The sequence below is a fragment of the Cervus canadensis genome, chromosome 28 (genome assembly GCF_019320065.1).
Source record: "Cervus canadensis isolate Bull #8, Minnesota chromosome 28, ASM1932006v1, whole genome shotgun sequence".
Classification (NCBI taxonomy): domain Eukaryota; kingdom Metazoa; phylum Chordata; class Mammalia; order Artiodactyla; family Cervidae; genus Cervus; species Cervus canadensis.
This window is the reverse complement of record NC_057413.1, coordinates 20,678,501-20,748,779: the sequence shown is the minus strand read 5'-3', so window position 1 is coordinate 20,748,779 and position 70,279 is coordinate 20,678,501. Positions and strand designations below refer to the sequence as shown.

At 46.7% G+C, this 70,279-nt stretch overlaps 4 protein-coding genes across 4 annotated transcripts in view; 2 read left to right on the top strand and 2 right to left on the bottom strand.

The window, feature by feature from the left end:
• TRIM40 (tripartite motif containing 40) overlaps positions 1–10,782 on the top strand; it is a 14,648-nt gene extending 3,866 nt beyond the window's left edge. Inside the window, exons 3-6 of the mRNA XM_043450922.1 lie at positions 7,850–7,945; positions 8,595–8,813; positions 9,106–9,128; positions 9,309–10,782. Of these exons, the coding sequence (XP_043306857.1) occupies positions 7,850–7,945; positions 8,595–8,813; positions 9,106–9,128; positions 9,309–9,564 (594 nt within the window). The 3' untranslated portion in view covers positions 9,565–10,782. The remainder of the gene's footprint in view (positions 1–7,849; positions 7,946–8,594; positions 8,814–9,105; positions 9,129–9,308) is intronic.
• A 2,719-nt stretch (positions 10,783–13,501) lies between these two features.
• Positions 13,502–22,171, bottom strand: TRIM10 (tripartite motif containing 10). Its single transcript, XM_043450129.1, has 7 exons — positions 21,265–22,171; positions 19,371–19,466; positions 18,623–18,853; positions 17,873–17,895; positions 17,422–17,537; positions 16,239–16,271; positions 13,502–14,491 (listed from the first exon to the last, which is right to left on the bottom strand). Exons 1-7 carry the CDS (start codon positions 21,691–21,693, stop codon positions 13,950–13,952), a joined length of 1,470 nt encoding a protein of 489 aa, XP_043306064.1. The 5' UTR covers positions 21,694–22,171; the 3' UTR covers positions 13,502–13,949.
• Positions 22,172–24,923: 2,752 nt separating this feature from the next.
• On the top strand, positions 24,924–35,908 carry TRIM15 (tripartite motif containing 15). The gene is made up of 8 exons (XM_043450506.1): positions 24,924–24,960; positions 25,134–25,564; positions 27,360–27,455; positions 30,626–30,856; positions 31,594–31,616; positions 32,832–32,947; positions 33,331–33,363; positions 34,370–35,908. Exons 2-8 carry the CDS (start codon positions 25,196–25,198, stop codon positions 34,885–34,887), a joined length of 1,386 nt encoding a protein of 461 aa, XP_043306441.1. The 5' UTR covers positions 24,924–24,960; positions 25,134–25,195; the 3' UTR covers positions 34,888–35,908.
• A 12,929-nt stretch (positions 35,909–48,837) lies between these two features.
• On the bottom strand, positions 48,838–66,965 carry LOC122429635 (tripartite motif-containing protein 26). The gene is made up of 8 exons (XM_043450132.1): positions 66,831–66,965; positions 58,358–58,844; positions 58,098–58,193; positions 56,589–56,819; positions 52,300–52,322; positions 51,710–51,825; positions 51,437–51,469; positions 48,838–50,901 (listed from the first exon to the last, which is right to left on the bottom strand). Exons 2-8 carry the CDS (start codon positions 58,793–58,795, stop codon positions 50,219–50,221), a joined length of 1,620 nt encoding a protein of 539 aa, XP_043306067.1. The 5' UTR covers positions 58,796–58,844; positions 66,831–66,965; the 3' UTR covers positions 48,838–50,218.
• Between the last annotated feature and the right edge of the window lie 3,314 nt (positions 66,966–70,279).

Genomic DNA, 70,279 nt, shown 5'->3' with positions numbered 1-70,279 from the left:
CAAGATATATTTTGATGAAAGATTAAGATAGCTTCCAAATTATGATCAGTTTTCCTGTCATCATTTACTACGGAATAACCCATAGTCCCCCACTGATTTGAATCCCAACTTTATAGTATGCCATGGGTGCATATAGACTTGCATATTTTCTCAACTCTATTCTGTTCTGTTCTAGTTCTGCCTGGGTGTAAAACCATTTTTAAAACTGTCCTTTTCCAATGTATTTTAGTGTCAGGTAGGTCTTAGAACTGTCAGAATATTCTTATTTTTCAGAATTTTTGTGGATATTTATATAGGCCTACTTTGCCAATTAGCTTTAGCATTTTTCAAACCAATCTTCCCCCTCTCCCACCCCCAATTTAGTTTCCATTTGATTGGATGGAAAATTGACGTATTTTCACCATGGTGTCTTTCTATCCAATAATGAAAGATGAATTTCCAAAGCCTTCTCTTAGATTCTTGACTTTTTGAACACATTTGAGACAGAATGAGAAAGTGAGGAGTCCAGATCAAGGGTGACTATGGGAAGGGAGAGAAATAACTCAGAAAACCAAAAAGGCCAAGTTCTCTAGTTCTAACATCATTCCCTCTAAGTGCAGGGGATCACAGGAGGGTAGAGGGTGGTCTCCCACCTGCTGATGGGCCAGTGAATAGATGGGAAAATCTATTATTCAGGTCTGTGCTTTGTGTATGATGTCATGCCAGGCATTGTTGGAACTATAAAGATGATTCATAATCTCTGTCCTCTAGTCTACCTTTAAATTATGACAAGGAACCTAAAGTAAATAAATAACAATATTTGTTTAAGAAAGACTTGAGTAAGTTCCTGCAGTGTATCAGTAACTACCATACATGCTAGGAATACAATGCTGAACAAGTCAGATGCCATCCCTCCTGCCAGGGATTTTCCAAAGAAAGACAGGCAAGAAATCAAACAAATGACAAGTCTTGTATGATCTAGGAAGAAAACAAACAGGAATCAAAGATGGAGAGTAATGGGTGACCCATGTGGTCAGTGAGGGCCTCACGGAGGAGGTGGCACTGTTGCTGAGACCAGGGAAAAGAGAAGGTGGCCAGTGGAAAGACTGGGCAGAAGGGAATACAGATTTGGGAGCCCCAAATCTGGACATGTCTTGTTGCACTTGAAGAGTTTATAATTAGAGTGTGAATTGACAGCATCTACTGACAAATTAGAAGTGGGGTGAGGGAATGAAGGGAATCAAAAGATGACTTCATGAGAAACTAGATGGATGATGGAAAGAAAGATAAGGACTGAGGAGAACAGGTTTGAACGAAACATCAAGTTCCATTTAAGACAAGTCGAGTCCAAGTTGAGACACATCAAAGCAGAATCTTAGATATGCAGCTGGCTAAGAAATCTGAATCTCCAAAGAGAGTCTGGGGTAGTATTCCCAGAACCTAGGACAGGGTGCCATCAGAATAAAGATAGTATTTAAGGGAATTCCCTGGCAGTGCAGTGGTTAAGACTCCATCCTAATCCTCCCTGGTCAGGGAACTAAAATCCCACAAATCACGCAGAGCAGTCAAAAAAATAAATGAAAGTAAATAAAATAATTTTTAAAAGATAATATTTAAAACTGAGGGAATTGCTGCAATATCCCAAGGAGAGAGTCTAGGGAGAAGAGAGTTTCCAGGGCAAGGTCCCAAGAAAGGCCATCACTTAGATGCAAGATGGAGGGGGACCCAGTAAGGGAGACTTGGGCTAAGGCACTAGCAAGGCTTGAGAAAAGCTAGGGAAGTGGTGTTCCAGATGCTAAGAAGCAACTACAGGGTACATTGAATGATGCTGAGCCATCTAGTTAGGTGGGCGTCAGCAAAGCAGTGGATGCTGGGCTGGGAGGAGGCACACTCTTTCCATTGAAACAGTGGGGAACAAAAGAAGGCATCTGCAAGGGGAAGGAGTCTTGCAGTTTGGGAGGTGACTCACGTGTCTGGATTTATTTCCTCGGTAATATGTGAGAAAGAACACCAGCTGTGTGGTTAGAGGCGGGGATGTGAAAGGTTTGAAAAGAGTGAAGCTGTGGTAGGTCGAATTTGGAAAAGTGAACCTATCTATGAGTGAAACCGAGTGGGATTGGAATGCGGCATGGAGCACCAACTTGATTTTTGAAACTAGGGATTTAGTGTTTTCAGTTTGAAAGTTATTATGCAGTTTTGATACTTATTGCTTTTTGGTTTATTTTTTAATGTAGAGCATCTTCACCAAATAGTAATTTTTGTAACCTGATGTTCTTGCTGTCTTTTCAGAAGGATTTTCTTATGCAATGTTTCTAAGCATTATGGAGAATTCCATGAAATTTTAATTGGTATCACACTAAATTTGTTGCCTGCATTAAGAATTATTACTTTTATGGGCCTACATGGTCTTGACCACTAGCAGGATATATTAATATCACTAAGTGTTTTCCTTTATGTTGCTGAATCAGATGTTACATTTCTTAATTTAAATCTCATATTGAGGGTAGCTATATATTTTATAAGAGTAATTTTTTTGGCAATTGGTACATTGTGGATCCAAATGAGAGTCGTTGCTGAATTCATATATCCTTTAACTTAATTTCCTGACATTTTCTATATGTATGATCATGTGGACATTGTCAGGTTTAGTCATCAACACCATTTTTCCTCATAAAACATAATAGATTATACCTTTCTTATCTATATTTTGGGACTTGTTCCATAAGGAGCATGTTTTTTGAAAATTGGTCTTTTTGGTTTTTTGGTAACTATATCGGGAAAGGTAACTTTTTGCCTTCTAACCACTTTTTCTTTGATGCATATTGTTAGTAAGCCATTTGAGAGGATTTTCAGTGTTGCTAAGTTCTCATGTTTCATCACTACTTACTGCTCTTGTCAAAATTTTTTTATTGCAAAATCACATTTTAGGATCACAGACTTTAAAAAAGTATTTATTAATTCAAAACACAGCTTGAACCATTGCTTATCTTTCAATTTGTCTTTTTTTTCCTCAAACTCCCTGAGGAATATTTTAGTAAGATAAAAGTTTGTGGAATTTTGCTTTTTAATTCTAATGAGTACCTTGTTCACATAATATGCACACACTAAATATTATCTTAATGCAAAACTGGATGTAATAAACATTTTTTTTAAAAAGGACTTTACCTTATTCATTTTGAATACTGTAAATGATAGATCTGAATTATCTTCGATTATTTCATGCATTTATCTTTATTGTTGCTATCTTTGCATCCTTTTTTATTTACACAATGTTCATAGTTGACTGTAAACTTTTCATTAAATTTTAAACTACTCCAGAAGACAGGACTGTGACGTTTTGAACCAGATCTTAGGAACAGGCTTGACTTTGACAGGCAGAAACAGATAGCATTCCTGGCAGAGGGAAGTGAAAGAGAGGTGTGGCTGTGTGGGGTGTGTTTGGGAAACCACAAGCAACTCCATTTGGCTCCTGTGAAGAACTTTCCTGAGAAAGTAGGGAGATGGAACACAGAAAATATAATTGGGTTATGGGGGAGGGGTCTTGGATATTGGGTTAAGGAGTTTGGGCTTATCTTTGACAATAAGAAACTCTTTTGAAGACAGGAGTAAAACAGGAAAAAGACAATATATGACTGAGATTTCAAGTTGGATGACAGGCAGAGTAGTGGGTCCAAGGACAGAAATATGGCAGTCAAGAGTAGTGGATTGCAGAAGAGGGTGAGGAAGAGGAAGAGAAGTTTGATTACTCCAGACTGAGTTTGATTACTCCAGACTGAGTTTGAACTGCCAATAGGGCAGTAGAAGATACTTAGGTCTCAGCTAGAAATAGGATTGACTGTTAGGACAAACATCTTTCAGGAAATTATGATAAAATCTGAAGCCTGAAATTAAGGACATAGTTCAGCAAAAGAAACGGGTTAAAGAAAACCTCACAAAGGTCAAGGAAGGACAGGGGGTGGGAGGTGGGGAGAGTGGGGTGGGGAGAATCACATCAAAGAAGAGGAGCCTGAGAAGAAGGCACCTCTGAAGTTTCTTTCCTGGAGGTCACTGGTGACCTTGGAGAGAGCAGTTTCCAAAGAGTGATGAGAAGCAAAGGCAGATGCTGGGGAGCAAAAGGGCCATGAGGATGTGAAGACAGTGAGAATCGCCTACTCCTTCAAGAAATGTAGTTGTGACACCAGAGAGAGTAAATGGAAGGGGTAACACGGTGCAGGTTATTTGCTTGTTTCAACTTTGTGAGACCTGAACTTTCATTACACAATTCCCCACTCCACCTGAGCCTCCACCTTCACCAGCGAGGCCCCTGAGTGAAATTCACATGCCCTTCCTTCTGTTTTATTCCTTCTCTGCTGGGAAATGCATGCAGGTAACACCCAGTGACATGACAAATTTTTAACAATTTCCTAGTGACATCACTGTCTCTTCTGCTTACTCTTTGTCTGCATGAATGTCCTTGCTGATGCCTCACCCCTAGACCCTTGACTTTGGTTCCATCTTCTGAATCTCAGGGCCAGAAAGAACTTTCAAAGTCATCTTGTCCAACCCCAGCCTCCTGTACGTCTCCAGTGATGCAAGACACTTCTTTTCCGAAGAGGAAGTGAAGCAAAATGACAGGGGAAAGAAAAAAAGAAAGAAATATCCCCCATGAACAGCCAACAATAACAAAATCCCCTCTCCCCCATTTTTTTTTTTTTTTTGACCTGAGTTGAGATGGATTTACTCACTGAAACACACACTCTTTGGTTAATAGCACACTCTTATCTTTAGTCCAGGCTTCCCTGTGGCTCAGTTGGTAAAGGATCCACCCTCAGTGTGGGAGACCTGGATTTGATGCCTGGGTTGGGAAGATCTCCCGGAGAAGGGAATAGCTACCCACTGCAGTATCATGGCCTGGAGAATCCCATGGTCTGTACAGGATTCTGGCCTGGAGAATTCCATGGACTGTATAGTCCACAGGGTCACAGAGTCAGACATGACTGAGCGACTTTCACTTTCTTTGTTTAGTCCACAAATCCCGTTTTTGTTTTGTTTGTTCCATTTAATTTAATCACTGTTCCTTTTTCTTCCATGGGTAACTACTTAGTGTTTGTTATATTTTTATTTGTAGACAGTTTACAAAACACACATTGCTGCACTGTGTGTTTATATATTGAATTAACAACATTACATGATGGGACTCATTCTATTTCTTTTTCCCCCCCTTTTTTTCCGCCTCAACTGGGCCCTTTGTGGGATCTTAATTCCTGAGCAGGTATTGATTGAACCTATGCCCTCTGTGGTGGAAGTGCGGAGTCTTAACCACTGGACCACCAGGGAAGTCTCTACTTCCTGCTTTCCATTCTACCATGAATTTGAGATCAGTTCACGTTTTGTGGGTCACGTGGTCCATTGTTTCTGATAGCTGCATAGTGTTCCGCAGCAGGCACCTTCCTCATTTTACCCATCCATTTCACAGGAATGGACTTTACGTGATTCCAACTCTGTTACCACAAACAGCGTTGTAGCGTACATATTATCTTAGAACCTGAGTGAGGAATTCTCTGGGATTTTTATTCAGAAACAGGACCACTGGATCATAGAGGAAAACACACCTAGGTGGCCAAGACCCTCAACAGAATGCTATGCCAGTGCACATCTCAGGAGCCTGCAGTGTGGTCCTCACACCCGCATACATCCCACCTTCCCCAGGCATTATCCAATTGTCTAATTTTCATTCATCTGATGAGGGTCAGGTAATATTCCATTGTATTAATTTCCATTTCTCTAATCACTGATGAGTTTGGGCATCCCTTCTTCTGTAAATTAACTGTTCATATTCTTTCCAAATTTTTCTTTTGGTTTCCTGTCTTCTTATTTATTTCTCAGCTTTCATTTTATTTATTTATTTATGTATTTATGGCTGCACTGTGCGGCTTGTGGGATCTTAGTTCACCAACCAGGGAATGAATCCAGACCCACGGCAGTGAAAGCACTGAATCTCAACCACTGGACTGCCAGGGAATTCCCTAGGCTTTCCTGTGATGTTCTGTATATAATAAGTCTCTTGTTGGTTTTAGACATTGCAGATATTATCTCCTAGTCTGTCATTTCTCTGTTAGTTTTGTCCATAGTGTTGTTACTGAACAGAAATATTTAATTTTTAAGGTCTTCAAATTAAATCATTGTCTCATGGTTTGTGCTTTGGGGGTTTTATTTAAGACAAATTTTCCCTACCCCCAGGCCACAAATTTATTCTTTAACATTATTTTCTATTAACTTCATAGTTTTCCTTTCATGCGGTCTTTAGTCCATCTAGAGTTCTGGATAGGCGTCTGGCTTTATTTTTCTCTGTTGTTGTAAGCCGGTTTCTCAACACCATCTCCTACAGATTTTGTCTCCTCTCTTACTGATCTATATACTACTTTTGATTTTATTTTATTTCAGTTTTACTGAGATATGATTGACAAACAGTAGGATAAAAGTTTAAGATGTACAGTGTAATGATTTGATGTATATTCATAGCAATATGATTATTACAGTAGTTTGGTGAATATCCATTATCTCCTATAGATATGAAGTTAAAAAAATTTTAAAAAAATTTCTTGTGATCAGAACTCTTAGGATTCACTCTCTTAACCACTTTCATATATAACATACAGCAGTGTTGATTATATTTATTGTGTTGCACATTCATTTCTAGTACTTATTTATCTTATAACTGGAAACTTGTACCTTTTGACTGCCTTTATCCAATTCACCCTCTTCCTATTCTCTACCTCTGATAACCACAAATCTGATTTCTTTTTTCTGTTTGTTCATTTTGAAAGTATAATTGACCTGCAATACTATGTTAGCTCCTCTTACACAACATAGTGATTCAATATTTCTATACATTTCAAAATGATCACCAGGACAAGTTTAGTTACAGTATGTCACTATACAAAGATATGACACAGTTACTGACTATATCCTCCACACTGTACATTTCATACCTGTGACTCATTTCTTTGTACTTTTTCTTTTTAAAGTCTTTTGTAAACATGGGTCTCTCCTTGAGCTCTCTCTTCTTTCATTTTCTAAATGTTCTTGCCCCAGCACCATACTGTTTTATTACTACAGCTTTATATGCCCTTTTATCTAGCAGGGCAAATACATTTTGTCACCAGTCTAAAAAGGGATGACAAGGAGATTGTTTCCAGAATCTTTCGCTGTCACCCCCACCCTGTACCTTTCTTCCATTTTGAGTCATTAAAGGCCCATGTTGATATCTGTATTAGCTGTGTTTATTTTTGCTTCCTACATTGTTTTTCAAAAACCTGAAAGTAAATTTTTTAGAAACCGAAATCATTCATTATATCCTTAGTTTCCTGGATGCAGTGACCCATCCAGACAATGATTTAAGATTAAGAGAGAGGTCCCATGCCTTCCTGGGCTACAGGCTTACCTCTAATAAAGGATTCTGGTCCATCCCAGCCAGGGTTGGGGGACCGGTGCCAGAGGCTTTGCATCTCCTCTCTAAGTCAGTTCTAGCTAGATTGGCTTCACTTGTTGATGAGAAGTAGTAAGAGTTGCCAGTGATCAGCATATAACTTTTAGATGTTGGGAGAAAAACACACTGAAGTCAGAGTAGAAAAGGTTCTGTTACTATCTGTTATTCCTGTGTAGGTAAGGCTTAAAAAAACAATCTCTTTTCACCATCATCATCCATTAAATAAACTCTTGTATTTCTTCCCTCTAGGATGACACATAGAAAGCTGCCTCTTTTTAGGCAGAATTTTCCTTTAGCCTCATCCTGGGATCAGGACACCCACCACCCTCACCCCCCAACCATGTGTTCCTTGGGCATCACCCTTACCCGTGGTCTGACCATCAGGCATGTCTGTCTCCCTAGGAACGACTCAACCGCAGGATCAGGAAGCTCAAAAAGGACATCTGTGAACTCCAGCGACTCAGAACTCAGGAGGAGGAGAGACTGCAGGAGATGAAGGTGGGTTTCTTAGAGTCTCAGGAAGGACTCCAATCTGGCCATCTGTCTGTCTGGAGCAGCCTGCTGCAGGGGAGGGCCTGGAGGCTGAAACATGGGTGGTGGGCTCTGTCTTGGGGTTTGCTGGCTGAGTGGCCTGGGGCAAGTCAAACCCTCTGAACTTCATGTGGTTTATATGTTCAATGAAAGCCAGTCCTGCTCCACCCGGTTCAAGGTGAAAATCAGAGACAAGCAGACTGTCAGTTGAAAATTACTCTGCAAACCGTAGGTCTCTTTCTCTGTCTCTGACCATCTACCTTTCTGTCTCTCTTGCTCACTTCAGTGTGGGGTCTCTCCTCACCTTATGACCCGAGAGGGTTAAAAGGCAGTGGGAGGATATAGCAGAGTCTGTGTATATGTGCGTGTGTGTGTGTGTGTGTGTGTGTGTGTAACATGACACGTGTGGATGTTCACAAGGGTGTTAGGTGGGGAGAAGGTGTCCCTGCATTTTTGAAGAACATGGCTGCCTCTTTAATACCCGTGACACATAGAGTCAATGTTATGAAGGGAGGAAGACTGAGAAATCAGCATTCTCACTCAATGTTCAGAGGCCGAGGGCTAGGGGGAGCCTTCTGACATCAAATCTTACAGAACTCCTTTTCTGGAGTTTCAGGCAGATCATGGGACCCACAGGCTGGAGGCTGAGCTGGAGCAGCAACCCCAAACCAGAAGACAGCAGGATGCCCCTGCTCAGTGGTGGCCAGACCAGCGGCAGGATGTGTCAGCAGAGCTGTCCAGAATGCCTAGCATCTCCAGGGCATTACTTCACCTCAGCAGCCTGGTCACTGATCTGGAGGGGATGGCCAAGAAACTGGACACCAGCCTGCTGAAGGTGCATATCCTGGGGTGCCTTCCACAGCCTGGAATTCTCCCCAAATAGTGGGCAGCCTACCTGTTGTATCCCTCTGGGAGGTGTAAGAAGAGACTTCTCTGTGACACGTGGTGGTGACCTGTCCAAGGCTGCCCAATGCTGCTGCAGCAGACGGGGGTACACAGAAGGGGTGTACCCCTCCGGTCCTCAAGATGGCAGTCCTGAGTGCCACCCACTAGTGGGGTGGGGAGGGGACTTGGAGGAAACAGGAACCTAGGAACCGACTGTGACTCTCACTCTTTCTCTCCCCTAGGATGCTAGTGACCTATTGAACAGGTATGAGCTATCCCATCTCCCTTCCTACATGTGCTTCCACACACAAACCCACAGCAACCTAGATGTGTGAGTGGGCTTTCTCAAGGTCAAGGAGTTCCACTGTTCCTTTAACCTGCATCTTCATGCTACATGGACAGTGGAAGAGTCAACAGAATATGCTGAAGGATTTTTTGTTTCTAGGAGCGCTCCAGAGCAATTAGAGGCTATTTATCCCAACTTAGAGAAAAGAATCAACGAATCACTTGTCCAGCCATCCTCAGCGGCTCTGACCTCTTCATCCCTGGGCCATCTCATCTCAGACTCACCTCACCCTCCTGGCTCTCCTTCCCCCAACCTGTCCAGCCTCCCATTAGGTCTGCCCGGTGGCCCCTCAGATCTGCCAGCTCCTGAACATGACCTCCATTCCTCGTCGCTAGAGCTGCGACCTGATGCCTGACCCCCGGACCCCTGGACAATAGTCACAGCCTCTCTCCTGAACCAGGCTTGTACTCTGGCTCCGACTGTAGCAGTCAGGATCCAAGACCTTCGTTTTCCTGTGAACTGATGGTAGCACCCATCTCTCACCATCTCATATTGAAATGGGAGCATCCAGACATTTGAATGGTATGAGCTCACAATGGTGAGAGCACCTCTGAATGTGGAGCCCGCACATCTGTTGGAAGGAACATTCCTTCTGAGCTCCTGTAACACCTGGTGTCTGCACCACTCGCCTGGCACTTTGATTATTTTTGTGATGGACAGACTCTACAGTGACCTCTCATAATTCTTCCTTCATGGTGTTCATACCCTTGTGTGATCCCCTCTCCCTGAGTGTGAGCAGAACCTGTGACTTGCTTCTAATCAACGGAATATGGCAAAGGGGATGGGCTGGCACTTCACGGACTGCCTTACACAAATGGGACGCCTCCTTGTTAACACGCTCACTCTTGAGATTCTCCTTGCTGAATTGATGATGTGAGTGACTCTGCGGCCAGCAGGCAGCCTCCAGGAGCTGAGAGCAGCCTTCAGCCTTCAGCCAATAGGAAGCAGAGGTCTTCAGCCTTGCAGCTGCAAGAAAATTAATTCTGCCAACTGCCTAAATGAACTTGGAAGTGGATTTTTCCCCAGTCAAGCCTCCAGAGGAGAACCCAGCCCAGCTGACACCTTGATTGCAGCCTCATGAGACCCCAAGCAAAGAACCCAAACTTCTGATCCACAGAAACTGTGAGGTAATAGATGTCACAGAAACTATAATATAATAAATACAGATCAATGAATAGTACCTTTGTATATTAATTATTTGTGCATCACTTCTTTGGTTGAGTAATAACAGCTATCCAACCCGCATCTGTCTCACTTGTTTGATGTATAAAATGGGACTATTTTTTAAAATGGGACTATTAATAATACCTACCTCATAGGGTTGTTGTGATCATTAAATGAATTAATATATAAAAAATATTTATTTACAGTGACTGGTCAGAGTGAGCTCTATATGTGTTTGTTATTATTACTAACATTTTTTAAATCTTCAGTTCTTTCTTTGGGAACTACTTGTGTTCCCCCCACCAACCTCACCATAGCTTCCCATGAAGCTTGGTTAGTGGTGGAAAAGTCCCATTTTCCTTATTTACATGTCCGCTCTTATAATAAACTTTCCTATTATTTGAACTAACTTGAGTGAGTTGCCATTCCTTTTAATAGAAAGAGCTGCTACAGTGTAAAAAAATCACGTAAACGTGTGGATGTCCCAACAAGTGTGCACAATCCTTTGGGGTGTTGGAGAGGGTGATGGGGAGCTTGGGGCTCTGGACTCCATCACTTCCTGGAGGAGGGAACCTTGAGACCAGACTGTGACAAGCAGAGTGTGGAGGCTCATGGAGCTACCTTATCTTGAAGTCGCCATGTTTTAGGATCGATCCACTTCCTCTGCACTGAGTCCACACTCCAAACAAATGAAGCTCAATTACCCTGCAAGTGCTGATAGACCAACATGAGTATTTTCACTCACTAGCAGTTTTATTTCTCAGTGTAAGAAATATAAATTGTCTTTCTGAATCCAAGTCCCTTGTTGAGAGCATGCCCAATAGTAAAATATTCACACCTACCGGGGGACCCATTTCTGAACAAGGTAGCCTGGTGGCTAAGAGCTCTTGAGTCTGACATAAATCAAAATCCCGGGTGCATGATTTTGGCTGAGCAAGTACACAAAATTCACCAGGCCTCAGCTTTTTTAACTTTAAAAGGTAGATAATAATAGGAGGTACCTGGCAGGGTTACTAAGATTAAGTGACGTAATATATGCAAAGTCTTTCAACAGGCCAGAATCTCTCTTTAAGTTCTAATATATATATAATTTTAATTGGAGGATAATTGCTTTACAATGCTATCTTGTTTGTTTACAATGGGATCTTCATACATTTACCCTAGAGGCTAATAGTCATTTTTAAAAACACAACTAAAGCCAGTGAAAAATAAACAGAAAAAGACAATCCACTTCTTGGTGGAATCTCAGGTCTGGGTACTTGTGGTATGTTTTACCATTATATAAGGACTTGAATGTGCCTTTTTTTTTTTGACTACACATTTTACATGCAATACTGAACACTCCCAGAAAAACCAATTGTTCCTTCATTTTCCAGTTTCTTGCTCCTGATCTCCCCATGTTTTCTACTTGCTAAACTGAGGGCTTCCCTCATAGCTAAGCCCATAAAGAATCTGTCTGCAATGCAGGAGACCTGGGTTCAATTCCTGGGTCAGGAAGATCCCCTGGAGAAGGAATGGCAACCCACTCCAGTAATCTTGCCTGGAGAATCCCAGGGACAGAGGAGCCTGGCAGACTACAGCCCATGGGGTGTCAAGAGTAGAACACAACTTAGCGACTAAACCACCACTAAACTGAGGCTAAACAACAGGGAATTCCCTGGCCGTCCTGTGGTTAGGATGCCAGCTTTCACTGCCGTGGGCATGGGTTCAATCCCCGGTTGGAGAACCAAGATCCTATAATCCTTTTGGTCAGAAGAGGAAAAAAAGAAGAGGGTAAATAACAGAACTTTTGGGGTGACTTCTGAGCCTGGGCCTCATCTCCCCTTAGAGTTTGCACCTGGATGGTTTGCTCCTCCCAGAGGCCCCAGTGGGGAGATGATAGAACGTTTTACTTTATGTCTAAGCAGATTCAACAGAGACAGTATTAAAGTGAAGGATATGTTCAAGCAGAATAAGTGACACCACCACCAAGAACTAAAAATAAAATATAAGACAATGCTTTTATTGTACATAGGATTTAAACTTCCTTGAAATGACAGAAATCATCTCACAAACTCAAGGTAGCCACATGTTAGTTCTTGTCCCTGAACCAGCACCAGGCAGGGTGGCTTCTGGAGTCATGAACACTCAGCTTCTTCACACCACGTGCAGCCACAGCTTCTGCCAATACAATCTGCTCCCCTACAAGGTCTCTACCCAAATCCACCCATCTTTACAAAGTCCTGATTCTCTCCCTTCTGCCCAGTCCCTCAGATGACACTTCTTATCCAGCCTTGGAGCAGTCCCAGTGCTTTGGGCTACAAGTCACGGGTCCCCCTCTGTAACTCCATCTGGGCAATTCACTCCCTGCCTCTGTCTGAGATTCCCTCCCCAGTACAAAGTTTATGATGGTGCTATCTCTGCCCCCACAGCTGAGCTATTTGGGACTGATTCCTGTTCACCATCTTATTCCTTTCGTCTCATTTCTCAATGTCAGATGGTGATCAACAGATCAGGAAGAGGATTTTCCTGATTTTCCAGGGGATGAGTGTGGACCTCGGGTTGTGGCTTATGTCCACAACTTCCCTGACCCCTTCCCACCAAGGCCCTGCATTTTCATCTCAGCCAGAAGAAGGCATTGAGTGGTGTCAGGGGTGGGTGTCACACGCAATCAGCTCATGAGGACAATGCAAATGACCCAGTGTCCCATGGGTCACAGATCATCCATCCACTTTGCTGCTGCCCCTTCTCCCTAAGATGCTTTTCCCCCGTTTTTCCTCATTCACTATAATCATCTTTTGGTTTTATTTCTTTATTTTTGTCCACACCCTGAGGCACGTGGGATCTTAGTCTGCTGACCAGGGATCGAACCCACACCCCCTGCATTGGAAGCATGGAGTCTTAACCACTGGGCTGCCAGGGAAGTCCCACTATACCCATCTTTTAGACTTCCCCTTTCTAGAAAGCCATCCCCAACTCACCTCCTGCCTCCTAATGGGTTATACCCCTCCTCTGGGCTATCCTAGTGCCCAGATCAGATTTGTATCACAACACTGTGCTCTCCTTTCCTCCTTATGTCTCTGTCTCTTCTCATGACCTCCTTCAGATACAGGACAAGTTTTGTGGGGATTTTATTGTTTATTTGTTTCTTTTCCTTTTCATGTCACCAGTGGCTACCATACTGCTTGGCTCATAATTAGCACACAACAAATATTTCCTAAGGATATGAGTAGATGAACTCTAATATTTTAGGGGAGAAAACAAGATGAAGAGAGGTGAGATGCCTAGTTTAAGATCATATAATAAGTTGATTACCAGGCTGGGTCTAGAATCCAAGCCTTCCTCGCTCAAATCCAGTATTCCTGCCTCTTACACAGTACTTTTGTGCCTGGTGGGGATGGTGGTGAGGAGGGCTGGCAGTGGTCTGAGTCCCATCCACCCAGCATTGAGGAAAGGGCTTGATCAGCAGACTGAAGGTCATCCCACCTTGTCCCTCTCCAAAGTCCCAACTCTATCACATCATCTAAAGCAGTCATTTCAAATCTCAGGTGACCCTTCCAGGGTCAAGTCCTTAGGTCCTCTCTTTGAGCCCTGTGCTTAGGACAGGGTATCTGCACCCTCTTGGGAACTCAGGGAGAACTTGGACCCTCGGCCCCAGAGCCCAAAGAAGGGAAAGACCTTCTGGGTGAAGGAGGCAGTGAAGGTGTAAATGGGTTCCTGGGTGATGGCGTTGGCAAAGGTCACCCAGCCCACCTCGTAGTCGATGGACACCCGCACCTGCTGGGGCTGCTCCTCCAAGGTCAGGCGGGTGGGGAAAGAGCTCAGGGCTGAGACGAAGCCCCATGCCAGCCTCACCGCCCACACCCCCTCCTCTGGCCGCATCCGCAGCTCCCCCTTCCGGCGGATGTCCCTACTGACCACGCCCAGGGTGCAGCTGCCCCCGTGAGCCAAGTCCACACTGACCACCCACGTGTGTCTGCCCCCTGTGAAGCCACCGTGGGCCAGGACACAGGTGGCCCGGTCAAAACGCTGGGGGTTGTCCGGTGACTTCTGCCACTTGTAGGAGAAACGAGCCTGCTGGTAGTCCTCGGACAGCAGGAGCTTGGGGTGAGAAGTCCGGGGGTCTAGAGAGATGTGCGCTGTGGGGAAAATAAAAGGGATGCAGATGTCAGCAGACGCGCTATCACCTTCAAGAAAGGTCTAACCACTCCCCTTGGCATTCACGTTAGCATTACTCCCAACAACGTGTAGAGTGCCTACAAAAGGCAGCGTGGGTATCTCCTGGGAACTTGTTAGTGACACTCTCAAGCTCCACCCCAGACCACCTGAGATGGAATCTGCATTTTAGCACAATCCATAAATGATTCCTGAACCTGTTAACGCCTGTTTCAGAGGATGTGTTCAGTTCAGTTGCTCAGTCGTGTCCGACTCTTTTCTGCGACCCCATGGAGTGCAGCATGCCAGGCTTCCCTGTCCATCACCAACTTCCACAGCCAACTCAAAACTCATGTCCATCGCATCAGTGATGCCATCCAACCATCTCATCCTCTGTCGTCCCCTTCTCCTCCTGCCCTCAGTCTTTCCCAGCATCAGGGTGGTGCTGATGCTGACTTTTCCAGTGACTCAGTTCTTTGCATCAGATGGCCAAAGTAGTGGAGTTTCAGCTTCAACATCAGTCCTTCCAATGAATATTCAGGACTGATTTCCTTTAGGATCTCCTTGCAGCCCAAGGGACTCTCAAGACTCTTCTCCAACACCACAGTTCAAAAGCATCAATTCTTCGGCGCTCAGCTTTCTTTATAGTCCAACTCTCACATCCATACATGACTACTGGAAAAACCACAGCTTTGACTAGACAGACCTTTGTTGGTAAACTAATGTCTCTGCTTTTTAATATGCTGTCTATGTTGGTCACAGCATTAGTTAGTTGGTTAGCATGTTAGTTTGGACATGTGGGCTCTCATCTGGTTCTCTGCAGTCCCCCGAAAAGCACTTCTGCTGCCTGCAAACTGGCTGACGCCCAGAGCTGTGCGTGCCTGCTCTCATCTCCTCCTCTGCTGACGCATCACATCCTACCCGTCCTGTATCTCAGAGGGCGGGGACATTCCCCCTCCCCCCCAGTCCAAACTTCATGATCACTCCCTGGGTGCATATGACTCACACACCCAGGCTTCTTCGCTCCTGTCCGGCTGCCTGACTCACCTGCGGGGTATTCATTCTGCCTTAGTAATTCTACAGCCAGGCCGTCTGAGGACCACTTTTTGACATCAAAACTTCTGCAGACCTTTGCATTGTGTTACTTTTAGTATCCATAAGTTGAGACAAATACATGAATTCTGTTATGTCCATGAATTAGAGTTGCTTCCAAGAACCCCATGACTTCCCAGTGTCTTTGGCTGATAGAGTAGGAACAATGGCCTTGAGAGGGGTCCAGTCTTTATTCCTTTCCTGCCCACAGGTTGCACTCCTATCATCCATGAAACAACACCTGAGAGAGAGTGGGGGGGGTCCTGAAAATTCTAAGAATGCGATTCTAAATCCAGATCAAAGTTCCCCTCACCCAGGAAGCCCTTCCCGATAGACCTTGGCCCAGGCTGATTTAATCTTTCTATCTCGTCAAGTGCAGATCAGAACCTGAACTTCCTGTCAGGTATGTGGTATGAGTGTGTGAGTCTTCCTTCTTCATTGTTCTCCTGAAATCCTTATAAAGGCAGCGACATGTATTACTGCCACGTGTGACATTATGTGTGCATGTATATTTATTAATACATATATGGTATACATGTATTTGACTATTACATTGCCCAGTGTGAAACTCAGCAAAATTATCCATCCTTTTCAACTTTAGATTCCTCACTCCCTCCCATCCCGACAGAGGCAACTTACCTGGCTCATAATCCAACTCAAAGCTGAGTTTTTCTGTAAAGAGGAAGTAAAACAAGATGCAATTTCATTAGTCTTATAAAACTGCAGAATGTTCACTGATGAGACTGAGGCCCCAGGAAGGGAAGGGCCAAAGAGAAGAGTGGCAGGTGGAACCCTCTAGACCAGTGGTTCTGAACTTGAATTTGCATCAGAGCCCCCGGAGCACTTGTTTTCGATTCAAGTGGCCCAGGGTGGGGCAGAGATTTGCATTTCTGGCAAGTTCCCAGGGCATGCTGATGTAGGCTGGGACTTCGTTTTGAGCCTCACTGTCTAGCTCTGAGCAGGCAGAGACCATGTTTACCTTCAGTGCCTCACACAGAGCCCAGGACATAGTAAATCCTCAAGAAACATCTAGTTAATGAACAGATAAGTGGGTTAATTTGTCTCTCCTTCTGCTTGGAAATAATTTAGGGGAGAGTCAAAGGTCAGCCTTTGATGAGAGTAAAATTTCCTTCTCTGCTAGGCCACTTACTTGCAGGAAGTGGACTTAGGGGAAAACTCTTCTAAGGTGACATTTCTTCATGGGCAGGTCATTTAGAACTAGGTGGCATCATTCATGATGTCATGTGGATCGAGGGGGAGGTGTTGGCAGCAATCCACATTTCTGACTCTCATTTCAAACCCTCCACGCCCTCACCTATCACCACTGTCCGGGAAAAGAGGGTCATGGTCCCCACATGGGCAGTTCAACTCTGAGAACCAAGCTAATGGGGGAAAGCCAGGGAAAGGAGGAAGGAAAGTCAGCTACCACAGAGCACAGAAAAATACTCTCAGTGGTTATTAATTAACAATTATAAAAAAAGCTCATCATATATTACAAATGCCCCTGTGGCTTTTTAAAATTTTTGACAGTGACCAACTTTGTTAATCATTATCTTACATGTCACTTCATGACAAGTGATTAGATCGGTTTCATTCTTTTTCAAAATAGTTAAATTTTTCTGGAAAGCTTCAGCTTTATTATCTCACTTCATTGTCACATTATTCTGAAAGCAGATTTTATAAAGATCGGCAAATAAGGAAAACAAGGCACTGGAAAGGCTTGAGCCTTGTCAAAGGTCACACAAGCATAGGGAAGCAGGGCATGGAAGCCATTCATAAGCCCAGGCTTCATGGCCACCTGTGCTCCGTGGGGTCCTCTTACCCAGAAACAGTTTCATCTCCCTCCGCAGCGGGAAGGCTTGCTGGGGGAAGTCCCGAATCCTCTGGCCCAGCTCCGGAGATATAGCCACTGGTTTCCGGCACCTTCTGGTTTCACATCTAGGGGCACAGAAATGGTGGGGTCTGGGATTTATCCTCCTTAGCGGTGCCCCCAGACTCAGTTGATCATCTTCTTCTAACTGAGCTCAGAGGTGCCAGTCCCCATGGGCAGACATCATTCCTCTAGGATGGACCCCCTTCCTCTCCTCACTGCCCACTCTCGGGTAATGCCATGCTGGGTGTGTATCTATGGTTATACATGGAAATGCAGTTGAAGATGTGAAAGTTTACATGTGAGTTTTATCTGTAATGTGAGAACGTATGTTTGTTTGGCAATAACCAGGCATGTGCTGCCTGTCTGTTTATGTATGTGGGGAAAGAAGAGACAAACTTACCTGATTAGAGTACTTCTGATATCCTAGGAGAAAGAGAGAAAGCAGAGATTTGGTTTCCACTTCTCCTTCCCACAAGAAAAGACAAAAATACCGTATTCTCAGTCTTAGATAGAAAAAGGACACCAGATCCATGGGGTCACAGCATTTTAGGGTTTATGAGGCTTCAGGGATCTTGGAGCCCAACTCCTTTATTTTATAAGATGCAGACAGTGAAGTGACCTAGCCCTCAGAGGCAAAGACAAGTTCCATCCCAAGGTCACCTGCTTCTCAGTCCCAAGTGTGTCCCGCTAAATCATGCTGTCTTTGTGATGCCATATTGGGATCCCAGTATGTCTCTTCCAGCAAGGCAAAGTGAAATAGACTAGAAAGAACTTCCTGACTGGAGGGTGCTGACACAGAGAATGGTTTGCCTTGCAAATAGCACCTGACATTTGTTGGCATAGTGCATGATGCTTTTCAAAATGCTGCTTTCACTTGCATTTTACTGTGGGATCCTCACAAATAAAGTATTTGTGAGATAAAGTATCTTCCCTATCTGAAAGGATGGTAGGATGAAGAGATCACAATCTGGGAGCAAAGTGACCAGGAGCTCTGGGGGAAGCAAGGACTCTTAGAATTCAGAACTTCTGGTCCTATGACCCATCTTTCACTTGGGGTACAAAGATCTGTGAGTGAAGAGATGGCTCATATGGTAAAGATGCCACAAAGCCTAGGTGAGCACAGGTGGGTGGGGGTGGGCTCAGGTCTCACCGTCAGGAGCTCCCTCGCCGGCCTCTCCTTCTTCTCCTCCAGTTCCTCAATGAGGGTGTTGAACCGGCCAATCTCCCCAGTGACCAGGACATCAAACTCATCCCGATGCTTCAGGATGTCCTCATCTAGCTTCTCCAGCTGGGCTAGGAGGATGCTCTGCTGCTCTTCCAGAAACTGGCTCAGATGTGCAAACTCAGAAATCACCTTTTGTTTCTTGGTGGCCACCTGAGTCTGAGAGGACAGGAGAAGAAAGAGGCCAGGAAGTTATTCCTCCTCTTCTTCCCCTTCCTTTTCCTTCTTTTTCCTTAATTCACTCCGGTCTCCCTCCTGGCCCAGATCCACATGTTCCAAGGTTTGGTGGTACAGTCAGAGCCCCCTGGTCTCCAGGTCCCCAGACAGACTTGAAACCATGGCATGGTTTCCTTTCCACTTGCCCTGCCATTTCTGGGAGGAGATACAGGGCGGGGGTGAGGACACCCTACCTCCTGCCGTTTACCAAATGCACACAACATGCGTGTCACTAAAGGACAGTCATTACAGCAATTCAGTGAGATAATGACGATTTTTAATCTTCACTTCACAGAAAAATAAACTGAGCATAGAGAGCTGTTTGAGGTCATAGAGCTAGTTTGTTTCAGGATTCAAACTCAGAAGGACTTCAAAGCCCCTATATGCGATGTTGTCTTGGTTTCAAATAGGCACTGGAGCCGAAGGAAGGCAAGAGGGCCAGGAAAGGAATGATACCTACCAGGAGGACTTGTATCCTTCGATTTTCCCTTGACTGAATTTCTTGAATCTCCTCTCTCTCTTTTCTTAGACACTCAAGACACTTCTGTATTTGTTCCTGGAAAGAAGGGGCATAAAATGTCTAAGATGGAGGTGGGGGAGGGATAAATTAGAAGTTGGGGATTAGCAGATACAAGCTACCATGTGTGAAACAGATAAACAACAAAGACCTACCGTACAGCACAGGGAACTAAATTCAATACCTTGTAATAAATTATAATGGAAAAGAGTTTGAAAAAATATGAATCACTTTGCTGTACACTAGAAACTAATACAAAGCTGTAAATCAATGATACTTCAATTAACTTTTAAAAAATATTTAAGATGGAAATAATGATTTAAGAAGTGTCATCTCTGTCTCCTGGAATAGAGTGACCCAAAGGAAGGAGTTGGGTCTCAGCTGACAAAGCCTGGGCTCTTATTGTCCTTAACAGCTGACTCTCTTTGGGTCTTTTTCCTCTTGTTTGGCCCTCCAAGAATTTTGATCAGGGCTTTCCCCCTTTAACCTGTGCCATTATAGGCTACGATTCCATGTTCCCACCTGAGCCTTCCTGTTATCAGGCTGTGTAAGCGTGTGTGCTCAGTCGCTTCAGGCTCGTCTGACTCATTGCAAATTTATGGACTGTAGCCCTCCAGGGTCTTCAGTACATGGGATTCTCCAGGCAAGAATACTGGAGTAGGTTGCCATGCCCTCCTCCAGGGGATCTTGCCAACTCTGGGATCAAACCCTCATCTCCTGTGTCTCCTGCATTCAGGCAGATTGTTTACTGCTGAGCCACCGGGGAAGCCCTGTCATCAGGCTAAACACACTCTAATTTCTTTTGCCTTTAATAAATGGTAACTAGGGTCTGTCCTGAATTTGATATGCCCTTCTTTGAAATTATCCTAACTTTCTCACATATCCCAAGAGGAACACCTCCAAACAACCTCTGTTATGAATGGAATCAACTTTCTGAGTATGATCTGGAGGGAACAAGAAACAAGGATAATGCAAAAATAATCAATGACTTGTTTTAAAAACTTCTTGTTCTTGGGGACTTTCCTGGTGGTCCAGCGGTTAAGACTTTGTGCTTCCACTGCAGGGGGCACAGGTTCGATCCCTGGTTGGTGAACTATTAATAAGATCCCACAGGCCACACATGTGACCAAAACACCCTCCCAAAACAAACAAACAAAAAATTTCTTGCTCTAGAGAAGAGTTAGGAACAGTTCAGTTCAGTTCATATAAATGGCCATAAAAGTACACTGCAAAACATATTTAGAACTCTTACCAATACATGCTAATTAACTAGCTGACACATATACATAGACATCTACTTGTAATAAAACAAGATGCATAAACAACTAAAACCAGCATACACTCATTTAATGACAGAGAAAATTACACACTATATGTATCTACCCAAGCTGCATATATGTAAACACTAATTTACTCACAAACAGGAGCACTCGGTTACACATACACACTCAAATTGTCAGATCCCCCCAAAGATACTGCATCCACTGGGAAACATGCAGACATTAATACTAATACACACTAGGCAATCACTTCCTCAAGTGCAAACCCAGACATCCTCAGACACACCTGACTGATCCAGGGCCCAGACACACAAGCTCGTGTTTTGGTGACTCATTCATTCAGCATGTATTTGTTGAGCTACTATTATGTGTTGGCCATAAGGAAACAATATAGGACATGCTTAAAACATAAACACGTGATCTTGCATACATGGGCCTATTGCCTGGCTGATGATAAAATAGAGAGTGGCCCAAATTATCCATCCCTCCGCTCTGCTTCTTTCAGTCTAGTCCCATGGAGACCCACCCCCGGAAACCTCTCAGTTTCCCCTTCGTACCCGGTAGGGCCCCGCAGCATCCTCCAGGAAGCGCACGGTGTGGGCGCGGTGCTCCCAGGCCTCCCGGCACACCACGCACAGCTGCATCTCATCGTCCTCGCAGAAGAAGTAGACCTTCTCCCCGTGCTCGGGGCAGACGTCCTCCTCGTCTGAGTCCATCTGGGTCACCAGCTTGAGACGCTCGATGTTCTCCACCACGTTGGCCAGCTGCCAGTTGGGCCGGAAGTTCCCTGGACGGAAAGGCTCCTTGCAGAGTGGGCAGGTCGGGGGCTCCTCGGGGTCCGGGCTGGTGATCTCCAGGTAGCGGGTGAGGCAGACTCGGCAGAAGTTGTGGCCACAGTCGATGGTGACCGGTTCTCTGAGGGTCCCTTGGCAGACGGGGCAGTTGACCTCATCTGCCAGGCTGGTCACGGAAGCAGCCGTGGCCATGGTGCTGCTGCTGCTTGTGACCTCTTCAAGGTCACCCTCTCTGCTCGGCTTGGGCGGCAGGGCTGGGAGAACAATGAGGACACACAGCGCACACTCACACACCCACGTGCACACACGGCCAGACACAGGGGCATCCTACATACCCAGTGACAGCCTCATGGTCACACACATACACACCCGCACTTGCACACAAAAGCAAGGAACCCTCTTGCATGTCTGGCAGCCAGGGTTCTGCTTCCCCGCTCCCAAAGGAACAGACACACACCTCCAATGGCAGAGACAGAGAAATAGCAGAGGAGGGGGAGAAGAAGGCGTGACAGCCTCCCAGAGATGACCTCAGTTACTGTCTGAGCTGGTGCCGGTGATCAGCAGGTTGCTGCTTCGTCCCATCCATCCAGAGACGCTCGCGGTAGAAGGAAAGTATCTTAACCACCCACGGGTGGAAGAGACTGTTCTTCTTTGGGGAGCAAGAGGGAGACTGGTCACAGAGCAGTGATGCCACCCAGCCTCCCTGCAGTAGGACCAGCTGTCTCCAGGGAGATTGAGGGTATCAGCCAACCCAGGGGAGTGTGGGGACCCAGATAAGGGTGTTGTGCCCCGGGCGGGGGCGGTGGATCAGGGCACAAGCAACTTCACCAGTGATGCTCCAACCGGCCTGCCGTCGGCTGCCCAAAGGGTTGGAATGTACTCTGTGTGGGGGAGGAGAAAGAAAAATAACACCAGCCAGCGTTTATTTACGATAACCATATTCCTCATGCTGACATAAGCAGTTTAAACATGCCATCTTATTTATTCCTCCAGTCTGCTCCGTAACGTCAGGGCTATTAGGATATTAGCTGGGCTCAGCCAGGTTACTTAGCTTGCTCAAGGCACACAGGTAGGGAGGTGAGAGGCCATAATTTGCACTCAGATTTGTGAGTCTCAGAGCCATGCTGCCCACCAGAAATATCATGTGAGCCACACATGCAATTTTAAGTTCCAATAGCCATATTTTTTTATAAGTGAAACTAATTGTTGTTGTTCCGTCACTCTGTTGTGTCCGACTCTTTGTGACCCCATAGACTGCAGCACGCCAGGCCTCCCTATCCATCACCGTCTGTTATAGTTTGCCCAAGTTCATGTTCATTGCATCAGTGATGCTGTCCAGCCATCTCATCCTCTGACACCTTCTTCTCCTTCTGCCCTCGATCTTTCCCAGCACTAGGGACTTTTCCAATGAGTTGCCTGTTCGCATCAGATGACCAAAACACTGGAGCTTCAGCTTCAGTGTCAGTTCTTCCAGTGAATATTCAGGGTTGATCTCCCTTAAGATTGACTGGTTTGATCTTGCTGTCCAAGGGACTTAAAGGAGTCTTCAGCCCCACAGTTCAAAGGCATCAATTCTGCCTTCTTTACAGTCCAGCTGTCACAACAGTCCGTGACCACTGGAAAGACCATAGCTTTGACTATACGGACTTTTGTCGGCAGTGTAATGCCTCTGCTTTTCAATACACTCTCAAGGTTTGTCATCACTTTCCTGCCAAGAAGCAATCATCTTCTGATTTCAAGGCTGTAGTCACCATCCACAGTGATTTTGGAACCCAAGAAGAGGAAATCCGTCACTTCTTCCACCTTTGCCCTTGCCATTTGCCATGCAGTAATAGTGCCGGATGCCATGATCTTAGTTTTTTTAATATTTAGTCTTAAGCTGGCTCTTCCACTCTTCTCCTTCACCCTCATCAAGAGACTCTTTAGTTCCCCTTTGCTTTCTGCCATTAGAGTGTTGTCAGCCACATATCTGAGGTTGTTGATATTTCTCCTGCCAATCTTGATTCCAGCTTGTAACTCATCCAGCCCAGCGGTTTTCATGATGTGCTCAACATACAGATTAAACAAGCAGGGTGACAGGAAACTAATATTTAGCCCCAAATAGTACCAACGTGTGTAATCCATAGAGAAAATTAGTCATGAGACATTTTATATTCTTTTTATTTGGTGCTAAAGTCTTTGAAGGGGCTTCATTGGTGGCTCAGTGGTAAAGAATCCACCTGCCAATGCAGGAGACATGGGTTCCATCCTTGGGTCATGAAGATCCCCTGGAGAAGGGCATGGTAACCCACTCTAGTGTTCTTGCCTGGAGAATTCCATGGACAGAGGAGCCGGGCAGGCTATACAGTCCATGGGGCTGCAAAGAGTCAGACATGACTGAGCAAGTAAACAACAAAGTCTGAAATCAGGGCGTATTTTACACATATGGCACATTTCAGTTGGGACCAGCCACATTCAATGCCCAACAGCCTTGGGCATTTGGAGGCTCTTGTGCTGGACAGCGCAGCTCCAGGGACTGCGCTCTTGGGGGCAGAGGGTGTAGGTGGGGGGAAGGGAAGTCGATACACGAAGTAGCTGGAGTGGAAAGGGAGTGAGACAGGGTGGAGGGCTGATCTCCAGTGGGATGATGGAATGCGTTTTCCTTGGTTTTATGCACAGATGCATGTGAGCGGATGAAGACCCAAGACTGTCTGATCCTCTTGTCCTGACTGGGAGTTCAGGAAGGGCACACGGCTAGAAGCCGGGAGACTTGAGTTGACTGCAGCCTTCCAGCTTTCTAGCTCTGTGACTCAGGAAAAGTCACTTTACCTTTCACTTTACATTTCCTGTAATCATCACCTGCCCTCAAGGGCTGTTATCAGATTGGATGTAATAATATGAAAATACTAAGCCTTAGATAATTGTGGTTGAACCTGTTCATCTTTCTTTTTTATTAATTGAGTTTTCTAAATTGTATCAACACAGATCACTTGTATTATGCTTTCTTGCCTTCTCCTTGCTGCAGTTAAAAGCTAAAATGGAAGTACAGTGTTACCTCCGGTGGGGATGCTGATGCTGGGGGGTGTTGGGGGCATGAGTTTAGGAAAGACCAGCCAAAGTCAAGGAGGTGAGACAGGGAAGAGGGGCAGAGGAGGGGACCTGGTGAGCGATCATCACACCTGCAGCATTGAGCAGAGCCCCCGGAACAATGTCCCGGAAGTGAGCACTCCCACTCCGGCTGGACTTTGCCGTTGTGTGCACACCTCAGAGCCAGAAGTTTATGGCTCCCACCTGCTCAGCTGGACAGGAAGCAAGGTCTCCTCCCCAACTCTCCCCACCCCACAGTGGTCAAGGGAAGGATTCCAGGAAACCCCATCTCCCTGTGACCTCATGGGGTGCGCTATGTTCCCCACCCCAGGGGCGGGAAGGACTAGGACGAGGGGAGAAGGCGCTGCCAGGGCCGCTGTCGGGGAATGCTGGGTAACTCGAGGTGCCCTGGAGTTTGAACCCACTCAGCTGATAAGTGGTGGCCGGGACTCTGGGAAGCACAGGAGGTGGAGCCCGGTGGCTTCTCTGTCCGGACACCCCTGCTTCCCCTCTCTCAGCCTCCCATTCCTTTCCTCTGTGACTCATGTAAAGTGATTCAATTTCAGGGAAAGAGGTTCATGTGGACTGAGGCAGAGGCCTGAGAGGACGGGCTGGGGAAGACACCGTGATGCCCTCGACCCCCTCCCACAAAGGGGCTGCCTGTTCCAAGTGCAAAGGGCCCCTGGAGGATGCAGTGACCACCGCCTGCGGACACACCTTCTGCCGGCTGTGCCTTCCTCCGCCCTCCCAGATGGGGGCCCAGCCCTCCGGCAGGGTCCTGCTCTGTGCCCTCTGCGAGGAGAAGGAGCCGAGCGAGACCCTCCTGGTCCCCATGCCCCTGGGCCCTCTCGGGGAGACTTACTGCGAGGAGCACGGCGAGAAGATCTACTTCTTCTGCGAGAACGACGCTGAGTTCCTCTGCGTGTTCTGCCGGGAGGGTCCCTCCCACCAGGCCCACGTCGTGGGCTTCCTGGACGAGGCCATCCAGCCTTACCGGGTAAGAGGCGTGGGGTCAGCTCGGGCCATCTGGGGCAGGACAGTGTCCTGAGGTGGTGAAGGGGACGGAGCCGAGAGCTCCAGGAAGAGTCATGGCTGGATATGGCCATGGTCCCTATCAGGAGACCAACCAAGGCTGCTGGGGCCTGGGGCAGCCCCAGGCTTGGTGGGATGTGGTTCCTTCCACTTGGATGTGTGGCTGTTCATAGTCTTGGAGAACTTCAGCTCCAGCCCTGAGGGGACCCCACAGTGATGGAGCACAGAGCATTGTAGCCACGGCTTCACTGGGAAGGAAAGAGAGAAGCTGTCCTCCTGCAGGTCATGGGCAGGGTGGCCTTGGTCTCCCCGGATCCAGATTGGGTATGGGATCTAGCGGCCCTGGCGGCTGGGGCTCAGAGGGAAGGCAGGACGGGGAAGGCATCCTACAAGCGCTGCTCTTCTTTTCAAGAATCGGGGTGTGGCAGTACAGTAGTCCCTCTGGTCCTGGGACACTATCCACTCCTATCTGTTCCTCAGGTCCCTCTTGTCACCCAGTCACCAGGCCTGGAAGTGGCCTCCCTGGAGCCATTTCTCATCTTTGCTGTGGCATTATCCCCACAACCACCACGGAATCCAGGCTGTCCCCGTCTGTCACAGAGGCTCCATCAAGGGCCCTGTCTGCACTCTCACCTTTCCGGTCACCATCCAGTCTGCTGCGAGGCAGAGCCTCCCAAATCACAAAGCCCATCATGTCCCTCCCCTGCTCACAACCGTCCTGTAGATCCTGTTTCTGTGTCTGAAGAAAGCCCGTGCCGTTAGCATTCAAGGCCACTTGCATTCAGGATCCTGCCTTTATCTGCCAGCCGCCTTCTCCAGGCACAATGTGTCCAGACAGACTGACCATTCTGTACCTGCTGTTTGTGTGAATTAACACTCTTTCCTGCTTCTAATACTTTTCAGTAGTTTCTTCTTCTTGGAAAGCTTTCCACTCCCCCTACTCTTTTTTTCCCCCCTTAGTGTTTTGGTTTTTTTTTTCTATTGCAGTGTAGCCAACTAACAATGTTGTGATAGTTTCAGTTGAACAGTGAAGGGACTCAGCCATACACATACATGTATCCAGTCTTCCCCAAACTCCCCTCCCATCCAGGCCGCCACATAACATTGAGCAGGGTTCCGTGTGCTATACAGCAGGTCCTTGCTGGTTATCCATTTTAAATATAGCAGTGTGTACCTGTCGATCCCAAACTCCCTAACTATCCCCTCACCCCACCCTTCCCCCTGCCAGCAACTGTAAGTACACTCTCTAAGTCTGCTTCACTCTTTTTTTTTAAAGCAATTTTACCAAATTTTAAGTGTACAGTTCAGAGGCATTAAATACTTTCCTCCCCTTCTCTTACCTAACTGAAAACTTGTCTTTCATGGCCCATTGTAACTGGTAGCTGCTTTCTACAACCTCCCCTTGTCCCTGCAGGCAGAACTGTCCCCTCTGCTGTGCACCCATCTCACGTGTACACACCTCAATTATTGCATTTGTCTGTATTTCATTCACTTGCGACAGACTCCATCTCTACATGGTGGTCTTTTTTTTTTTTTTTTCAATTTTTGAGCTGAGCAGCACGGCTTGTGGGATCTTAGTTGCCCAACCGGGGATCAAACTCAGGAACCGGGCAGTGAGAGCCAAGTCCCAGCCACTAGACCAGCAGGAAAGTCCTGATGGTGGTCTTATACAGGCAACAACTGGGTCTTTTTTTACCATTGACTTCTTCAGTCAAATTGTGAACTAAGCCACCTCTTTCTGCCCATTCTTCTCTCTGCAGGACCGTCTCAGGAGTCGGCTAGAAGCTCTGAGCACAGAGAGAGATGAGATTGACGACATGAAGAGCCGGGAAGACCAGAAGCTCCAAGTGCTCCTGGTAAAGGCCATGTCCCCATAGGCTGTCTTCTCCTTTGGGGATTTTCTTTTCTCATTTTTTGTTCATTCTCAACTCTGTTAATTTTCATCTCAGTTTTCACAGAGATTTCTATTTGGTTGTTTTCCAAATACAGTTTTCCAGTTCTTTTTTTTTTTTCTCCTCCATATTAAGTTTTTTCCTATTTTTCCCATGTCTTTAAACCTTATTGTTAGTATCTGAAGGTTACGTGATGTTTAATTTCTTTTAACACTTCATCCTGGTAACTTATTTCTTTTTTTTTTTTTTTTGGTAACTTATTTTCTTGTGAGCTTTCCTGTGGTTCTCACATTTTGGGGTCCCACATCTGGGGTGGCTCCAGTCAGCACCTTTATTTGTTTATTCCAAGGGGGCAGGGTGGGGGACGATCCACACGGGAATGAGGGCCATTCAGTATCAGTCAGTATCTGGATGGAGCCCTGGCCTCTCAGTTTGATCGCTCTTCTGGATCCTGCTCTTAATAACTTCTGGTCCTGAGAAGTTCCCCAAGTTTCGCATCAGCTCCATCAGGCATTTTAAAGATCTTGTAACCAACCTTTGAGAATTTTTTGTTGTCTGCATTAAACAGCTTTTGGGAATAAGTATAATTTTGTTCTAAATCATCAAATATCCACCTAGCATCCACGAATAAAATATCTCACAGAGACATTTGTGGCAGAACAGCATCTCATAAGAAATCCTGATTTTCTTCATTTAGAACACCCCACCCCATATAGCATATAATAACATTATTTGTAGAGCGTAATTATTTTCTCTATATTTATTTTTGGCTGCCCTGGGTCTTCATTGCTGTGTGCGGGTTTTCCCTAGTTGCAGTGATCGGGGGCTGCTCTCTAGTTTCAGTGTATGAACTCCTCTTTGCAGTGGCTTCTCTTGTTGTGGAGCATGGGCTTAGTTGCACTGTGGCATGTAGGATCCTCCCCAACCAGGGACTGAACCCATGTCCCGTGCATTGGCAGGCAGACTTCCAACCACTGGACCACCAGGGAAGCCCTGTAATTATTTTCTTAATACTTGAAAGTGTTTTTATGGTTTGCACAAATTTCTGATGTGATAATCCTCCACGTTAATGAATAAAGCATGTACATGGCCTGAATTACTGTTTTTCTTTTCTGTATTTAAAGGGTGCATTTTCTCCTTCCACCCCAGCTTTTATTAAGGTATACTTGAGAAATAAAAATGCATATGCTTAAGGTATGCAACATGATGTTTTGACCAATGTATACACTGCTTCCTGTAACATTAAGGTAGTTTTGGTAGAAGTAGGTGATTTATCTCTAGTCTCAATGCTTCCTCCTTAGCACTCCTTTGACTCTGCAAAAGTATTATCGGTTTGGATTTGCTATTTAATCCAGTAGCTATTTAAAATGATCCTGAATTCGATTTTCTTGCAGCTATTTAGTACTTATTGCATGCATGCATGCTAAGTCACTTCACTTGTGTCTGACTCTGTGTGACCCCATGGAGCCCACCAGGCTCCCCTGTCCACAGGATTCTCCAGGCAAGAATACTGGAGTGGGTTGCCATTTCCTTCTCCTATAGAACTTATTAGCTATATATTAACTGATATTTTTATTATCACTCCCAGTGCTGAGAAAATATGACCTATAGGATTTCTGCTGTAGGATTTCATTAAGCTAATGATACATTTTTAGGCCTAAAACCTTGCAATATTAAAATACTATTCTCTAGTACTTGAAAATTATGTCCATATTCTGATAAGTGCTCAGAAATGCTTCTCATAAGTCTACCTGACTAGTCAAACTTTAGAATAAAGTTATTTAACACTTTGTGTTTATTTGTTTTTAAAACTTACTTTATTTAAACAAAAAAAGTTTACCCATTTCTCCCACTTGGAAATCCCCATTTAGGGGTTTTCTTAGCAGACTCTGGGGCAGCTTGTTGTCTGGTGTCCACTGTCTGGCTAGGAAGAATGGGCAGACTGTTCTTATTCACCTCTCTGACTTGCCTCTGCCTCTGCCTCTGCAGAAGGGCATTTAGGGGTCAAGGTTGAGGAATCCCTGAATATCAGAGCTGGAAGTGGTTCTGACATCTTCTAATCCAAGATCCACCTTGCCAGCCATTATGTTTCAGAGCAGAAAATTGATGTCCAGAAAAGTGATGCTCCCAAGGCCACATGGCAAAGTCCAAGTTCATGATGAAATGACTAAAACCTGGTTCTCTTAACCCTTAATCCATTGCTCTTCCCATTACAGTCTGTCTACCTGAAAGCATTGCCTTCATATAGGAAGCTTGGGGCCAGAAAATATATACCAGTGTCTGTATGCTAGGACTGATCACAAGGCTGACCCCGAGGACAGTGGGCTGATGGTGTGGTGATATCTAGCTCCCTCCCATCTCTTTTCTTGTGCTACAAAGTTCTCCAGGAGGAAATCCGCACTGTGGGAATCTCTGACCAAGGAGAGAGAGCTTGGGGATGGGAAGATCTCCAGCATCCCTGAACTCCCATCAAAACATGCCCTGTAGTTAGCGACCTCGGTGGTTAAGACCAACGCCACACCGTTCTTCTGTCATACAGTGCGTGCATGTTCAGTCATGGACATGACCCCATGAACTGTAGCCCATCAGGCTCCTCTGTTCATGGGATTTTCACAGCAAGAATACTGGAGTGGGTTGCCATTCCCTTCTCCAAGGGATCTTCCCAACCCAAGGATCGAACCTGTGTCTCCTGTGTCTCCTGCGTTGCAGGTGGATTCTTTAGCACTTGAGCCATCGGGGAAGCCCTCTCTTCTCATAAGCTGTGCTCTAATCACAGCCTCCTCTAGCTTCAGTTGCTCTCTAAGATATCATCTCCACCTGACTCTAGAGATGGTATGGGAGGGTTAGGGTGATATTGCAGTTGTGGAAGGATGTTTGAAAATCCTGTCTCTGAGAGCATGATGTGCATTATTATTAGAGTCTCTAGGTGAGATGAGAGCATGATTCTCATCCTTGGAAACTTTATCCTGACACCTACCTACTTGTATTAATACCATAATATTATTTGGGAGGATGAATCTTGGAACTACTTATTCTCTGTCCCTTTTAATCAACAGTAAGTATACAGATGAGGCTCCGGGAACCCAGCACTATGAGTTTCTCCCTAACCATGCCTGTGTTTCTACCCCTTGCAGGCTCAGATTGAAAGCAAGAAGCAGCAGGTGGAAGAGGCTTTTGAGAAGCTGCAGCAGGAGCTGGGGGAACAGCAGCGCCTCCTGCTGGCCAGGCTGACGGAGCTGGAGCAGCAGATATGGAAGGAGAGGGAGGAGTATCTCTCCAAACTCTCTGAGGAAGTGGCCCGGCTGGGAGCCCAGGTCAAGGAGCTGGAGGAGAAGTGTCAGCAGCCAGCAAGTGAGCTTCTGCAAGTGAGAGACACCCCACCAGCTCGTGGGATAGGAGAGGGAGCCCACAGGAAGGGGGGCTGGAAGATGCTGGAGACAGACAGGAAAGGGAAGCGGAGATGATGTGTGATGAGAGGCACTAATGGTTATTGGAAGCCCAGGGAGGTTACAGAGATGAAGTCCCAGAGGGCTGGATGACTTTCCCATGTCACACATGGTGGTCATGCCAAAGGCTTTGGAGTCTGATGGTCTTGGGCTTCAGTGTCAGCTCTGCCAGCTGCGTGACACTGGTAAATCTCATAACCTCTCTAAACATGGGGAGATAATAGTACCCCCCTCATGAGGTTGTTGCAAAGGCCATTAAAATTTTTTTTCAGGCAAAATGCTTACCATAGTCCCTGGCTCACTCAAAGGACTCAGAAAAACAGTGCCTGTTGTAATTATCACTGTATTATCCTGTTTCATATCTTCTGGCTGGTAACTCAAGGCCTGGTCCCTGCTCTCCACCATCTCCTAATGGTTGGAGGCAGAACACACTCCTAGGGTGAGGCTGAGACAGAGGAACCAGCTAATGAAGTGACAACACAGTCCCACGTGAGTAAGGAAGTATGATGTAAATGAACAGTCTATGAGCAGGTGATTAAACAGATCAGCTCTCTGGAGGGGAGAGTTTTGAGCTGACATGAAAAGGAAGAAAGGATGTACAGAAGCCCTGATGGGAAGGATGTATGGAAACTAAGTGCATTTTTTTTCTTTTGTAGGATGTCAGAGTCAACCAGAGCAGGTAGGGCCCACTTTCCCTGCTCTGTGCTTGACAGTGGGACTGAAGATGCAGGGTCCTACACCTTGCCCCTACAGGTGGTTACACGGAGAAGCAAAAGTGCTTTGATAGACACACTCTGTCATCCTCTCACACATAAACAGCCCCAATTTACTCAGGTCTGTATGCTAAGGTTCCTTTTTAAACTAGTACTGGGGACACATTTTTCCCCCCTTAGAAGCGAAGTTATTAATAATAATCATGGGGAATTCCCCAGCATAGAACTCCATGCTCTCACTGTCTAGGGCCCGGGTTCAATGGCTGATAGGGAAACTAAAATCCCACAAGCCGTGTGGCATGGCCAAAATAATAATAATTTTAAAACTTAAATAATAATTTTGTTGAACTAATCCAGGAACATCTTATTTAATTCCTGAAATTATTAGTGTTTGAATCAGTATTTAACACCATGTAAAATGTCAAGGAGAAATATTTAGTACAGAATATGAAAAGCACAAAACTTGGGAAGACCAGTCTATTCTTTCAATCATTTTTCCCACTCAACTTGAGACACAGTGACTAGGGAAGAGTTCTCATATATCATTGCCCATGTGTGTGTAGGGGGGCTGAACTCAGGTGCCCATGAATCAGGAAGTTCTCTAAACATACTTCCAAAGAATGTCGGAGATTTAGATCTAGAAGAGTTTTTCTGAGGTCTTCAGGTCTGATGAAGACGCTAAGACCTAGAGGAGAAGTGCTTGTCAGTCACACAGAGACTGACAAGAAAAGGCTGAGCTGGAACCAGCATTGAGGGCTTTCTCACTGAAGTATAGGATTTCTTTCACCTCCTTTTTTCCTCCCTCCTCAACCCCTTTCTCTTTGTACCAAATATCATGCAAACTAGATTGGTTAAGGCTGTTTTTCAAATGGCACTGTACCGCCCTCTAGAGGCTAATAGGGGCAGTGATCTTTTCTCTTTTGGTCCCTAGGGGTACATTCTCTTAAAGCACCTGTATCTAATTCTTGAGGAGTGGTTACCATTAGTTCCTCTTAGGTCTAGCTGAAACACTTCTTGCTTTAGTAGCTACACATTTCCAGCAAAGATAAGAGATGTCACTCAATCTAATTATTCACCACAGATGCCAAGATTCTTGAGTCTGATTTTAGCCTCATTGGGTCTGGATGACCCAAACATTATTTTTGGAATTAGAACCTAACTGGTTACCAACTTGTCTGCAGGTGTGAGATGAAGACTTTTGTGAGTCCAGAGGCCATTTCTCCTGACCTTGTCAAAAAGATCCGCGATCTCCACAGGAAAATACTCACCCTCCCAGAGATGATGAGGGCTTTCTCTGGTAAGCGAGAGGGGACAGCAACTTCCCTCATTCCCATCAGTCTCCCATCTGCCTACCAAGAAGCTCCATCTTCACCTTCCCAACCTGGCTCAAGACGTCTCCCATCCCTTAAGGCTTCCCTTAGTGATCCTACTCTGCCCAGAGAGACCATTCCTTTGAGCATCCCCTCTCCCCAAGGATGGGCACGGCAGAGTCAGGAAGGTGAGGACGTCATCTCTTTCACAGCAGAAGACACCTTTCTTCTGTCCCTGTCCTCACATTGTTCCCAGGACACACTGCCCTTATTTATTTGAAATAAGAACTAATAAATCCTATAAGTCTAATAATAATAAGGCCTATAAGAAATAATAAGTCACAGATCTTTCTGTTCTTGCTTTCCTCAGAAAATCTGGTGCATCATTTGGAAACAGAATCAGGTAAACACTTGGGGGCTTTGGGAGCCATTCTTTCATTTATCCCTTCGTACATTCATCTGTTCACTCCAAGACAGAAGGACAGAGCAATTAAACATATGAACTCTAGAGCCTGGATGTTTGGGTTCTCTGTTCTAGCTTTTGCTAGTTCTGAGACACTGGCAAGTCATTAAGCCTCTTTGTCCCACAGTTGTATCTGTAAAATAGAAAATATAATAGTACCCATCCCATAAGTAGTTGAAGGTAAATGAATTTGTGTATGAAAAATCTTAGTATAATACCTGGCACATAGTAAGTGCTCAATTAATGTTAGATGACACATACATATTATTTATTTAAAATACTTATCAAATGCTTGGTCTTTTTGCCGAAACTTGTACTAGGCTCTTTATTAACCTGGACAAATATTGTAACAATTCTTTAAATAGCATTTACTTTTAAGCTTCCCTGGTGATTCAGATGGCAGAGAATTCGCCTGCAATGCAGGAGACCGGGGTTCGATCCCTGGGATGGGAAGATCCCCTGGAGAAAGGAATGGGAATCCACTTCAGTATTCTTGCCTGGAGAATTCCATGGACAGAGGAGCCTGGTGGGCTGCAATCCATGGGGTCATGAAGAGTCAGACACAACTTTTAAATTGGTGTTTAATTTAGAAACTATTTCCAAAAGCATCACCTTATTCTGCTTCTCAAATTTAACTTGCAGAAAACTCAACTGGGGGGTCTTAGTAAAATGCAGATTCTGATGCAGTAGGTCTGGCTTGGGGCCCAAGATTCTGGATTTCTAACAAGCTCCCAGGCAAGTGGATGGTCCTGATTCATGGACCCCACTTTGAGAAGCAAAGCCTTGCAGCGCTCCTTGCTGGTCAGGTATAGATGTCATCCTCTGCCTCCTGGAACAAAACTGAGGTTCTGAGACGCGGGACAATGACAGGCTGCACAAGGCGGATGCTCTTTGTGCCTCACACTCACAGCCGCCCGTTCTGATGTGCACGCCTTCCTCCTAATAGGGGTCGTCACTCTGGACCCTCAGACGGCCAGCGGGAGCCTGGTCCTCTCCGAGGACAGGAAGTCTGTGAGGTACACCCGGCAGAAGCAGAACCTGCCCGACAGCCCCCTGCGCTTCGAGGGTCTCCCGATGGTGCTGGGGTCCCCCGGCTTCTCCTCGGGGCGCCATCGTTGGCAGGTGGAGGTGCAGCTGGGGGACGGCGGCGGATGCACGGTGGGGGTGGTCGGGGAGGAGGTGAGGAGGAAGGGGGAGCAAGGCCTGAGCGCCGAGGAGGGCGTCTGGGCGGTGGTCCTCTCCCACCAGCAGTGCTGGGCCAGCACCTCCCCGGAGACCGACCTGCCGCTGAGCGACATCCCGCGCTGCATGGGCGTCGCTCTGGACTACGAGGCGGGGCGCGTGGCCCTGCTGGACGCCGACACCCAGGCGCCCATCTTCACCTTCACCGCCTCCTTCTCTGGCAAAGTCTTTCCCTTCTTCGCTGTCTGGAAAAAGGGTTCCTGCCTAACCTTAAAAGGCTGAAGCGGGCCGTCCGATGGGCAGTGCGGCGCCCGGGGATCCAGCGCCGACCCCTGGATGATTTGTTAGGACACGGGATCTCCGAGTCCCTATAATTTTGTCATTTTTTTCATTTTATTTATCGTATGTCTTTCAACTCCCAGAAGTCCCTGGTCACCCCGCTGACGCTCCTGCCTTCTGTGCATCCCGGAGAGGAGAACCAGAGATAGGCAGGTTGCGACCAGGACAATCAAGTTGAGTAGTCAGTGGGTTTTGTTGGGGGGAAAAAAACTAAAATAAAATTTTTTTAAGTTTCAAAATAACCGTCATGGGAAAAGCCAGAACTGTGTGGAACTTGCATTAATGTATCCGGTTGACTGTTTTTATTTGGACGTACACATGGAGATGATTCTACCTCTCCGATCCTAGAGTCTCTTCATCCAGCCCCAAGTGGACCCAGGTCCCCTTTCTTTCTGGTCCTTTCTCTTGTAGGGTATGTCCTAATAAAGTGTGCAACCCAACCAGACTCCTGCGTCTGGTGTGTCTAATCGGTGCTGATGGGGTGGACAGAAAGGCCAGTGGAATCTCTGTGACCAGTACATATCCTGTCCCTTTTACTCAGGACTTGCCTGAGGGCAGGCTAGCCAGACTCCACTGTTCAATAAGGGGAGGCTTGTGTTCAGTTCCAACTCACCTCTTAAACATTTATTATTGTTACTGTTGTTATTGGACACGGAATCTGACTACACATTCAAGTAAGTTCACAAAGTATGAATCTCTGTAAGAATGACGATGATTCACACACCACCACCATCACCACCTCCACTCTACTTTCTGATTCTAGCTCTCTTTCCTTTCAAGTTTAACACTTATTTTCCCATCCTCCCAGCCCAACCTTGGAAAAAAATCTACCTTCTTCCCCTATCAGGGTCTCTCTAGTAGAAATCTATGTACAAGATTACCTTTTGTATCCTATGAGCCCTGTTCCTGAATATGGGGTCAGATATTTTCAAGATACTCCAAGTGCTTGTACCCTATGTGAACTGCATTACAAAGCTGTAATATGAATCATTGCTATGTGAATAATTACCACCAATTTCAGTAGATTAATATAAGTCCTTGATACAAAAGAAGCAAATCCGAGGTTTTCTGTCATCACAGGCAGAACCACTCTGTGTATAACCCAGAAAAAAATCAAATTGTTTGATAGTTTAACCTAGTACTAGTAGTAGGGAAATATGAAAGCTGAGTTCTATTCATGGAGCCGAAGAATGAATCCTGCTAACTTGCAAACACTCACGCAGGCAAAGTTTATTTTAGAAGTTAGAGATACAAAGCCCTCAGTATAGACACTGAGAGGGGTAAAGAGCCCCCAAAAGGCAGAGATTACAGTAGTTTTGTATCTTTACTAGTATTGATCTGTACATTTTTGGTTGGCTCATGACTTTAATGTATGTCATTTTTGACCAATTGTTTAAATGTCTCAATGTCCAGTTTGTCAATTTATGGTTTTCTTGGATCCCTCAGTTTCTCAGTTTCTCCAGACATTGCGACGCCATCCCTTGACACTTTCTCAAGACCCCAGATCTTTAGTTAGGGGCCAGATGTCTGTTTAGGAGCTAATTGTAGCTAATTGTCTACCTGGAGTTTTTCTCTTTGATAAACTGCTGCTGCTGCTGCTAAGTCGCTTCAGTTGTGTCCGACTCTGTGCGACCCCATAGATGGCAGCCCACCAGGCTCTACCATCCCTTGATAAACTGGACAGCAGTTAATGATTGTCTTGTCCTGGGTCTGAATGTTTTATGACCCTTCAGACCAGGGAGGCATTCCTCTGAATGCCCGGAAATTGAGTGAGATGCTTACTTGAGAAGAGAAAAATTGAATTGAATAAAAATGAATTGAGGTCTCAAAATCTTACACTGTCTAGCAATTTCTGCCTCAGTCGTTATTACCTGATGTTTATTATAAAAGTAGTATCAATATATACTCCTGGTTTTTAAAAGATTCAAACAGTTCCAGAGAGTGAAAAGTCCCACTCTTCTCCTCACTTCCTCTTATCACATCTCATGGAACCCTGGTTAAACATTTTGTGATACTGCCAGTTTTGTAGACAAGTGTATTTAACTTTGTTAAAATGAATTTATGAGATTATGCCATAAATGCTCTTTGCAATCCCCCTCTCAAAGAAAAATGATATGCAACAAATGCCTCATTGCAACACTTGTCACATATTACCCAAATCAAGTTATTTTTCAAAAATACATATCTTCCTTTGAACCTTTTGACAAACCTATGAAATACAGAGAACTTACTTTGTTTTTCTCATTCCGTGGCTGAGAAAACTGGCACAAGTGAAAGGAACTGTCTGACAGGCTTCTCAGCTGGTCTTTGTAACCTGCAGGAAGTAGAATCCTCAGTTCCTGGTCCTCAGTGCCTCAGTCCAGTGGCCTGATAAAGAAGCTCAGAATTTCCAGACAGGTCGATGGGGCTTTGTTTCTTTTCCTCTGTCCTGAACTAGTGTTTTAGACAGACGAGACTTTCTTTGGTTGGGTATGAAATAGAAAAAACAATTGAACGACTTACACTGTATTTCCAGGCCTCTAGTACTTCTCATTTTAGGGTGGACCAGCAGACAGAGGGCTGGGGAAATGCACATGTGGAGGTTCTGGACCAAAATAAAATTGCCCTGAATGAAGAAAAGAGGATTCAGAAGCCTGAAGCAGAGGCTTAGGAGTACATAAGACCCAAGGATGAGGACTGGGAGCTGTCTGGAGGAAAGGCAGAGGGAAATAATACATTTGCTGACCCCACTGGAAATTTGGAGAATATCTGTGTTGCAGTGTTTGTGCTGTAAAGCCATCCTTTATCTCCTCTATGGGATCTTTGGCACAACCTCCATTGATCTCAGTATTTCTGTCAGCACTGCAGTTTTCTGGGAACATGAGAGTGTTGAGTTCTGTCCACTACTGACAGTGTACTCAGTCGCTGTGCCGTGTTCGACTCATTGCGAGTCCATGGACTGTAGCCCACCAGGCTTCTCTGTCCATGGAATTTTCCAGGCAAGATTATTGGAGCAGGTTGCCATTTCCTACTCCAGGGCATCTTCCTAACCCAGGGATCAAACCTGCATCTCGCATCTCCTGCATTGGCAGGTGGATTCTTTACCATTAGCGCCACCTAGGAAGCCAGTCCCCTACTGGGAAGGAGACAAAAAGATCCCACAACTTCCTTACCCAGTCCTCTGTTGCTGGATGTTTAGGTTGCCTCCATATTCCGGCTATTGTAAATAGTGCTGCAATGAACACTGGGGTGCATGTATCTTTTTGAATTGTGATTTTCTTTCCTGGGTATATGCCCAGGAGTGGGATTGCTGGATCATATGATAGTTGTTTTTAGTTCTTAAAGGAAACTCCATATTGTTCTCCATAATGGCTGTATCAATTTACATTCCCACCAACAGTGTACAAGCATTCCCTTTCTCCACCCCTTCTCCAGCATTCATTGTCTGTAGATTTTTTTTGATGACGGTCATTCTGAAGATGTGGTACATATATTCAATGCAATATTACTCAACCATAAAAAGGAACGAAATTGTGTAATTTTCAGAAACATGAATGGACCTAGAGACTGTCATACAGAGTGAAGTAGGTCGGAAAAACAAATACTGTATATTTACACTTATATGTGGAATCTAGAAAAGGGGTAGAGATGATCTAATTTGCAAAACAGAATAGAGACACAGACCTAGAGAACAAATGTATGGATACCAAGGGGGCAGAGAGGTAGCATGCAATAATTGAGAAATCGGGCTAAAGAAAAAAAAAGGGGAGAGACAAAGAATCCCACAAAAGAGTTGCCAGGCTGCTGGGATTACATACACTCAAGGTGCCTTAGTGAACTGAGGGGTGATTATAGGGAACCTGAAGCCCAAGAATGGTGATTATAGTGGGCTGGCTGTGATGGGAACAGGAGCCATGGCAATGCATTGTCTCTGATTCTTGCCTTGCCCATTTTTGAGCTTACCAGTGGGGCTTGCTGTCCTTACTCGTGTCCTTTATTTTCCTGCTCATTTCAGTCCTTTCCTTTTTTCTGGCTTTCAGTGCAGAGTTAACTCAATCATATTCCTTCATTCTAGGAACATAATCATCAGCCCATGCAAGGTCTTCTTGTTTGATTTATATTTTCTCCTGTATCTCCATTCTCACTCTCATTGTCCTCACCCCTGCAGGCAGTTAGTTACTCTCTAATGTTTTCCATGTATCTTTGGATACAGAAGAATCTTTGAATATATCAATAGTACTGTACTAGATCTGTTTCTTACTTTTTAAAACCCAGTACTATGATTTTTAAAATCTAATAGTGTTGCTGTTTATACATCTAGTTTATAGCTTCTAATGGTACAGTACACAGTACCATATTTTATCATGTTTTATTTTGGCAAAGGGTTTCTGGGTTACCTCCATCTGCCTATGACAATAAGCAACATGTGATGAACTTCCCTGGCGGTCCAGAGGTTCAGTCTCCGTGCTTCCGTAGATCACTGTTCAGGGAACCAAGATCCCATATGCCACAGTGTGGAGGAGGCTGGGGAAGCAATATTAGGATGAGCAGCCTAATACCCCTCCCCGCGTAAGAGGCCTCAGATACAGCCCAGAAGAGGATGGCCGGTATTTGCACACTTAAGTTTCTTAAGTATCACCAAATTGCTCCCCAGAACTATATCTGTTACAGGGAAGAACAAAATCTGACTCCATGTTGGATCTGCTTCTTTTCACTTTAACCTTTGCTCTCCATTGATTTATTATTATAACCACTAAAAGGATGGTCTATAGCTGTAAACATACATAATGGCCTGTTTTGGGAAACCCAGCCCTTCTGCCTGAATGTTAAGCTAAAGTGCCTTTGTTCAGCTCCCAGGGAGACATTCAGACCCTGCCCACCTGTGAATGGTTGCAGAAAAGAAGAAATCCCTCCTTGATGCTGTCTGGCCAGGAGATATTTTGTAAGATTTATGGCCTTTTTACTATATTTCCTCATCTCTTCCTGCTCTGTTCTATAAAAGAGACTGGTGTCCAGACCCTGATAAGATGGTACTCTAGGACATTAACCTTCTGGGACACCCAGCTTTCCAATAAAGTTGATATTCCTCGCCTCAATGCATCATCTTCCAATTACTGGCCTGTCTTGCAGCAAGCAGACCAAGCTTTAATTTGGTAATATACCCGTTTACACTTCCACCAGAGGAGCTCTGAGATTCTTGCTCCCCCATCCCCACCCCAACAACAGGTGCTATCCAACTTGCTAATTTCTGAAAATCTCCTGACTGTAAAGTGATCTCTCACTATTGTTTTATTTTTCTCATTTTCTGACTACATGTGAGGGTGCCTATCTCTTCTGGAATTTTCTCTCAGGTCTTCTACTCATTGTTCAGTTTTCCATCTTTCTTTTGTTGATTTCCAGGAATTCCTTGCATATTTTAGACATTTATGTCCTGCTCATTTTAGACTTGAAACTGACTCATTAGCTCTGATAATGGTGTTATTTATTAGGTTAAAATCTTGAGTTTGGTAATACATTTCATAAATTTTCACTTTGCTATTTATGTTTTTAAGGCCTTTTTTCATCACCACAAGATCACAACTCTTACTCTTCAGGTCCTACCTGAGCTATTCAAACTCCAAATTCCAGAGAAAGGCTTTTTTGATTGGCTCAGTACTGATTTTTGTGCCAGATTGCAGGTCACTAGCGAGTGTGTCTGGATGACCCTTGATAATGTTAGGGGAAGCACACTGACTGAAACCGCCCACCCTGGCCAGACTCTCTAGTAACCATTCGCATGAGTTGTTTTACAACAGGAGGTCCTGGTAAGGAATATGGAACTAATAAGCCACCACCAACCAGAATAGTTCCAGAAAGGTCAAAAGGAGACACCACGTGTCCGTCCACTTCCCAGAATCCCTCTCATTAGCATCCATCTTGACTGAGCAATGTGTGCCCCACCAGGAAGGAGTCTGAGTCAGAATGATTGGCCAAAGACAACCTGGAAACTAATCCCATCACCATAAAACCCAAGACTTTGAGCCAAGCCACGTGGCAGAGCAGTTCTCCTGGGTTCCCTTACCTTACAGCTCTCTGCCCAGGTGCCTTCTTCCAATAAAGTCTCTTGCTTTGTCAGCATGTGTCTCCTCGGACAATTCTTCTCCGAGGGTTAGACAAGAGCGCACTCTTGGGGCCCTGGAGGGGGCCCCCCTTCCTACAACAAGATAGCCATCTCAGGGCCAATCATTGTAGCCAGGTCCCTGGTACAGTTAAAAAGCCCTTTGGCTTCATTATTAAGAGAGTCCAAACTCTCATTCTGCTAGAGGCAAGTTACTTAAGGCCTCTGAATCTTAGTCTCTTTAAGTGAAAAAGATTTTATTTAAAAATGGATTAACAATGTAATATGATTCTGGAACCTTATTCCAATGTGAAGCAGCAGCAGGGGGATGGGAGGGTTTCAACACATCAGCAATTCTCTGGACACCAGCTGCGTGTCCTACAAGTTGGCTCAGTCCTGACACAATCCACCTGGAAATGGCACTGAAGGAGGATACAGACAGAACAGGCTCCATCTTGAAAGCAGGACTCCATCTTGGACCAGACTGTGGACTTTGAGCTATATGCCCAGGATCTATGGAAATGAGAAATCAACTGGAAAATCAGACCCCCAGGATGGAAGAGCCCCAGGGCTCATACTTAGACTCTCTGTCACCTAAAAGAATACCCTAATTTTCTGTGTAACCGAATAGAATTATAAATTCTATTTTGCTTATTGGGGTATGACCACAGGCCTATTGATAACTGTCCACTGTTAACTACCTAGGCTTAAGGCATACAAATCACGGGTTAAGTTTGATTGTATCTTTCTTTTCTTTTGTTCAGACTAGTTTCAGAGAATTTGGGGAGGTGGATTTGAGCATGTACACTTAGGGTATATAAGGTTTTCACAAAAAGCTGGTCGGGGTCCTTGGCCAAGAGGAGACTCTGCCCTGGGCCCGCCGGTGTAGTAAACTGCACTCCACTATCTGCATTGTCCTTCTGAGTGAGTTTGTTTCCCGGAACACGTGGCTACAACATTGCAAGACTGAAGACCCTTTCACTTTACTTCCCCACTGCATCTACCTCTCTATTCTGCCTCTTGACTTTAGTTCCTCATTGCCTCTTTCTCTCTGATCTACAAAAGAACGTGGCATCCAGATCCCAATAAGATGGTTATTTTGAGGCGCTAGCCTGTCCTCTTCTTGGTCTGCCAGTTCCCTGATTAAAGTCTCTTCCTTGCCTCAACACCTCGTCTCTCAGATTCAATGGCCTGTCGTGCGGCGAGCAGAGAGTTCGGACTCAGTAACATCTCCAGTGAATATTATTTTTGTAAATTCTCTCCCTCCCACCACTCATTAGAAAGAAGACACAAGAGCTAATTATCCTTATGATGACAATAAAGCCATTGCCACCAGCATCATCCCCTCATAGCCGTCTCTTTGTATAGGGATTCTGAGACTGGGTGAATGGCCCCAAAAACAGAGGAAACAGTGAATGCAAACAAATCAAGGTACCCACCCTAGGAATGTGAAGGTTTCCTGTCCTGGTCTTGGTTCAGCCAATGACTTTGACCTTGGAAAAACCAACCGATTTGCCCAGGGCCTAAAGAGCAATGGGATCCCTTCCGAGACCTCATGACTTACCTCCTATCCCCAGGGAGCTGCCAACCTGAGGGAGTGAAGAGTGAGTGCTGATTCCACCCCTTGTTTCTCGTAGGAATTGGGACAGATTTCAGATTCTTCCTTCTAGGTCTCTTGGGAAAGCAATGACCTCATACCTTTGTGCTCAGTGAAAACCATGGGTTCTAGAAACAGGGACATCCTGATTCAGATCCTGACTCAGGTTTCAGTTGTGTGACCTTAGGGAGGTTTACTTTATCACCTTGAGCTTGTAGACTCCTGGTCTGAAAACTGCAAACAAGAACCTGATTTCAGAGGTAGGCAGCAGCAAGTAGCAACGAGCAATAGCTGGAAGCAAGACCTTCATTCCCTGGACTGGGAGTCCTTACCACTGGACCACAGGGGCCAGCAGTTACGGTCTGAGTCCCTAGTTCTTGCCTGCTTCGTCAAGAACAAATGCACGTGAGAAGGCAGAAGGTAAGAGTTAAGTAGAAAGTTTATCAAAAAGAAAATTATATTGCAGAAAGACAGACGGGCGAACTCAGAGAGAGACACACACCGTTGGGAAGTTTAAATCTCATTAGGAGGCAGCCTTCCACGTATTTGTCTTCTTTCGGACAACTGTATTGTTTTGACCCCACCGTTAATTTGCCTCTGGACCCTCCCCTGGATACTCACGCATCCTTCAGTTAAGATGGATCCCCTGGTTGGGCCAATGGGGGCTACTCTTTAGTTGCAATACATAGGCTTCTCATTGCGGTGGCTTCTCTTCCTGTGGAGCACAGGCTCCAGGGAGTGTGGGCTTCAGTAGTTGCAGCTTCTGGGCTCCAGAGTACAGGTTCAATAGTTGCAGTGCACGGGCTTAGTTGCCCCAAGGGATGTTGGGGTCTTTGCGGACCAGGGATTGAACCCACGTCTCCTGCCTTGACAGGCGGATTCTTTACCACTGAGCCACCAGGGAAGGCCCTGTTGCTGGTTTTTATATTGAGGTGTAGCTTTGCAAACCTGTTCCAAGGTCACACGATAAAAATCTCTGGAACTGACCAAGCTCTGTAGCAACAGTTGCCATGGGCCTCCAGATCAAAACCAGCCAGTTCCCTGACCCCATATTATGTAAAATATCCACCCTACTATCCACCTACAGCATCCTAACCAATCACCTAATGTCACTATTCCAGTAGGAATTTTCTCTGTTTTGAGACTATAAAAATTGACTGCAAGCTGTTGAAAGTGTTCAGCTCTCCTTTTGAACCAGCCTGCTATTCTAACAGCCTCTCCCACTCTAGTAAACTTTATTCTCCTCTCCTTGTGCCTTACATCTGGAAACTCTTTTCCAACCCCCGCACAGACCACGACATAGATTTCAAAATATAGACAGGAGTTCAGTCACAAACATACAGTCCTAGGGCCCATTTGAAGCAGGAGTCCTTCAGGATTTGTAAACAGGGGGCTGCTGATGAATGGACAGCTTGGGGCTCATCTTCTTCTCATCCCAGGTGTGCAGAGGAGGCCAGTTGTAAATATCTAGCTTGGAGCCCATCTATCTCCTACCTCAAATCCACTTTAGGATTGTTATCAGAAATCAATACATGTAAAAGTGCTGGGCACACTGCCTGGTGCAGCGTAAGAATCAACAATGCTGCTGTGTGCTCAGTCGCTCAGTCATGTCCAGCTCTTTGCAACCCCATGGACTGTAGCCCGCCAGTCTCCTCTGTCCATGGGATTTTCCAGGCAGGAATACTGGAGAGGGTTGCTCTTTCCTACTCCAGGGGATCTCCCCAACCCCAGGGATTCTAACATCTCCTGCACTGGTCTGGGAAGCCCTGCTACTGCTAACAATGACTTAAAATCTTGGAGCTGGGAAGAGCCTCAAGGGATGATCAGATCCAGGCTTCTATCTTCAGGCAGAATCTAATGTCCATTTTACAGATAAGGCAACTGAAATAAAGAAAATCTAAGTACTGAGGAAAATGGGTATTTCCTCCAATAAATGAGACCTGTTGCAAAAAACATCTTTTTCCCCCTAAGGAAGTCAAGAGCTATTGGGGCTGTGTTCCTCAAAGGCCCCATTCTCTCCCCGCTGGAGCACACACTATGATCATAGAGGCACTGCGGACTTGCTATGGGAGTTTTTGAAATTTTCATCTTAAATTTCCAGCTGATATGTAGAACTCATCCTCAGCTTCACCATATTGTAAGCTAACTATTGTGTTAAAAAAAAACAAAAATAACTTTTCTTCCAGTTGCACTGTGAATTAAGTGGTTGGTTAGAACTGTTCTCAGTTTCACAAGAAAATAGATGAGTACGCTGACATGCTTAAAGAATTTTCATCTTGCTCTTTAAATCCTTGGTGGCTGTGAGAAATGGGATATTTCCTGTCATATCAGTAGTCAAGAATGTCACAGTCATCAGTGACTGCAGCCCTCAGATGTGAGCTGGTGAGCCCTAAAGGAACTCAGCAAGGAGTATACCTGCTATCTAGCAGCCATCAGACTACAGTCCCTCCCTGCAGTGAGCCCTGAGGAAAGGGAGCTTAGGATGTGAAAACGGGATAATGGCCCCAGACAGCTGAGATGTCTATCAAAGGAATGAGTTCAGTAAGTCTAGACTTTTGCATCTTCCCTTACTTTAGAAAAGTGCTAAATTCCTTAACTTGGGACATCTGGTTTTCTTTAATTAACAAGAATCTTTTGATGTTCAGACTACTTGCCCTTTGTTATAAAACTTATCTATATAACCTGGCTCATCCTCTCATCTCTCTGGAGCAGTCCTCTCAGGGTTACCTGAGATCCTGTCTCCCGGGCTTGGAGTCCTAAAAATTCCCATAGAATAAAATGTAACTCTCAACTTTTAGGTTCTGGAAAACTCACTTAATGTCTCTTAAAATATTACTTCTCTCAATTTCTCTCTTTTCTCCTCCCAGAACTTTGTAAGTTGTCGACATAGATGTCTGGGAGGAGAGAAGACAGAAATTGAGAGAAGTAATATTTTAAGAGACATTAAGTGTGAGTTTTTCAGAACTGATAAAAGCTACCAAGCATAGATTCAAGAAACACAGGTGCTAAACAGGATAAAGACAAACCTACCCCTAGAACAGAATGTGAACAAAAGAAAGACAGGGAAATCTGAAAAGTAGCGAGAAGGAGAACATATCCCAAGGAACAAGCAAGTCAAACGTCAGCAGACTTCTCAAGAGCAACAAGGGAGTTTGTGGAAGAGTCCCTGAACTTCTGAAAGAAATGCCATTAAATTAAACGACCACTCAGTTAAACTCTAGCTCCAGAATAAGAAAAGAAAACGTAGTTTACCACAAACCTCTGCTGAGAGATCTAACATTTTCCCCTCAAGAAGAGCAAAGTTAAACCCACGAGGAAGAGGGAGGTGATGTAAGAGGCAGCCATAAGCAGAAGCAGAGATTAAGCCATAAGCAGAGACAGAAGCAGAAGGAAGCATTAACTCTGTATTAGAACAATGACATGGTGACTAATTGGGGGTATATTACGACAAAGTGTGTACAAGACTGTCTTCAGACATCAAAGTTTAATTTCAGACACCAAAATATTAAAGAAAACCTATATGGAAAGTGAAAGTGTTAGGGGAAGCATGCTGATTGAAACCGCCCACCCTGGCCAGGCACCATAGTAATAGAATAGGTGGTGAGTTTGTGTGTGTGTGTGTGTAATGAGGAACAGGGAGAACAGAGCTAAATCTTCCTTCTCCACAGTGGAAAGCTAGAGCCCCAAATCTATGCTATTTACAAAAAATGAAGGTGAACAGTGAAGTCGTCTGCCAAAAAGGATGAACTGGGTGACTGGGGAGAGGAATAGGGCAAGGCACTGTTTCATAAAAAAAAAACTTAAAAGAAAGAATATAAAAAATTTAAAAATTCAAGAACAATCTGTTGAATAAATCTTGCTGGCAACTTTCTGTACTAAGATGGCATCATACATTTTTATTATTTTGCAAGGGTCTTATATGCTGACAATTTATCTTCTATAGTTTATTTTAGATGTATGACACTCATAACTCATTGAAACAACAATGACCTGAAGGCATTAATATTTTGCTCAAATGGAAATGTTCCCTATTTAATAAGTATTAGCTTTTATATAGTAATCACCTTAGCAAGTTTCAAAAGTCTCTCATTGTACAAAAGCTCTTTTTAAGAAAGGATAAAAGGCATTTTGAGAATGATGAAATTACTTCATAAATAAAGGATTAATAGTGTATTTTAGGGGACAGTTCATATTAACCAACAAATTTAAATTTTCAAGGACATGCTAGTAATCAGAGAAGACAAATATCATAAGATATCATTTATATGTGGAATAAGATGATACAAATTAATTTATGTACAAAAGCAGACTCACAGTCTTTGAAAACAACTTTATGGTTATTAAAGGAGAAAGGGATGGGGACGGATAAATTAGGGAGTTTGGGATTAACATATACACACTATATATAAAGTAGATAACTGGGACTTCCCTGGAGTTCCAGTAAAGACTCTGTGCTTCCAATGTAGGGGCTGCAGATTTGATCCCTGGTTGGGGAATTAGGATCCCTATGCCTCATGGTGTGGCCAAAAAAATTTTTTTAACTAAAAAAATTAGATAATCAACAAGGACCTACTGTATAGCACAGAAAGCTCTACTCAGTGTTCTGTAATAACATGGGAAAATAATCTGAAAAACAGATTTATGTATAACTGAATCACTTTCATGAGAAACACTGGGCTGGAAGGAGCACAAGCTGGAATCAAGATTGCCGGGAGAAATATCAATAACCTCAGATATGCAGATGACACCACCCTTATGGCAGAAAGCAAAGAAGAACTAAAGAGCCTCTTGATGAAAGTGAAAGGAGAGTGAAAAAGTTGGCTTAAAGCTCAACATTCAGAAAACTAAAATCATGGCATCCGGTCCCATCACTTCATGGCAAATAGATGGGGAAACAGTGGAAACAGCGGCTGATTTTATTTTTCCTGGGCTCCAAAATCACTGCAGATGGTGACTGCAGCCATGAAATTAAAAGACACTTATTCCTTGGAAGGAAAGTTATGACCAACCTAGACAGCATATTGAAAAGCAACATTACTTTGCCAACAAAGGTCCGTTTAGTCAAGGCTATGGTTTTTCCAGTGGTCATGTATGGATGTGAGAGTTGGACTATAAAGAAAGCTGAACACCGAAGAATTGATGCTTTTGAACTGCGGTGTTGGAGAAGACTCTCGAGAGTCCCTTGGACTGCAAGGAGATGCAACTGGTCCATCCTAAAGGAGATCAGTCCTGGGTGTTCACTGGAGGGACTGATGTTGAAGCTGAAACTCCAATACTTTGGCCATCTGATGTGAAGAACTGACTCATTTGAAAAGACCCTGATGCTGGGAAAAATTGAGGGCAGGAGGAGAAGGGGATGACAGAGGATGAGATGGTTGGATGGCATCAATGAACATGGGTTTTGGTGGACTCCAGGAGTTGATGATGGACAGGGAGGCCTGGCGTGCTGTGGTTCATGGGGTTGCAAAGAGTAGGACGTGACTGAGCGAGTGAACTGAATCACTTTACTATACACCTGAAACTAACATTCTCTCAAGATTCAAATGTGAATTAAGACATTATAATCAATGCATAACATTTCTAGTAATCAACACATTTTACATATATGTATTTAGAAAGAAAAAATAAATTCTTTTAAAAACAAAAAACATTAATAAGTCCACACATGAGTTCAAGGAGGAAATATGGTCTTTGCCATTTAGTATAATCTTAGAGGTACTTTCTGTAATCCTCCCTCTCCTACCTTTAAGATGACAATTTAAAAAAATTCAAAAAAGGACAGACAAGAAATGGTGAAACAACTGAATGTCAGGAGGGGAAATTGACTCTGTAGGTTCTATCTCTGTTGGGGCACTTTCATTTTTCAGGGAAGGATTGTGGGGGTCCTGTACTGGACGTCACCCTTCTCACGGGAGCCCCTGCTATACAGAAGCTGGATCTCAGCACCAGGTCACCACTGCAGGAGAGGAAGAACAAGCTGGAACCTTGGCAGTGGCTGGTCTGTGTCCCAGGCGAAGCTCTTCTTTGGGGACTTCCAGCAATGACAGCACGTGTGTGCAGGCAGAGGATAGTGAACAAAGCTGCACAGTTTTAAAGGATCTAGAAGGGGCACCGTAGAAAAACCCTGGCCTACTGCTATCAACAGAACCTTTGTGTGGCCACAGACTGTGAAGGTCTGGTGATATCTGAGTCACAATTAAATACACATGAATCCAGGCTGTTCATTCAACAAGTTTTTACTGAGCACCTACTCTGTGCGCAGCACTGAACTAGGTGTCATGGAGAATACAAGAGAAGCAGAAGACGTGGTATCCGTCCTCGATGAGCTTACAAAACTAGGGGCAGAAATCAGAATGTACATGTGACTCAGGCAGCATGTGAAACATACAAAGAGCGCAACTTCAGACAATGTGGCAGCTAAGAGACCCTGAGATCCACAGCAGCTGGGAACAGTCTCCTAGAGCAGGGGAGGGGTTAAAATTAGTCAGCAGGAGATTGGCAGAATGCCTGGAATGGATAAGAATAAAGGCTGCGAGGTAATCTGGCTGGAGCACGAGCTTGTGCTAAACTGTGGGCACAAGCAGAGCCCGGACAGAGGCGGGGACTGGGGGTTGGGCCCGTGGGCAATGAGGATATGCTCTGAAACCTCTCTTGACATGCAGACCTGGTGGGTTGCTGGGGACCCCTGCTGCCCTTCTCACAGCCCCTCTCCTAGGAAAATGGGACCTGGATACCGAGGGGAGCTAGTGACAGAAGCTTAATAACCCGCTGCAGCACCCACCAGGGCTTCCAAGGCAGGGGAGGTTTTGTTTGACTGAATATTTGCCTTGGTGCTTCTATATGAACCAACCAAGAGCAGGGCATTCTGGATTCTTTAAGAGACTCTCCTCACAAGGACCAACTCACAGAGATAATTTACCGACCAACGACCCCAGCTGTTACCCCAAAGATCTATGTACCTAGATTCATTCCCCTGAGACCACAGATGGCTTTAGGGAGCCCCGCCTCCTAGTGATGGAAACCTCAGCCCTGATCTCGGAGAAGCATGGACTTCGCCCTGCACCTTACGAGGAGAGGCTTTCTATTTGCACTCCAGGCGGCTTAAACGACCTGGGACATTTTCAAGTACACTTAACTCTGAGTTGGGGTGGCGGTAGGCGTGCTCAAAGTGCTGCGGAGGCAGGCAGCAGAAGGGGATTTGGTCAAAGCAGAAGCCATGGGATTGGAGGGCAGTAAAATGGCCTTGGGGGTAATAGTCAACTGGTCTTTCCCAAGAACAGCTGGCAAGGGATGCCATTTGGGGCGAGGGAGGGCAGAGCTGGGTCAAAGGCAGTGGGGAAGAGGAGGGAGGAGCCCTTCTGGACTTCAGGGTCAGAAGTCAGCACAGGAACCCCGGGGCAGGGAGAAGACCCCAGGGCAGGATGGATGGAAGAGCACTGAAAGAGGTCCCAGAGGGGCCACAGCCACAAGGAGGGAATGGCAGCGGACATGGGGCCCCTTCCCTCGCCTACTCCAGGTGCTCCAGGCAGACACCTCCCCTCCCGTCAGAGCCCAGAATTCCAAAGAGAAGCGTCAGTGGGTATGGGGCTGGGAGCTGGGGCTCAGGGTCTCAGCAGGAGGCGTGTTCCCGGCCACTTGAGCCACAGGAAGGGGAGCAGGCGCCGGGTGAAGGTGGCAGTGAAGGTGTAGATGAGTTCTTGTGACTCCGCGTTGGTGAAAGTCACGGTGCCCCCTTCGTAATCCAGGGCGATGCCCACTCTCCGGGGCCGCAGCGCTGGGAAGAGCTCAGCCTCGGGGCTGGTGTTGGCCCAGATGCCAGCGGAAGAGAGGCGCAGCGCCCACACGCCGTCCTCCGGCCGCAGGGAGAGGTCTCCCTTCCTCTTCACCGAGTCTCTGGCCACCCCCACCAGGCAGCTTTCCAGAACTTCCTCCTCCTCCTCCTCCGCTTCTTCCTCTTCATCCCCCAGCGACTCCTCGTCCTCGTCCGTCTCCCAGTCGTCGTATCCGTCCCCGTAGCCGGCCTCCTCTTCTTCCTCCTCCTCCTCCCCTTCTTCCGCCTCGTCCCCCTCGTCCTCATCCTCGGACCAGCCCTCCCTCTCCACCTCCACCTCCCAGTAGACCTTGCCCCAGGTGAAGCCCTTACTGCCCAGCACCCCCGGCTCACAGTCAAACTGCTGGGGGTGCAGGTAGGCACCCTGGTACAGGCCGCTGTAGGTCACGCACTTCCAGTCCTCCGACAGCTGCAGGTACCCGCTGGCCGACTGTGGGTCGAGGGTGACGCTCACTGTGGGGACAGAGGAAGAAGCAACGGTGTCACCAGCAGGCCGGGAGGGGACCCCAGTCTCCACGGCAGGGGTGCCACGCTCCATGATCCAAGGAGTATGTGCCACACCTGCGGCAGTGTGACCAGGCCCCTCGTGGGTCTGCAGTGAAGGCAGGGCCAGAGGGAGCATACGGTGGGGCTGGGGCAGAGAGGTCTCCGGGCTTACGAAGCCACGGCAGCTTGCTGCGAACACAGGAGCCACGTGATCAGGCAGATGAGAAGGAAGTCAGTCACAGGGACTTAGTCAAAGGACTGGTGGCAGGACCTCCAAGGACAAAATAACCAACCTTGGGGCAGGAGGGATCAGACTATCAAGTGGAGGCCTCTACTCCCCACTGAAGAGCAGCAGATGGGTCAGAAAAGACAAGGCGGGGGCTTCAGATGTGCAGCTGGGAAACTGCCCCTGCTGGATGAGAGGGCGGGCGATCGGGGGGCAGGACGCTGTGGGGAGAGTACTCTTTGTGATAAATCTGGGAACAACTGTTTGGATACTCACCGGTCTTATATTCTAAGTCTCTCAGCAGCTTCCCTGGAGAGGAAAAATGAACAGCAATGACCCTTGAGCTCAGCAAATGTAGGAGCCTATTTCTCACTCAAACAGTACTAATTTTGTGCCAAGGGCCCATCTGTGAAGAAGACGGAGAAAGAAAACCCCAGGAGACCTCAGAGGAATGAGGTCAGACACACACAGTAAGGAGCCATGTACCCTCTCCTCAAAGCAGCACCCACCCAGTCGTGATCCCACCCCAAGACCCTCCCCAACCCTTACCCTGGAATTCTCGTAGGCCTCGCTGCAGAAACTGAAGTTTATCTGAGAATTCTCCTGTCTTTTTTTTAACTACTCGAGCAATGGGTTTCCCAATCCAGAACTTCTTCCGTGGATACCTGAGATGACAGACAAACCTGTTACTTAGCTCTTCTTACACTTCTCTCAATCTTTGTGACAATTTATGAAAGAGGAGGGAAAGGTATGATTATCCCAGGTAACAGAGAAACAGGCCCTCAAAGGTACTCAGTCCAAGGCTGAACCAGGATTTACGACCACCAGCAGACTCAACATCCAGAGCTCTTTTTTCTACCAAGGTGTGTCCTCACACCATCCTGTCATGTCTCAGACAAGGCTAGTGGGCCCAGGAGTGGAGATTATACAGAGAACTTGCTCTGGTACAGACCAAGTCTCCACCAGTTCTCAAGGATGTGTACTTGCTTCCAGGAGACAAGGTCATCGTGATGAACCCTGGGATGTGGGTACCTCTGACCCCATATCACATGCCACTAATTTGGATCATGGCCAAGGAACAGGGGAAGGGACACGGGCACAAGGGAATGAGGTGCATTGTGAAAACAAAACTCTGTTACCTGTTTAAGAAGTCTCTGGTGTCCTGGAAGGGAAGAAAGCACAAGCATCAGTGTGAATTAAAGAAGACTTCGTCCATATGTACCAACACTATTAGAGACCAGGCTGCATCAATGAACAAATACTGTTTTTTCCTTATGAAGCTGACATTCTCGCAGCAGCAAAGGATAAAACAAAAAGAAAGCAAACAAAATAATCACAATGACAGAGCGAATGGAGGGGGGCCAGGGGACGACTGAACCAATTTCTCTGAGAGGATGACACTTATGCTCAGATGTGAAGGAGAAGGTGCTGGCCAGGTGAAGAGTGGGAGGAAAGCAGGGTGAGAAACGGCTTGGCAAAGGTGGCAGGGGCCGAATCATGCGGGGCTGGGCAGGCACAGTAAGGAGTTCAAATTCTGTGCCACATTCAGAAGCAAGCCACTAAAGAGTTTCAAGTAGGGGAGTGATTGTATGTGATCTGCTTCACAGTGGCTGAGACGGCTAACAACCCTCTAGAATTCATTCTCCCCTTCTTCTTTGTAGTAATAGAATCTGTGAAATAACAGCTGGGCAGTGTTACCAAAAACTACATTTCCCAGATCCCTTTGCAACCAGGTATGGTCATGTGACTAAGTTCCAGCCAATGGGATATAAAAGGAAGCAATGGCTACAATTTGGGGGTTATGTCCTTAAAAAAAAAAAAAATTCCATTCGTCTTCCCCTTTCTGCTTGGCTCAGTTTTGAAAACAAGGGTGAGCCCAACTTCGGCTACAGAGCTGAGGACAACATCCCTTGAGGTTGGTAAAGCCACCAGATGGAAGTAACCAGCTCCCTGGCTGACCACATGGACAGCTACCCTGACAGCTCTAGACCCCTCATGTCTGAACTGTCACTGGCAGAAAAGTAACTTGTTTGGTATAGTAGCTAGCCAAAATCCTAAGTGATCAAGCACTTGGCCATCCTGTACAGAATGGATTGATTAAGAGAGATAATGCCAACACGGGGGAGCAGTCTGGAGACGGGTTTGTGGACCGGCAAGGGTAACGATGCCCTGACTAGGGCAGTACAGTGTGGCCAGGGAGGCAGCACATGCCAGGTGTGAGACAGACCGGGCATACTGGTAAAGAACAACTAATGACAGGCCACAGTTTGCGCAGGATGGAGAATGGTGCTACCTGAGTGATGGGACATGGTAGAATGGGGAGGGGGTGCTTGTGAGACGCTGGTTATTTCCTTTTTGTGAGTCTAAAGCCTCCATAACACTTGATGGTAATTTTTGCCTTCCTTTCACTAATTCCACAAATATTAAGTGCTTCCTGTGTGTCAGGTGCCACTCTAGAAGTGGGGATAGAGAAAGAAAAAAAAGAGACACAAATCTCTTAACAGGGGGAAGCAGACAGCAAAGAGTCAACCTAACAAATCCATTAGATGACGCCATTAAGTGACGAGTGCTACAGGAAGAGAGTAGCCTGGAGGGGGACTGGGTAAGGGTCGGGGCAGAGTGACCTCTGAGAGAGTGAAATTTGGGAAACAAATGAAATCACCGAGTTGTGCCTACAGCGGACTATTTCAGCAAATTTCAGGAAGAACTTGGGGTCTTGCTCCCGAGAGGCCATCAAACAGGCGAGAGCTACATCAATGTGCCACCATGAAGCAACTGCCCAGAGACTTGTTGCCCTTCTCCTCGGTCCCTCAAAACAAGTCCAAGCCAGTTCCAGACTGGTGATAAATCTGAGACAGTATATGTCAACAACTCTGCCAGGAAAGTGAAAGTGAAAGTTACTCAGTCGTGTCCAACTCTTTGCGACCCCATGAACTATACGTCCCATGGAATTCTCCAGACCAGAATACTGGAGTGGGTAGCCTTTTCCTTCTCCAAGGGATCTTCCCAACCCAGGGATTGAACCTAGGTCTCCCACCTTACAGAAGGATTCTTTACCAGCTGAGCCACAAGGGATACGTGGCATAAAAAGGCAAATAAATGGGCAGTTAAGTGGGCAGGATTAGGGAGCTAAGAGGGTGGACTATGGGACACAGGAGTTGCTATTGGAGTCTGAAAGAGAGAGACTGAGGCTCATCTAAGGGCAGGTTGTGAGCGCCTGGAGAGGATGGGACCCAGAGCGCCAGTGCAGGAAACCTTCTCCCAAAGGCCGCCCAAGGGGCGACCTGGGAGTCCTGAGATGACCTGCAGCCTCACACCCGGGGCCTCCACAGGGAAGCAACCCGCCCAGGGCTCCTGGAGGGCCCCCAACCCCCACCTCCAACTCCTGGGGCTGCGGTGAAAGAGGCAGTCAGAGCAGCAAGCCTGGGGCAGGAATCACAGCAATGCTGGGTAGTAAGAACCCGAAGGTTCTTCATGGGCGTGGATGGCGCTCACAGTGGAAGGCAGAGTCGCCAATTGCCACTCGACCCTGCAAGGCCCACCCTGGGCTGAACCAAGGAGCTGGTTCCTGGTACCCTCCAGAGGTGCTCCCGCCTCCCCTAGCTCCCTTAAACCTCCTCCTGACAGTGATGCTCCAGAGATTTTTCCTATCACCTTTGTCAAAAGGCCTCTGTATTTATCTCCTGTCCTGCTGTTTCTCCCTCACCTATATTTCTTTACCAGATTTTGGATCAGGGCCCCCATCTTAGTAGGGCCTCATCCTTACTGTCCACTGACAGTCTATCTCTGGAGAAATACTAACACTAGGACAGGAGTTAGCTGTCCAGTTTCCTTCAGCAAAGGCAGACCCAAACACGCAGAGAGAAAACCCACCAGCGCCACACTCCCGCGCTGACCTCCAGCAGACACCCACTTTCTCTCCCTCCCTCCTCCCACCCGGCCCCAGGGGTGCCTTCTATCTGAGTGGTCTCAGAGGCGCTGAAGGCTGGGCCTCTGTCGGTCCACAAAGCTCTTCCAGGCGGACTGGGGAGAAGCTCCCCTCTGGGCAGACGCAACCGGATCCCCGCCCCCCGGCACCCTGGCTGTGTCCCTCTCTGGTCCACAAGTGCACACCCACACAGTGGCCGTGGCTGGGGCTGTGGGGAGAGGAAGGATGTGCACCCCTGAAGGGGAGGGAGAAAGGAGACAGCAAGTGATCTAGTCAGAGTCAGAGAGAGAAACCTGAGGGAACAGAATGACAGAGGAGGAAAGGAAGGAGCCAGAGAGACATTCTGGACAAAGTTGAGAGAAAAGAAGAGCAAGAGGCCGGAGGCCTGGGAGTCAGGACACTGGGGCTGGAGCTCTGACTCACTTCCTCATCTGCCTCACGGCCTGGGATGAACTCTTCCACCCGCTGGTCCTCTGAGACTTCATCACTGAGGGCTGGAGCGGAAGAGTTCCCAATGCTTGAGTCAGAATCCACAACGACAGAGAGGCAGGCAGAGGCCACCTGTGCGGCACATGTACCTGGGGGCCTCGCCATCTCCCCTGACATCCCGCCACTGACTTTCCCTGCCACGGGCCAGGGCCAGCGTTTCCCTAGACGTCCTGGGTGGTCCCGCTGCCGACAGACAGGCCAGCCACCCCCCACCATGCAAGTGGAGGAGCTCATTACACAGGCCGTCTCCTGGCCTGTGGGCTGGGGGGCAGAGGGATCACACATGATCCACCCAAAGGCAGTTCAAAGCCCTGTTCACGGCAGTGTGACTCCTGTGGGAGGCTCCCGGTGGAAGGGGTTGTGGTGTCATTGCAACTTAGCAACCATCCATGACTCCAACCCATAACCCTCCCTTTATCAGCATCAAAGCTGCCTTCTCCAGGAGGTGCCCCAGAGGCACCCTGCCAGCTCACTACCTGATTCTGAGGCTGATGCCACAGGCCCAGAGAAAACCTCTGTCTTCTGACTCCCTTCCCCAGCTGCCTATCTCCTCCAGATCCCCTGGGTTCTTAAGAGAAGCCACCGTTCAGCCGTCCCTCAGCCACCCCCGACCCCACAGCCTTCTTCATCTCCAGAATCATAAAATGCCTCCCCTGGACCAGCGTCTGCCAGTGACTTGTTAGAAGACAGGCTCATGACAGCAGTGATGAGAATGGAGGATAGTCATGAAAATACTAACAAGCTCCCTTCCATTTCTACAGCACTTCTTAAGACTGTAAACTCTTGCTCGTAAAAAGTTTACTTTTTGAAGTGACACTGTGCCAATTGTCTCATTTTACGCTCACGCAATCGCTACAGTGAGTGGTGGGGATAAGGAGCATCATCTCCATGCTTCAGATAAGAAAACCAAGGCCCTGGGAAGAAGAGACTCTCCAAGGTCCCGTGAGGGAGAGGCAGGGCCATGCCTGCCGTCCTGGTCTCCTGGCTCCCTGCCCCAGGGGGGTCTCTCACCTGCATGAGCTCTGCAGCCGGCTGCTGCGCCTTGCCCTCCAGCTCGGAGATGACCTGCGCCAGCCGGGCAAGCTCCCCGACGCCCCTGGTCTTGAACTTCTCCCTGCCCTCTGTGAGCTCCTGCTCCAGCTTCGCCAGCTGGCCCAGCAGGTGCTGCTCCCGCTCCCTCAGGAACTGGTGGCCCTGCTCAAACTCAGCCACGATGCACTGCCTCTGGTCCTGGAGCTTCTTCTGCAGGAGTGGGAAGGGGGAGAAGGGGGTGACATCTCTGCCCCGGAGGGGAAGACCCCTCCAGGATCTGGTGTGGGGATGCACACGCTGGCTCTTTCACCCCTCGCTAACCCCATTCATGAGTTCTACAGTGTCCAGGCTGGAAGTGGCTTTGGAGCCTTCCTGGGGCAACCTCCTTTCCTCAGGGAAGACATGGTAAGTCAGTCAGGTCAGTTCCCTCATGGGACTGGAAGCCTGAGTGCCTGCCATCATCAGCTGTTCTAGGTAAACCAGTATGTTCCGAGGCCCTCTGAGGAACAGTGTAAGCCAACACAGTTTCCAACTGGCGTGTGCTGCCTCTTCTAGGATGTTTCCCTTGATTAATTTTATTCAAGCCCGACTAACCCTCTCTTCAGCATCCTCCCCAGTATGTGTAAAATATCTGCATGCACACTATCCTTGCCACACAGGACTATCTCCTCTTTCCTCAGTGAAACTCTGGAATGTCTACGACTGGGGTAATGTCCTTTCTTGTCTCCAAGTCTCCCTGCTGAGTCCAGGCTGGGACCTGGTCAGCATCCCCGCACACTGGGCGCCTGGAGGCACTGCTCGGGTTGGGCCGTCTCCTGCCTCACCATCCCTCTCCCGGGGCCCACCTGCTCACCACAAGGACTGGCCCCAACATCCCTCCACCCTCCAGTGCCTGCTTCCCCAACAGACTTTCCCCAGAAAACTGGAATCTCTATCAGTTTTTTCCCTTCCTGATCGCCTCTCTAACCAAGCACTCAATGCGCTGCCTCTGTTTCCTAACTACTGGTAACCATGGACTCACTACACACAGCGTCCTCAGAGCTGGTCACGCCTGGCAGAGCCCACCCCTCTCAGTTCTCTTCTTGGAGCCAGTTCCCTCCTTCCAAACCCTCTGGCTTCCCTCACTCTCAAGAATAATGTCTCTCTTCTGCTCTTTGTAAGGAAGGACGAAGCCAGGCCTTCCTCAGTTCCTCACACCCTGACTCTGCTGAGCAAACAGGCCCTGCAGCTGAGGTGAATCACAGAAGGACCTTAGCCAACATCCAGGCAACGCCCTCACTTGTGAGATGAGGAAGCAGGTCAAGCCCGCAGACCTTAGACTGGCAGGGCGTGGGCCAAAACCCAGGTCTCCCGCTGCCAGTCCGGTCGGGGCTCCTCTCCCAGGGAGCCAGCAGCCTCCCAGCCGTGTCTCTACAAGCTCAGGAGCTCCTGCTCCGCGCGGCAGATCGCCTGCCTCAGGGCTCTCTCTCCCTCGACAGCCTCACTTACCAGCGCAGCCAGGATATCAGCTTCGCCCTTGGCCTGAAAGCCCTGAATTTTGTCTCTGTCTCTCCTTAGGGTACTCAGGTGGTTCAGGATTTTTTCCTGCAGAAAGACAAGCAGTGGGGATGCTCTGGGCTGAGGCAGGAGGGTGGGCTCGGGCCAAGTCCCTGGCCAGCAAGAAGCCTTCCGAGGGGCCTGCACCAGGCCTCGCCGCCGGGTGGGCGCCGAGCAGAGCACCCCTCCCTGCGGGGGAGCGGAGGGCTTACCCTGTGGGGCTGGGCCGCCTTCTCCACCAGGACGGCCGAGTGCGGCCTGTGCTCCCGGGACTCCCGGCACATGACGCACAGCAGCTTGCCGTCGTCCTCGCAGTAGTAGTGCAGCTTCTCCCGGTGCCGCTCACACAGCCTCGCGTCTGCCTGCTCCTGGGTCGCCTCCCCCGGCTGCCGGCCCCTGTCCACCTTCAGCCGCTCAATGTTCTCCACCAGGCTGGCCAGCTGCCACACTGGCCGGATGTTCTCCTTCTTAAAAGGCTTCTTGCACAGGGGGCAGACGGGGCGGCCCCCTGAGACGGAGCGGATGTCAGTGGTACAGCTGCGGCAGAAGACGTGGCCACAGTCAATGGTCACTGGGTCCCGCAGGTAATCGAGGCAGATGGAGCAGGTCACCTCCTCTTCCAGACTCCGCAGCGGTGCCGACGCCGCCATGGTGTCCCGAGCTCAGAGGGGCCCTGTTCACCGGCTGGGACTTCTCCTCCTTGGGGACCAGACACGGAGTCAACAGCAGGCCCAGCAGAGGGGCAGGAGTGGCAGCCTCACATGGGGCTACCCGCCCAAGCAATCGACCAGTCAATCGCAGCTCCTATGAGGCTCCCCCAGAATCAGAGGGAAAGGACCTTACTGATCCTCAAGTCCAACACCCTCGTTTTACAGATGAGGAAACTGAGGCCCAGAGTGTGTAGCTTGGAAGAAGGGAGAGCAGCGCAGGTACCAGCCCATGCCATACTCTTGGGAACACACTCCTACCTCAAGACCCCTTCCTTCCATCTGCTGGAAAATTGCTCTAAAGTACCAATTATGAGAGAACAAGACACCAGATAACTACCTGCTGAACTATCATAATATACAAATCCACAACACCTACTATGTGCACGGTGCTCCCTGACTTGTGCAGTTCATGGGCTGCACAACTGTTCATGATGGGCCTTGACAGAGTCTAGAGACTCCTTTGTTTGCCCTGCAGACTTCAGGTTTCAAAGACTAAGTGCATTGAGGTTCTTTACTAAGACTCAAGGAGCATCAAGAGTTGAGTTCAGGTGTCCTCCTTTATAGATGTTTCCTTGGGCTGTGTGAGTTTTTGACGGTTCACTTGCCCTAGAGAGTTGGTCCCTACCTACTCAGTCTGCTGGCAGAGCACTGCAGGGCCACAATGGACTCATTCTCAGCTGTGCCCCTCCATGCAGCTGGCCTGGCCACTTTCCTGCTAACAAGGGTGACTGAAACCAGCATTGGAGGAACCTTCAGGTGGTTCTGACAGGGATGTGTGGATGAGAGCGTGGCTCTCAGAGGGAGCACAAAAGTTGAGCACAGAGGACTTTAGTCCTGTTTACCTCTGCAGCCTTGGCACACTTCCTGTCTGAGGTTAGAAGCCTCAGCACACCTAAACCAACAGCTGCCTCCTGCCCTCACACTGTGTGACAAGAGAAAACTCATTTAAGTACTCTGAGCCTCAGTTTATCCATCCATAAAATGGGGAGAGTCATACTTACCTTCAAGGATTTCTACATGGGTTGAGTAAAAGAATTATGCTAAAAGTATTAGGCATAAGCATGGTATTAAGGGGGAATCTAGAAGAGAATCCAGAACCCTTGGCTCCCAAATCCAGTGAGTATTCAAAGCACAGGTAAAGCAAGAGTGGAAATTTAAAGTGGCAGCAAGAGAGGAAGTAAGGATGAAACGCCACGGTGACACATGGGCTCCAGAGTTAAAGTATTGTGGGGTGGAGACCCATCGTAGGCCACCGGGGCGGTCTCTGGGAAGACAGCCAGCAGACAGGGCGCACAGGTAACTGCCAGGCTGGAATGAAGCCCTTGGAACCACAGGCAAATCAATCTGATTACTTATTATGTACGTGAAAGTCCATTACAACAGAGTTCAGTGGCCTTCAATTTCTTTCACTGTAGTGACATGAATGAGCTAGAAATATAGCCCCAAAGAGAAAACAACATAGGAATACAAAGTCTACTTGAGCAATATATAAAAAGTGCTTTATAAAGTGAAAGTACTGTACAAATGTAAGGGATTATTTTACTACTGACAATGGACTCCAACCAGAAGCTCCAACAGAGTTAGAGATGTGTGACTTTAAGAGATGTAACGGGTGTGGAAAAGACCTTTATCTACAAAGCTCAAATGAAATGATTATAAAGAATTTAACTGGTAAATGCAGGTAATAAAGTTTTTAGAATGTTAATAAGGATGGTAAAAAGTCTAGGATTGCCTGGTGCAACTCCCTGGTTTGTCTGTTGAGGAAGTGAGCCTAACCCAGCACTCGGAAATGTAACACAAGGTTCAGTTCAGTTGCTCAGTCATGTCTGACTCTCTGAGACCTCATGGACTGCAGCACGCCAGGCTGCCCTGTCCATCACCAACTCCTGGGGCTTGCTCAAACTCACATCCAGCAAGTTGGTGATGCCATCCAGCCATCTCATCCTCTGGTCAGCAGTGTTGGTGATTCCTGTGGGCCACTGGAGCCCTTCACCAATCACTTTGCTAGGGGCTTGAAAGTTCAAAGGTTGAGGTTATTTGTTTCTTTTGTTGTAATGGGGGATGGCATGTGTTTAGGGCTGGGAAATTAATTCTGTTGCAAATGACCAGATGAATAAAAGGACTATGAGGAGCTTAGCTATGGCTCCCAGTTCACACAAAACCTGATACCCTCATCACTTGGAGCAGGGGTTCTTAACCCAGGCTCCATGCTGGACTTTGATGGATCTTTAAACCCCCAACATTATATGAATGATCGCATATGTACTAGACGAACAAACCTGTCCAGGGATTATGGAAGAACACCAGGGAAAAAGTGCAGGAGGGATGATAGAATTAGAAAAACATCATCTTGCAACCCCCACTATATAAGACAAGGATCATCATCTAATGCTAAAACCATGAGATGAAAGGTACTAGGGGATAGGACGGTTCCATGATGCCAAGGTACGGCGCAGTGGGTTACTCCCTAATGTACCTTGATAAGGGAGATCTGGTGATGGCTTTAAGCCAGTGACCCAATCCAGCATCACTAATAAAGGGACAGACTGGCATATATTTCTCAATGTGGTGCCACAGGAATTGTACAATGTCACCTTTGCAGTAGTCCTGCGAAAAATGTTTGACAAGAATGAATCAAATCTTTCTACCTACCTTTCAGTTTACCAAAAATACAAGGGATAGAAATGAGCTATAAACCACATCATCAGGAAATAATCAGATAAATCAAGAACATGAGACATTCCCCAAGACAACTGGCTTGGTCTTCTAAAAATTCAAGCTATGAAAAATAAAGCAGGAGTGTTCTTGATACAAATAGACTAAAGGGAAATAACAACCAAATGCAAATACTTTGATTGAATCTTGGCTTTTTAAAAAAGTTATAAAACAATCTGGGGACAATTAGGGGAAACTTGACTAAAGACTGGGTATCGGATCATATTGAGAAATTATTATTGATTTTTAATGGCATTTATTAAAGTTATGTATGAGAATGTCCGTATTTTTAGGCTAAACATGCTGCAGGGTTTAGAACTGCACAGGGGCTTTCCAGGTGTTGCTAGTGGTAAAGAACCCGCCTGCCAATACAGGAGACATAAGAGATGCGGGTTCGATCCCAGGGTCAGGAAGATTCCTTGGAGTAGGAAATGGCAACCCACTTCAGTATTCTTGCCTGAAAAATTCCATTGACAGAGGAGCCTAGTGGCCTACAATCAATCCATGGGGTCACAAAGAGTTGGACACAACTTGGCGACTGAGCACTCATGCACATATATAATACCACTACAACTTAATTTTAAATAGTTCAACAAGAAAAAATAAAAGTCAGAAAAATTCTGAGGAGAGGGGCTAGAATTTTCCATCCTTTTTAAAATAATCTGTACAAGGGTCTGTAACTACCAAAGACCCTGAAAATCATAATAGAGAGATGCTTGTGTCTGACACTTGTAGAAGCTCAAGACACAGGTGTTGAACAAACGATCAAATTCAGAGGACCGGAAAGCAATGCTAATTGCATATGCATTTGTGTGACAGTCTGCTGAAACTAACAGAAGAAACATGGTACATTTCTATGTTCAATCCCATTGCTTCATCATATAGGGTCCATCGCAAAAGCATAACAAATATTGAAGAGAGCTTACTCTGGCATTGCTGAAAACATGTAAGATCCAAGGTGTAAATCTTGGATTGAATCCAGGTTCAGGTTTGGGTTCAACAGCCTGGTGACTGTCAACTTCTTGGTGACAGTATTTCTGTAGAACCCACCTTACTGGCCATTTACACACCTCATATTATTTAACATTCAGGATACTCTTCTCAGGAAACTGAGGTTCACGGAGGGAAGCAACCTGCCCAAGAGCACGCGGCAAGGATGCAGTGTCTGGTGCTGACGCCTCGGCCCAGTCCACTACGCTCTTGTTCGCCCAGGCAAACTGCAAAACTGGCCCTAATACCAGCTCCTTTGTCAGGAGGCTCCGATGAGGTCATCTCAATGGAAGGGCTTTGTAAACCGGAGTGTGCTGACAGAAGTCAAGGGGCACGTGTTACTGCTGACGCCGAGTGAAAGCACCCTCCCCTTACATTCGACAGGCAGTGCGCTTCCTGAATGAGATGCGGGTGGACCTGAACCCTACTCACACCTCACACCCAGCCCTTCCAAGCCAATGCAAAACTGACCCTCCCGCAAACCCCTCCCTGGCTTATCACGCTCCCCTGTGATTCTGCCCCTTCTATCACTTGTGCCTTCAGCACAGCCTGATGACCTCAACAGGTTTGCACAGGAAGGGGTAAAACTATCACTCTCCTTGCCATTCCTGGCTCTCAGGTGGACAGAAATCATAGAAATAAGAGCCAGCAAAAGTCTTTGCAATGACACGGTCCACCCTACTCCCTTTACCCAAACGAGAATCCTGAAACCTAAGGAAGTCATTTCATGAATTACCTTCTACCAGCAGCCATTCATCTCTGCTCAGGGTGGACAGGTCCTCTGACCCTTCAATAAACCGGAAGCTGGCTGTGATTCCACCGAACCAGGTAGAACTGGAGACACCAGCGTTTTTACTGTGCAACATAAAGTCACTGCTGAGATCAAGAGTCACCAATTGGTTTCTTTTGACAATTGGCTATTATGCAGGAAAAAGCCAGTTTACCAAATTTAGTTTCTTCAAGATCATAAATGGAGTCAGTGAGATGAACAACCATGGGTTAGTGAGATAGAGACAGTCTTCCCATTCAATCTCTAGAGGCAGAAGGACCTTAAGCCACCAGTTAGGGAGTTACTGCTTTATGTCAAATTTGAGTCACCTATGTCATCACACATTTGCATCTTTCAAATGTGGTCAATGACATGCCATAATATAACTGGCAAAAGATATTTTCTATGTGAAACATAAAATAATGGATGACATCTTAGATTTGATGAAACGAAGCATATCTTGTATAAAGTGCTGCCAGGGTCATCCAACATGTGCAATTCATACTGTCACCTCCTGCTTCAAAACTCCTGAGGTCAAAGCTGTACTGCAGGACACACAGGCCCCCTATAATCTGGGCCCCACTTACCAACCAGCCCTGAATCCTGCTTCAGCCTAATGTTAGAGACAGTGAGCCAGAAAGACAGCCCTTCTTCACCACCCCTACTCCCCACCCCATGCTCCTGTACATGAGTTTGTCAGCTCCAACTCACCCTTGAAAGCCTGAATTAAGATATGCCCCAGTATCTGTGGTCCTTCTAGTGACCATCCCACCTCTGAGCTGAATGAATTCCCTCCCTCAGGAAGCTCCTACAGATGCTGTTATTATAGCTACAATCACACTGCTTCCCAATTGATATTTTTACCCATTTTTTCTCCCAACCAGGATGTGAACCCAAGGGTCATGTCTCACTGATCTTTCCATATCTTCAATATCAGACATAAAATCTGTAAATGTTTGTGAGGCTAAATGTTATCCTATGATTCCAGAGTCCTGTATCTTCTTCATTCTCCCGTCACCACACTTCCCTTCCCACTTTGCAATCTCATTTCAGCAGGAGGCTCCAAGGGCTCCCCTCCAATTATAGACACTCCTGGCCACAAATATTGCCCAGATCTCCTCTCTTCATGCATATAGTTTGGGAGTTGCGGGGGTGGGGAGGGTCACTGCACTTCTACCAACCTGGCAAATTTGAACTCACTCTGAGTGAGTGAGTGAGTGTTAGTTGCTCAGTAGTGTCCAATTCTTTGCTACCCCATGGACTGTAGCCCACCAGGCTCCTCTGCCCATGGAATTATCTAGGCAAGAATATTGGAGTGCGTTGCCATTTCCTTTTCCAAGGGATCTTTCTGACCCAGGGATCGAACTGGGGTCTCCCGCATTGCAGGCAGATTCTTTCATCCTGGATGCCAGCCAAATTAAGCCTTTGCTTTCCAAAATTAATTTCTTCCCATTCTCCATGTCTTTTTCTATTCAGAGCCTAGTCTGAAGTCACCCCAAGAAGCCTCGATTCCAACTACGGGCTCTCAACTGCAGTCGCAAGGTCTTCTGCAGTAGTTTGAGCCCAGCCTGTCACTCCCTCCCCACTTTGGGGGAAGTGACATCTATGAAGCCACTTTCTGCTTCTCAGTTTCCTGACCACTTAACAAGAAAGAATAATGTCAAGTTTGCCAAACTGACTTCAAGCGAGGTCACACAAGTGAAAAGTGTTCTCAACAGCAAAATACACTATAAACATACATCCTAGAAAGGAGCAGAGAAGCCAACCGAAAAGAGCTCCCATTGGTTAAAGTTGCAACAAAATGAAGTAGTACTGAATTATAACCCTGAGTATAAAATAAATATCCATGAGTCCCCACTGATATGAATAAATGAATAACTTAATAAATAAGGCAAAAGAGACAAATCTCTTATGCAGAAGAATTGCAAAATAACACAGGTACAGAGTTGCCCTTAAGGAGGGTGGCGCATACTCCCCACTCCTCTGCACAGGGTCTGACTACTTTCCATAGAGTACAGTATGGAAGGGAGGAGTGGGCGAGGGGGGAGGAGAAAGTTTACGATGGAGAAGCCTGACAAGCACTACCTCAGCCAGGTAATCAAGACCAGCATCAAGTCATAAAGCATGTTCCCTTGATGTGAAGTGATGAAAATGGCAATCTACCTCTGTGGTCTTCCTCCCAATAACCCATAAGCCAGTCTTAGGAGCAGCCTATAATATAACATAATATATATGGGAAGTATTCCTCCAAACTCTCAAGATTATAAAAAAAAGTTTGAGAAACTGCCACAGCCAAGGGGAGCATGTAGTAGTAGTACTGAAGTTGCTCCGTCGTATCCGACTCTGCGACCCCATGGACTGTAGCCTACCAGGCTTCTCTGTCCGTGGGATTTTCCAGGCAAGAGTACTGGAGTGAGTGGGTTGCCATTTTCTTCGCCAGGGGATCTTCCCGACCCAGGGATCGAACCCACGTCTCCCACACTGCAAGCAGACACTTTACCCTCTGAGCCACCAGGAGCATAATGAGAACTAATTGGAATATGGTAACTTTGGTAGAATCATGAGACAAAAAAAGTACTTAGGTAAAAACTCTGAAAATGTGAATTCAGTATGTATTTCGGCCAATAATAATGTATCAGTACAGGTTCACTAATCGTAAGAAATGTTCCGTATTTATGTAAGATGTTAATAAATGAATAGGGGAAAGGTTGGGGGTACTGGGAACTCTGTACTAGCTTCCCAATTTTTCTATAAATCTAAAACTGTTCTAAAAAATAAAGACTATTTAAAAAAACGGAATTGCAATTTGAGGTACAAAACAAAGTCAATTTTTTAAAAAGCTGATTCTTTTCAACTTGGGGCAGGGGTAACTCTAGGAATTGTGATTTTTAGCTCAGGGTCCCTGACACTGATATTTGTTGTTGAATGAACCAATACCATTCTCAGGAAGCGCACACAAACCGTCGCAGTGCCAAACTCTGGAATGTACTGGGAATTTGGAGGTGTTAGCTTCTCATTTGTTCCACAAAGATAAATTTACACATTTTTCTAAGGGTGAAAAGCAGCAGGGAAAATGCTAAATTGCTAATGGGCCAGAGGAAGGAGTGAAGGCAAAACTCCAGCTATACGTGGCTAAACCGGTTTATTCTGACCAATTAAACAAACAAAACAAAAAATATCATGACTTTGGTTCTAGGGCCAGACTGGCAGTTTGCACGGCTCCAAGCAACGAGACCGTCATCTGGGCCCCATTACTTCTGGCTCTGGAGACAAGAATGGATGGGTGCCCGAGCTGGAAACGCGAAAGCGAGGAAGACCCACGAGGAGACAGCGAATGGAGGCCCAAGCCAAGCAGGAGGATTAGGCCGGGAGGGAGGACGGCGCGAACTTTACCCTTCTCCCGAGCGCGCCCGGCGGCCCGGCCCCATTCTGCCCGCGCGGCGCAGGGCGCGTGTGTGACTGCTGCTCTGCAGCATTCCTCACCGGGCACCCCCTACTCACCGGTCCCCAGCTCCGGGCCGCGAATCCCGAGCTGGGGTCGATCTTTCCCGCAGCGGTCAGTTCCGGGTCGTGCTCCTCCGCCTGCACCCAGGGAGACGGCGCGTCCCCGCCCAGTAATCTCCCGGCTTTTCGGAGCCCTCCACCGAGATTTTCCCCCCGGACCAGCACCCGGATTGGTCGCTGCTGAACGCCTCCTCCCAATGGGAGCCTTAGTTCCCTTACGTCACTGATCACTGGGCAAATCCCCGGGCCGTCGCAGGGGGTGGGGCAGCAGGGGCAGAGAAACGAAACTGAAATGCTGCGGAGCCTAGGTTTAGCGCCTGCTGTATTCTGAGTTTGACGCGTCGTGCGCGCACCTGCGCTGCAGGATGGACGGAGGCGAAACTTAAGGCCTCATGAGACCCCTTTGTAGGACTCTGCAATGGGTGAAACCCTCCCCGCCTCCCGATTCCCGCCCCACCGGGAGGGCGTTTGGCATCCAAGTGGCGTTTGCCAGGTGCTCAACATTAAATAGGACTCCCTGATCCCAAAGCTTCCCGGGTGGCTCAGAGGGTAAAGCGTCTGTCCGCAATGCGGGAGACCTGGGTTCCATCCCCTGGTAGACTACAATCAATGGAATCAGAAAGAGCTGTACACGACTGAGCAAGTGCACTTCCCTGACCCAACCTGGCCTTAGATTTACTTCCTGGACTAGGCAGGATCTTAGCAGATAGTCTCGGGGGGCTATTTACAAAAATTAATTACCGTTTCCGAGGTGACTACGAGGAGTAAGGCGCTTTACATAAACTATCTTTAAACCAGGCAGGCATTTTTGTCCCCATTTGACAAAAGGGAAAACTGAGATCCCAAGAGCTTAGGGGCCTGGTCTGTTTTCCTCTTGGGTGCTGGATTCAGAAACCACAGAGCCTGAAAAACGGACGGGCATTCAGGGTCCCAGGATCCTTGGTGGGGAGATTTCCTAGAAGCTCATGCAAGTCCACCCCCGCGCCAGGCGGGGAAGCTGACCAGCCCCAGTGTCCGGGCCACTCGCTCCACTGCTGTGCGGCGACTCGTATGCAGTCGTTACTGTGTCCCAGGCACAATCTCCCCTGGGCCGGCGGGACAGTCACCGCGGTCAGCACATAGGCCTCCAACTACCTACTCTTTTAGTTAGTGTTTTGGAAGACATGTTTAAAGTGTTCCTTAAATGATTTCATGCTACTAATTTGTCCTCTCCCTGTCTCTAGGACTTCCCTGGTGGCTCAGACGGTAAAGCGTCTGCCCACAATGCAGGAGACCTGGGTTCAATCCTTCGGTTGGGAAGATCCCCTGGAGAAGGAAATGGCAACCCACCCCAGTATTCTTGCCTGGAAAATCCCATGGACTGAGGAACCTGGTAGGCTATAGTCCATGGGGTCACAAAGAGTCGGACAGGACTGAGCGACTTCACTTTCACTTTCTGTCCCTAGGAGGTACTTGCCCAACCCACAGGCCATTCTGTGCACCCACCAGGCACAGAGGTCCTTTTCCCCTGGTTAAAATTCTCAGACATCTTCCCAGCCAACCTAGAGAGACAGGAAGGCCTCTGCAGGGCCTGGGGGGCTGACACAACCGGCCTGCTTCTCTCTCTGGCTTCCCTCTTGCCATTTCTCCCTAAGGCCCTGTGCTGCAACCTCTCTAGTCTTGAAACTCTCTGCCATAGCCCCTGGCATGGCTGCCAGCTTCTTGTCAGTCATGTCTCTGCTCAGCTGGTATCTCCATAAGGCTTTCCTCCATCAACCAGTCTAAATCAGTTCATGACACAGCATTCTATTTCACTTTCTTTGTACATTTGTCATCATTGGAAAGCATCTTGTTCATTTCTTTGTCACTCACCCCCCACCCACCAATGTAAGCCATGAGGCTGGAGACATCTCTTGTGTTCCCTGCACATGGTGAATGAATGAGCTCTTCTTGGGCATTTCTGGAAGCTTTCTAAAACCCTGTGGCTCTGCTTGGCTACAGTGTCGCTTACACATTCCCCTCTCCCACCACACTACACCTTGGTTGATGCAGCTATTCAAGATCAAGTAAGGGCAATGGTGACTCCAAGACTTGCTTTTATATTAATTAATTTACTTATTTGACTGCATGGGATCCTTAGTTTTCAGATGCAAACTCTTAGTTGCAGCATGTGGGATCTTGTTCCCCGGCCAGGGATGGAACCTGGGCCCCCTACATTGGGAACATGGAGTCTTAGCCACTGGATCACTGGAGAAGTCCTTCCAAGGCTTGCTTTACAGTCAATGGGAGTTTTGGAGCAGCACACAGAGATAACTGCCCATGTAGCTGCTGGCTGCTCAGGCTCACTGCCCCTCGAGTGTCTCAGGGCAGAGCCAAAATTCCTTCCTCCAGCTCTCCAGCCATACCACCTGAGACCAAAGCATCATATGGGGCTGGTTAGGAGTTTGACTTTCAAGTCAAGTCTCTGCATGAGCGGAAATTCTCCTCTCTACCACTTTTTTCATGATTCTTGGAGTTGCTCAGCCTCTATGTGCAGTAGATTCTTCCTCTGAAAAATAGATATAATAATTATATCCATTTCATAGAATTGTTGTGAGGATTAAATGAGATAATATATAAAGCCTGTGAAGCAATAAGTATTGACTAGTGCAAAGGATATCACTATTTGCATTTGAAATGAGAATCTTAAATCAAGCAAGAAAATTTAGTAGATATGTTCCTACTATTTATGGTATTTATTGAGTTAAAATATGACTTTCAGAAATTTCAAGGTCTTAAGAATGTTAGAGTGCTTGGAAAGAGGCCTCTAAACCAGAATACTTAAAAATATGAATCTCCCATTGGTAAAAGGGAGAAGGCAGTGGCATCCCACTCCAGTACTCTTGCCTGGAAAATTCCATGGATGGAGGAGCCTGATAGGCTGTAGTCCATGGGGTCGCTAAGAGTTAGACATAACTGAGCGACTTCCCTTTCACTTTTCACTTTCATGCACTGGAGAAGGAAATGGCAACTCACTCCAGTGTTCTTGCCTGGAGAATCCCAGGGACGGGGGAGACTGGTGGGCTTCCGTCTATGGGGCTGTACAGAGTCTGACACGACTGAAGTGACTTAGCAGCAGCAGCATTGGTAAAGAGGCAAAGAATTAGAATCTTTTGTATGAAGGATAACTTGTTATCAGGGCCATGACATATCATGAATAAATGACATATCTAAAGGAAAAGCTAAAAGTTATGTCAACTAAACAGGGCTTTAAGCCTATATGTCTGTTTTCTAGCAGAGGTTTAACAAATAAAGAAATAAATGTGTGCTAACAACTGACTGATTTTATACTAAGACCTGGCTATAGGCTAAAAAATCAGAGGCTTCACTGTCCCTTTTCAGAGGAAAAAAAGGCATTTTGAATGCTAACAGCATTAACTGCTGGGTTTTGAACAGAAAGAAGGTGTAGACTGAGCCAATCTCTTATA

Excerpts from the sequence above, each read along its gene's own strand:
- TRIM10 (XM_043450129.1), bottom strand. The coding sequence starts at position 21,693 with ATGGCCACGGCTGCTTCCGTGACCAGCCTGGCAGATGAGGTCAACTGC. Across the intron at positions 19,467-21,264 it reads ATGCTGCGGGGCCCTACCGG|GAACAAATACAGAAGTGTCT; the intron begins GTACGAAGGGGA and ends CCTTCTTTCCAG. Across the intron at positions 16,272-17,421 it reads GGAGATGAAACTGTTTCTGG|AAAAACTCAGCTTTGAGTTG; the intron begins GTAAGAGGACCC and ends TCCTCTTTACAG.
- TRIM15 (XM_043450506.1), top strand. The coding sequence starts at position 25,196 with ATGCCCTCGACCCCCTCCCACAAAGGGGCTGCCTGTTCCAAGTGCAAA. Across the intron at positions 25,565-27,359 it reads AGGCCATCCAGCCTTACCGG|GACCGTCTCAGGAGTCGGCT; the intron begins GTAAGAGGCGTG and ends TTCTCTCTGCAG. Across the intron at positions 33,364-34,369 it reads TCATTTGGAAACAGAATCAG|GGGTCGTCACTCTGGACCCT; the intron begins GTAAACACTTGG and ends TCCTCCTAATAG.
- LOC122429635 (XM_043450132.1), bottom strand. The coding sequence starts at position 58,795 with ATGGCGGCGTCGGCACCGCTGCGGAGTCTGGAAGAGGAGGTGACCTGC. Across the intron at positions 52,323-56,588 it reads CGGCTGCAGAGCTCATGCAG|GACACCAGAGACTTCTTAAA; the intron begins GTGAGAGACCCC and ends CTTCCCTTCCAG. Across the intron at positions 51,826-52,299 it reads ACCAGAGACTTCTTAAACAG|GTATCCACGGAAGAAGTTCT; the intron begins GTAACAGAGTTT and ends CTGTCATCTCAG.